The following is a 63,378-nucleotide window of genomic DNA, read 5'->3' on the forward strand; positions in this document are numbered from 1 at the left end:
GCAAAAAGCATGCCTCCTTTGCCCCATGCACCTGACTCATCTGACCTCGCTCCGTGCGAATTCTCTTTGTTTCCAAAACTGGAGGCATGAAAGGACAGAGATTTGACAATGTAGAAAAGGGGAAGAAAAAAGCGAGGGAGGTGCTGTCAGCCATCCAAACATGGAATTTGAAAAACGTTTCCGAGAATAGAATTGCAGATTTGACAAATGTATTGAGTGTAATGGAGTGTACTTTTTATGATGATAAGGTTGCTTTGTAAATTAAAATGCATAACTTTGAAAAAATCTGGTTTGGGGGGAGTATACCTTGTATGTGTGTATGTACATATAGGCTTTGAAGTCCCCTTGCATATATAATCATTCATCAGATTCTTTCTTAGAAGATTTTGAAACTATCCAAATTTGACATGGCATAGAAAAAAGTACCATTTTCTGTGCATTGACTATTTTAAAAATCTATTGAAAAGAAGTTACAGAAGTTTACTTCATATATATATATATATATATATATATATATATATATATATATATTCAACCTTTGATTCAAACCCACTTTGAGTGTCTAGTCAAATAAAACCACCCAGAGCTGTGCTTCAGTCTGTGTTTGGCTATAAATAGCAGAATGTCCATCCAGAAACATTCTACCCAAGTTGGAGTTTGTCTTTCATGAGAAGTGTGTCCAGCGGTTCATAAGTGAAGGACGTCATCAGGATCTTGGGCTCCTCTCCGGCTGAGGGTCAAGCTGAGTGTGTAGGAGCCAGACTCAATGCAGATGTGCTGTATCACCATGTGCAGGCTTGTATCTCGATGGCTTTGTTTCCTTCGGTAGAATGGACACAACAATACCTTACCTTCATCAACGTCTCTTCTGTGTCTAAGGCAGAAGAAAGAATAAAAGTGGTACGCCACATCTGACCCTTTTACCAAGAAAGAAAAAGATTTCCCAGGATTCTTAACAACAGTCTTCTGGTTAGGCGGAGCTGGCTTACTTGGCTACCCTACCAACAAGCAAAGCTGAGGAAGCAAGAAACCAGATTGTTGACCTATTGGTGAACCATCCCGACAGAACTGGGCTTCTGTTAGCAAAGCCGACGGAGGAAAGAGACTGCAGGAGGCACTGACAATAGCTGACTGTCTATAGGGCAGTATGAGCGTGATGCACTGGCAAAAGCAGGTGCAAGGAAATGCCGAAAATAGGGCAATAGGCAAGCAATTTGGAATGTAGGTATCAGGTGGGATGTGAACAACCACTTTCCTAAGTAAAGATACTCTAAAGTTTAGAGGTAAACTGATGCAACAAAGAAATGTTCATGCAATTGTTTTAAAAACCAAAAGTAAGTAAGTAAATAAATTTTAAAAAATAAAAACCGAAAGTATAAAACGACACATTTTTTCATTGCTTTTTTGGATGCACACCCTTCGTATTTTCAGCCTCTGATTGAGGCTGAAAATGGGAAGGGAGGCCTCGTTAGAGTATTGAAGAGCTAAGGTGTTGCTTGAGGCCCAAGCTGTACCTGATAGAAGCCATGGTGTTTGCAGCGGCTGCGCATGCATGGGAAAGGGGCACTGAAGAAGGAAGACGGTGAAGAAGAGCCGATGCATTCGAATTGGGGAGTGAAGATGGTGCAAGTTCCAGGGACTGCCAAGGACAGCGCCTGTCTAGGAGGAGGTCTGACCAGAGCGCTCCTTAGAGGTGAGACTTCGGCTAGAGTTTGGACATGTCAAGAGCGACCAGTTCCCGGGGAAGGACATCATGTTTGGTAAAGTGGAGGGGCGGTGAAGAGGGTGCTGACAGGCAGGAATTGACACCGTGGCTGCAGCAATGGGCTCAAGCACAGCAACCATTGTGGGGAGGCCCGGGCCTGGGGAGTGTTTCGCTGTGCTGCGCACAGTTGCTGTGGGTCAGAATGGACTCCATGCGGCACCAAACGAACGACACTAACAACCAAGGTGTGCTGTAAAAAGGTGCAGCCTAGCAGCTGATTTGTCTGTGCCGTGACCACAGACTCGGTATGAAAATCTTCAGCCGGTTTCTGCTAAGACGACACAAAGCCCAACATGAAGAATTATGCTGCATGGGACTCAGCAGCTTGTTAAAAAGAAAAATACGGGGAAAAATAGTGTAACATTTAAAAATTTAAACTTTTTGGGTTAAGGGAGACATCGGACAGTGTAAGACATGAAAAAAAATAATGTCTGGATTAACTCCTACTAAAAGGGTTATGGGGAAAACGTTCCAAAGTGAGGCATAGAAGTATGGTTACTGAGGGCCCAGTTCATGCACCCAAAGTTCGTTGCCAGCGAAACGTACTTACCCGTGCCTGCGGTCGGTGGCTGGCTACACTGCGGTTCTCTCAGTGTCTGGATCTCCTCAGCCTTCAAACCCGTGCCTTTGCAGGGGAGTGGCTGGGCTAGTTCAAGGCAGTTCGAAAGGTCAGCTCAGAAGGGCTTTTACAGCCACTGTTTTGAGGGATTCCAAAGGGATACTCTGATTTTTTTTAAAAGTCATTTGAACTTATTTTGATGGTCCCATGGACTTGTTCCGAAGAACTTCTAAGAAAATTGAAAACAGCTTTGGTGAGAAAAATACCAGGAAAATGGCACCAAGGGATTTCAGGCCTCGTGGGCTGTCCCAGGGCATTGTTTTTTTTTTTTTTTTTTTTGAAACATCCAGCCTACAGCCTTGCTCTTGTCCCATCAGACTCCTGTTTTTCCTAAATCCAAAGGATATCCACCAGGAGCTCAACATGAGTCCCTTGATGATGCCATGACTGCGGCTTTGACACGGGTGTAACCACCACCACCATCCCAGGGTGACAAACAACAGAAATATAGGTGAAGGGAGACAGCAGATGGTGTAAGATATGAAAATAATTTATAAATTATCAAGAGTTCATGAGGGAGGGAGGGTGAGGGAGGAGGAGGGAAATTAGCTGATACCAAGGGCTCAAGTAGAAAGAAGGATGATGGCAGCAAATGTACAAATGTGCGCTTGACCCAATGGATGGATGGATTATTTAAGTGCTGGAAGAGGCCCCATTAGAAGGATTTTTAAAAACCCAATGTCCAAACTCACTGTTATTAAGACAATTCTGACTCATAGCAACCCTGGAGGACACAGGGTAGAACTGTCCATGTGGATGGGTTTCTAAGACTATAAATCTTTATGGGAATAGACAACCTCATCTTTTTCCAGTCGAGCAGTTGGTGGTTTCAAACTGCTGGCCTTGCTCGTAGCAACCGGTGTGTAACCCACTACACCACCAGGGCTCCTTCAATCCCTACACATTAAAACGTTCTATAAAGAGCATCATGCCGTAGGAACATTGGTGATCTTTTCCTCTGAAGTACATAAAGTAATGGTTCTTTTTATATCATGTAAAATTTTATAAAACTGAATATAAAAACTGTTGGTTTTAGGTAGTGGAATTATAGATGTCTAGGTTTTCTTTTTCTCTGCAAGTTAAATATTTTGTTAGCATGTTATAAAATATTTATATTAAACTTTTAAAATAATCTAAAATACTTAAAGTTTTATTCTCAGCAGGATTCAATTTTGGTGTATTTGCTCTTTTTAAAAAAGAATTTTATTGAGGGCTCATACAACTCTTATCACAATCTATTGTGTCAAGCACATTTGTACATATGTTGCCATCATCATTCTCAAAACATTTGCTTTCTACTTGAGCCCTTGCTATCAGCTCTTCATTTCCCCCCCTCCCTCTCTGCTCCCCCTCCCACATGAACCCTTGATAATTTATAAATTATTATTATTTTGTCATGTCTTATACTCTCCAATGTCTCCACCTACTTTCCTGTTGTCCATCCCCCAGGGAAGGGGTTATATGTGATCCTTGTGATCGGTTCCCCCTTTCTATCCCACTGGTATCACCATTCTCACATATTTGCTCTTCTTAATAGTTAAGAACAGAACTGGGAATCCTTTAAAGAAAATTTGGCCAAAAGAGAAATGAAATTTAAGGGCAAAAATAGGAAGTATCTTTCTGAGAAATACTATAAAAGGGGAAGTTTAAAAGAATTACATGGAAAGTATACTATACATAAATTATATTTGCAACTTATTGTTTTAAGGATACTCAAAGCTTCATCTTTAAAAGATTTAAACATTTAATCTAAATTGTGATACTTTTCAAACACATGAGCAAAAGATAGTAAATAAAGCATCAATATCTCAGATTTATCCAGTGTTTGGCTCATGTCTTCGTTATTTAGTGCTGCTATTACAAAAAAGTATCCAAAGGGCATTTATAGAGATTTAAATAAAGGCATGTATATATATAAATATATTTATATATGAGGATGGGGAAATAGATCTATGTGCCTACATTTATAGGTTTAGTATTAGGTAGCAGATGGACATTGGGCCTCCACTAGAGTACTCCCTCAATGCAAGAATACTTCGTGGCATTCCATGATGCTCACCTTCCCGATATGATCACTGAAGACAAGGGGTGAATAAAAAATGTGGCGAAGAAAGCTGATGGTGCCTGGCTATCAAAATATATAGATAGCATCTGGAGTCTTAAAGTCTTAAAGACTTGAAGGTAAACAAGTGGCCATCTAGCTCAGAGGCAACAAACCCACATGGAAGAACCACACCAGCTTGTGTGATCATGAGGTGCCGAAGTTATCAGACATCAAAGAACAAAAAATCAAATCCTGTGAATGAGGGGGACTGCAGATTGTGGAACCAAGACCCATCTGTAGGCAACTGGACATCCCCTTACAGAAGGGTCATGGAAAGGGGACGAGCCAGTCAGGGTGCAGAGTAGCAATGATGAAACATACAACTTTCCTCTAGTTCCTAAATGCTTCCTTCATCCCCCCTTTGCCCCCCACTATCATGATCCCAATTTTGCCCTACAAATCCGGCTAGACCAGAGGATAAACACTGGTACAGATAGGAATTGGAAACACAGGGAATCCAGGACAGATGATCCCTTCAGGACCAGTGGTGAGTGGCAATATCAGAAGGGTAGAGGGAGGGTGGGGTGGAAAGCGAGAACTGATTACAAGGATCTACGTATAACCTCCTCCCTGGGTGATGGGCAGCAGAAAAGTGGGTGAAGGGAGACATCAGACAGTGTAAGACATGATAAAATAATAATTTATAAATTATCAAGAATTCTAGAGGGAGGGGGAAGGGGGAAGGAGAGGGAAAATGAGCTGATACCAGGGGCTCAAGCAGAAAGCAAATGTTTTTAGAATGATGATGGCAACAGATGTACAAGTGTGCTTAACACAATGGATGTATGGATTGTGGTAAGAGTTGTATGAGCCCCAATAAAATGAGTAAATTAAAAGATAAAATACCACAAGTGGATGATGTGAACAACTGGAAATTTATTGTCTCACAGTGTAGACCCTTGTTGATAAGGACCATTGAGCCAATTCTGATTTCTACAGCAGAAACACTGCCTGTCCTGCTCTATCCTCACAATCATTGTTCTGTTTGGGCCCATTGTAGCCACTATGTCACTCCATCCTGGTGAGGATGTTCCTCTTTTTGCTGCCCCTCTACCCAGCACGATGTCCTTCTCCAAGCACCGGTCTCTTCTGATGATGTGTTCCAGGTGTGTGAGACAAAGTCTCCTCATGGTTGCTTTTTAAGGAGCATTCTGGCTGCACTTCTTCTAAGACAGATTTGTCCATTCTTCTGGAAATCCATACTATATTCAATATTCTTCACCCACACCAAAATTCCAATGCATCAATTCTCCTTTTATCTTCCTCATTCATGGTCCAGCTTTTAGATGCCTGTAAGGCAATTGATATTGAAAGTACATGGATTGCTAAAAGGATCTGTGTTGGAAGAAGTGCTCCTTAGAGGCAAGGATGGCAAGACTTTGTCTTACAGACATGGGACATGTTGTCAGGAGAGACAGTCCCGAAAGAAGGATCTCGTGCTTGGTAACGTGGAGGGGGAAGGCCCTCAACAAGATGGACTGACCCAGTGGCTGCGTCAATGGCTCAGGCATAGGAACGACTGTGAGGATGGCGCAGGACCGTGCTGTGTTTCCGCTCTGCTGTGCATTGGGTGGCTGTGGGTCGGAGTCAGTTCAGTGGCACCTAACAACAACAAGGCGATTGAAAATGCCATGGCTTGGGTCAGGTGCACTTTAGTCTTCAAAGTCACGTCTTTCCTTTAACACTTGAGATAATTAATATGTAGCTTGTTTTCCTGCCTTCTACTTCTAGGGATATTTGTGGATCTAAGTAAAATGAAATCCTTGACAATGTCAATTTTTCTTCACTTATCATGATTCTACTTATTGGTCCAATTGTGAGGATTTTTTTTCTGTATGTTGAGGTGTAATCTACATTAGAGGATAGCAGTCTGGATTTCAGGGGAAGGTTTTTCCTCCCTGTTAGCTCTGGAGAAAGGTCCTTATTTTTTCTGAGCTTCTGCCCCCGAGAAAACCTGTGTGGCTCAGAATTTCCTTTCCTCCATGTGGTAGTTACATAATCTGTTGTCAATTGGAAATTTTAGAGTTAAGGGGTGGAGTTTAGCCTGTCAATCAGGTCTCAGCTTGATGACCTCATTTGGAAGTGCTAAGGAGATAAATAGCTCACTGGAGGTGGGACACACACTCCCTGCAAGACATTCCTATTGAAAGACACATGGAGCTACGCTAGAGCCCTGGAGCTGAGGGAGTTATGTGGAGACTCCTGCCAGCTCTGAGATGCTTCCACTGCCACTGGATCCACAAGACTTTTCACCCACTGGCTTGCGATCTTCCTGCATTCGGCATCATGGTTGTGTTTTGTGAGTCTGAAGAGGATATTATAGATTGGCTAATGGGCTAATATCAGACTTATGGACTTAATGTGGACTGGAATGGAATGTTTTCTCAACATTCAATTGCTCTTATATATAACACTCTTTCTTATACACCCATGAGTGTCTATGAATTTGTTTCTCTAGTCAAACAGGACTAACACACTCCATCTCTGCTCTGCTGGGTGGAGATTGACCCAAGACACAATCTACTTAAATCCTGCCTCCAGATACAAACGCAACTGAGGAAACAGCATAAGGGCCACATCTGACCTCTGGTTACACAGGAAAAAAGGAAACTTCATCTCTGCACTTGCTCAAGGCTGGTTGTCACGAGGCAGAGGTCAGATATGCCTCCATCCATCTTCCTTTACCCTATTGTGGTACCAACCGTTACTCCCACAGCACTTTACTGTTATGCTGGGCTCTACAATTCATTGCAATGGGCATCCAGAACTCACAACAACGCTAAAAATTATGGGGGGTTGTATTAGAGACATTAAGAGGTGACCACAAACTAGGATCAGAAAACATTGAGGATGGAGTCATTGGTCCACAACAACACCTCTCCTTTGCCACCAGCCAAGTCTCTCTCTCTCTCTCTCTCTCTCTCTTTCTTTTCCTCAGCTGTTGTGAGATTAAACAAGACCAGCTCTCTCACAACAAACAGGGTCCAAGAGGGGTATGATCTGCAATTGAGAAAATTTGATTAAGAGAGAAAAAATGAGACAAAGTTGTGGGTAGGGGACCATGAAGTCAAGACACTCCAGGGTCTGGAACTTGATTGGAGACAGGATTATAGACACTCCTTGTCACATAGCCTGCATCATGTGACAAGTCTCTACACAAAGGGATTGTTGACAAGTATCTGAGGATATACAAAGAAACATGACTACATTAGTCAATTTGTCCACGGACTGGAGGGGAAGATAAAGTCGGGAACAGGAAGTAATGAATACATTGCAGGATGCTGTGTTTGAGCAACCAGAGGGAAAGTGTCTCCTATATCTGGGGCAAGAGTCAGACCATCCAGTGTATCATAAGCACCCATGGTTGAGCCGTCAGCATTTTCCCAGGGGTCTTGCCTAAGTCGGGGAAGGTCGTGGTCCTACCCATTTGCCCAAGCAGCAAACAGCTTTGCCTCCACACTTAGCCTCTCAGTCACTTGGTCCCTTGGCCTCTGTCTCTGTCCATGGGTCAGAAAGCACACTCACTGCTCTGCTTCACAGTCTCATAGTTCCTCTGCTGTCTCGTGGTCTCCTTGAGTTGGCCTCTGGACTCTGTATAGCGTGGCCTCTGTTGCTTCATCCACTTCAGGCAGGGATTTCCAACATGCTCTGCTGGGGGCTATTCTTTGATAGTCTCGGGAATTCTCTTTCTCTGCTTCTGAGATAGCTTTCTTATACACAGAACGACAACCCCAACTGGCCAATCTCCTCTATTAGTATTTCACACAGCCTCTCTGAATAGTCCCACCCAATCATTTGGTGGGGCTACAGAAGCATGGATAGAAGAGAATGTTAAGAAATTTTACTTCACCACCATGATGAGATTCAGCTGGTTCACACTGGTTTGGCAGAACCTAACTTTTTGTTGAATTCCGTGGGCTGGTGTTAAAATGGCACTGCTGGACAAATGGACAGTCGCCCAATATGGAAATCACAAATTTGCATTCCTTACTCATTTTTCACGTTCCTCTGCCTGACGGCGTATTCTAAGTTCCCTCAGTAATGTTCATTCTGTCCACAGGGATAAAAAATTAGACAGCTATGCTTGAAATACTTATTTGTTAATTTCATAAAACTCATACTTTTGATGAAATGCTACATTTTTATTCTCTTGTTTGTTAGTTCAGTAAGCAAACAGAATGTAAAGAGGAAAAGTGCCCAAGAAAAACAGTGAAAAGATGGTTAAGGATAAATCACACAGTCAGTGATGCTCAGAAAAAAGTGTAGAATATTGCAAGTAAGGTTGTTAATCAAGAAGCAAAATGGAAATATTCTAACAGCTTTATAACTTTTTGTCAAGTATTATTTAATATTTTAAAATTCTTTCTTATAACATAATCTTCCTCTTTTATTGTTCTTATTTCAGTATTAACTGTATGAAATAATAAACTACCTTTCAGTAATCATTTTCTTATACTTAAAATGGTCATTAGGGCCATGAGCCAGTTGCTAAAACATTTGAATCCCATCACTGACCACAATCCATTCCCAATTGGAATTATAACCACGGGCATAGAGATGAGGGATTTATAGCACATATTTTACGGGGAGGGGATTCAATCTATAATATTCTACTTTTGGGTTCCCCCAAATTCTTGTCCATTTCATAACCGAAACACATTTTCCTCAGCCAATGATTCTTAAGTCTTAACCTAAAGTTCTAAATCTTATCTTCTGAATAATCCAAATTAAAAATTGGGTGAGACATTAGGGTATACTCTCCTGGGACAGAATTCCTCTTCATTTGTGACTCTGTGAGATCTAGACCACAAGGTGTCTATTTCCAAAACACAATGGTGGGACAGGAACAAGGTACACATTTTTGTTACAAATAGAAAAAATGAGGGGCAGAGGAGGCATGGCGTCCAATCAAGGCCCAGATCCAGCAGATCAAATTACTCTCAAGGCTTGACAACAACCCTCTGTTTCCCTGGGAAATACAGAGGGCAAAGTGACGGAAACCTAGACTTACTCAAACAATGTAGGGGAGTAAGACTGGGCGTGAGGGCTCAAGTCTTGGGGGACGCCACATTCAGGAACATAGTGGGTAACATAGTACACAAAAATGGTGTTCAACACCCTACTTTGGTGAGCAGGAACTAGGGTCTTAAAAGCTAATGAGCAGCCATCTAAGGTGCAAGTGTTAGTCTCTCACTGCCCAGCGGAAAGAAGAGTGATGACATTGGAAAGACATGGCAACAATTAGTCCATAGACCACAGGACTATGAGACCAGAAAAACGAGATGGTGCCGGCTACCACTATTAACTTCTGTCAGAAAGATCACATTAGGTCCTGGGTAGAGTGAGAGAAAAATAGACAACAGAATTCAAAATCATCAAAGAGACCATGCTTACTGGTTGGATAGAGATTGATGGAACTCCCCAAGACTAAAGATCACATGGGCCATGTTTACCCAAAAATAACATTCAAAGAGTTAAGAAGAAACGGAAAGGGGAAACAGGGAGGAAGTGGGATAAGTGAGGGGATTGCAAGGAATGAGTTGAAACTAATGACCTGCTCTGTAAACCTTCACCTAATTCGCAATGCAAAGTTAAAAAGAAAAGAGAACAATCCTTTGTTCGTTAAGCATGTGGGCCTTGTCCTTCGGCTTCTTGGTGATAGGCCGTTGGCCCTGGACTTCAGCTTCATCTGCCGGACCCACTGGAATGGCAGCGACACTCCTTAGGCTTTGGATAGCTGCATCCTCTTAGAGTGTCTGAGTGGTAAACTCACTCCCTCAGCCCCTCTGAGGCCTTTTGCTTTCGCCCTTTTCAGTGTGGGTGCTCCCTAGCACTCGGTGGCAGCTGCATGTTCCACAACCAAGTGGGGGATTTGAAATCTAGGAGGCTGCAGCCCCACCTTTGGAGCCCTCTGAAACAGAGAAGACCCTGTTTTTTTGCTTCTACTAAACAATTTTCATGAACTCCGAGCTGCTCCAAAGTGGTCCTTTACAGGGAGGACAGGAGGTAACGTCTTGGGCCTGTTTCCTGTCTGTAGCGCTCCTAGAGGCAGTTAGCATTCGCTCCTTCCTTTGTCCCCTGTGGTCTAAGCTGGTGGGTCTTTTCTTAGACGTAGGGCTGGATTACCCAGTAAGTAAGGCAAGTATGTGCTGACCTGTGCTTAGTTTCCTGAGTACTCTCTCCCTGCCAGGGACTGTACATTTGAAAAGAGGTTTCATTCCTTATGAAGGTGCTGCGGAGGTGGGAGAGAGCCGTGTGCCAGCCATGCCTAGAAGCAGAACCTGTGATATGGTGAAAACATGGAATTGTTCACTACAGGTGAGTAGGTAAGCACAAGTGAACGGTGCTTACCTTGCTTGTTGGGTAATCTGATACTTTACAGGCTCAATTTCTTTAACAAAAAAATTGTGTACCTACATCCATGGTGAATAATCTAGGCTACATGTCCTTAATTTGTCCAGCAGAAGTTTCCAAATCTCTTCATCCTGCTCTCATTTGCAAAGTTCATTTTTAAGTCCATCTCTCCCCTCTTGCATTTTTCTATAGGCGGCAGGAAGAAACACCACAGCCCTTTTAAATTTTTGCTTAGAAATCTCCTCAGCTAAATACCTAAGTTCTACTTTCTACCAAGCCTGTGAACGTCACTCAAACAAGTTCTTTGTGGTTGCGTAGAAGCAGCACTGTACCGGCTGAGTGTGAGCCTCCTGATAACATGGCCGAAGCACCTGAGCCAAGCTCTCCATGGCCTCCCTTCTCAAGCACCTCTGGTTAAGCTTCCTCCTAGACAGACGTATTTGTGGTCCGTATGCCGCCGCCAGCGTTCTTCACCAGCCCGTCATCCAAGGCATGGATTCTTCTTCCACCTGATGTATTAATTGCTCCTCTTTCTCATGCATATGCTTCATATGCATATGCTTCATTGAAGATCCCATGGCTGGGGTCAGGCCTACCTCAGTCCTCTCAGGGATATCTTGCTTTTTTAAGCTTCCAAAAGACATTGCACAGCAAAAGACATTGCCCAATGCAACATGTTGCCAGGAGCTGTTCGCCTTGTCCCCGTGGATCACGCCGCGTTCATTGGTCCACTTGGGAGGGTTTTTGTTTCCTTTAAGGTGTAAGGTGTAATCCATACTGAAGGCCTTATTATTTTTTGGGGTTCCAAAATCTTCCGTAGTATATGCTTTGAGTCCTCTTTTCTGTTTCCACAGCAAGGTTGTGTCATCTGCATGTCACAGGTTGTTGATGAATCGTCCTCCACTCCCGATAGTGCATTCTCTTTCCTTTAGGCTAGCTTCCTGAATTCTTTGTTCAGCAGACAGATTCCATCAACATGGTGAACGGATGTAACCCAACGTGCACCTTTTCTAATGTTAAGCCATTACGTATGCTCTTGTTCTGTTTTGAATGTCCACTTCTGGTCTATGTGTAGGTTCTGCATGAACACAATGAGGTGTTCTGGAATCCCCCTTCTCCACAATGTTCTCCATAATTTGTTCTGTTCCGCACAATTGAAATGTCTTTGCAATAAAACACAAGCAAACCTGGTAATGCTATGGATTAAAGATGAGGTTATTAACCGTAAGGTTGGCAGTTTAAACCCACTCCATTGAAGCTCTAGACCTGTAGGGATTAAGAGATGGCGTGTTAAAAAAAAGAGATGGGGTGTTAACTGCAAGGTCAGCAGTTCAAAACTATGAGCTGCTTTGTAGGAGAAAAATGAGGTTTTTTACTACCGTACAGCATTACAAACTCAAAAAACCCACAGTGGCAGTCTAGTCTGTTCCCTAGAGTTGCTATGATTCAGAGTTGACTTGATGGCTGTGAATTTGTATTTTTGGTTACAGGAGAAAGATGAGACTGTTCCCATCAAGAGTTACAGTCTCAAGAGTTGTATGAGCCCCTAATAAAATGTTTTTTAAAAAAAGAGTTACAGTCTCAGAAACTCTACGGCGCAGTTCTACACTATTCTCTAGAGGGTTACTTTGAGTCAGAGTCAGTGAATTTGGTTTGGGGTTTTGGATAGTTACCTTTTTGGTATCTTTGCTTTGGGCCCAAATCTGTCTGGCATTAGCATGGCAGCTCTCCTTCCATGACCTCTTCTGAATCTGGCTTGAATAGGCGTGGTCAATGAAATGCCCATATGTATCATGAAGTCTGTACATTTTCAACATCAGGTAGTTCTGCTTCTTTGTAAAAGAGAACTTTAGCTTATATTTCTCATCTTGCTTTTTACATAAGCAACAAGAAGTCAGGTGGTACCTCCACCATTCTGCATGGAACTCCATTAGACTTTCCACTTCCTGGGGTACACGTCTCTACTTTCCATATTGATGCAGGTGATGGGATGGTCAAACCTGTCAGGACATAACAAGGATCTCCTCCCTCCAGTTTCCAGTGCGTTTTCCCACTTTCCTTGAAACAGACTTCCTAAAGGCCATCAAGCTTCTACTAACAGTATGTTCAAGCAACTTTCCGCTTTTATTAACACTGCTCACAATCCTTCCATCTCTGTCTCTTACCCAGTTCCACTCTTTGGATATTTGTTAAGGCAGACTCCATGGTTATTACATAAATCTGCATGAGTCACATTTACTTCGTAATGTATGACCTCTGTGGTAGTTCCATTGTCTGGTATCAATTTGAGACTATTAAGAGTGAAGGGGTGGAGTCTAGCCTGTTAATCAGGTAGCAGCTTGATAACCTCATTAGGAGCTATGGAGATAAATAGCTCAGTGGAGGCCACACCCACTCTCTCTGCTAGACATGGAACTATGCTGATGGAGCCAGAGCCCTAGAGCTGGAGGAGCCACGTGGAGACCCGCACAACCACGGAGTTGCTTCCACCATCATTGGATCCACAAGACTTTCCAACCACTGGCCTGTGATCTTCCTTCATTTGGTGTCATTGCCTATTTTGTGTCTGAAGAGGAATTTATAGACTGGTATAGGACATATGGGCTAATATCAGACTTAGGGACTTGATCTGGACTGGGCTAGGATGTTTTCTTAATGCAATTATTTTGATATAAAGTTCTCTATTACACACATATGAGTCTCCCTAGACTTGTTTCTCTAGTCTATCTGGATTAACACTACCTCCAAAGTTAGGAAACAGTAAAGATTATTTCAGGCTTTCTCCGGTTCAGGATTTCAACAGTGACTTAACTAAGGCGGGCGGATCCACTTCCAAGGTGGCTCCTTCATATGGTTGTTGGCAAGAGCCCTCAATTCTTTGGCTGTTAATTGAAGCTCTCAGTTTCTCAACATATAGACCTCTTCACAGGGTTGGGAGTGTGGCTTTTTATAAAAGAGAAACTGGGAACTTTTCTCTGTCTTCCCCTTCCCCTTCCTGTTGGCTAGGACTCTGCCTGCAGGGGCAGCCTCATGTGGGCCACTTGACCTTGACAGCTGTCAGCACCCTGCCGTGTTTGCACTGGCCTTGGAGCTGCATGACTCTGAATCCCGCTCTCCCTTTCTGCATTGTCGGCCTGCAGCTATATGAATCTCTAGAGGATTCTGGCTCCCATCAGATCCGCAGACTTAAGATGGACTGGGCTGGGATGGCTTCTTGATATAAGATTACTTTATGAGAGCAAGCTCTTTCTTATGCACACAGTGTCACTGGGTGTGTTTCTCTAGACAGCCCAGCTTAACACACCTTGGAGGTCACACACCATCACTCTATCTGCAGTCTACTTATTAGCAAGCAAGTGACTCAGGACAGTCCATGGCGAAGGGGGGAGGACGTAAACTCGGCCTGTTGAAGGGAAGACGGTTGAAGACTGTATTAGTCTAGGTACTTTAGAGAAACAAATCCACAGCAACTCATGTATAAGAGAGAGTTTTATGTAAAGATTAAGTGTGCATGAAGAAAACATCCCAACCCAATGCTGCCCAAGCCTACAAGTCCAACATTAACCCATATGTCCAACACCAATCCACAAAGTCCTCCTCCAGCTCACAAAACAGATGCAATGATGCCGACTGCAGGAGGAAAGCCGAGTTAGTGAATGTGTAAGCATCTCAGCACTGGCGTGGGTCTCCACACAGGTACTCCAGCACCCAGGGCTGTATCAGGGTAGGTCCATGTGGCTTCTCCTTGGGGATGTCTTGCAGGAAGTCAGCCTTGTCAGCTGATGCAGGGAACTGGCTAAGGCAGCTGCACTCTGGTGTGACCATCAGAAAGCAAGAGACCTGAGAACTAGAAAGGCGAGGCTCACCAAGCCATTTATCCCTATGCCCTTCAATTAATCCCACATGTGTTTATCAGCCAGGTTGGCACAATAAACTAAGTACCTCAAAGACTATGTGGAAATACTACAAAACCATCACATTGTCTTTTAAGCTGAACAAATGAGATGCCAGCTATAGAAAACATTGCACCCACGCTTCTCCTTCAGTGATCTACCTTCCTTTGTTCTCTGTGGAAGAGTCTTCAAACTGTGGGTTCTGGCCCATAGGTAGGCCATGAAACCAGTTCCGTGGGCTGTGATGAACATTTGAAACTAGAATAGGGACACTGTACTACACTACAGTAAGGCCAAATAATCTTTAGCGAAATATTTGTTTAAAAAACAGGATTCCATAACAGATAAACCCCTCAGGGGCAATGGGGGGAACAGTGATACTAGGAGGGTGGCCATGTGGGGGAGAGTTGGGGGAATCGATCACAACGATCAATGTGTGGCCCCCATCCCAGGGGGACAGACAGCAGAAAGGTAGGTGAAATGGGACAGCAGTCGGTGTAAAACATGGGAAAAAAAGAAGAAGAAGAATTTACAGATTGTTAGGGGAGCATGGGGGAGGGGCTCAAGGAGAAAGAAAATGATTTGGAAAAAAATGATAACAACATATGCAAAGATGTGTTTGACAAAATAGATATATGTATGGATTGTGATAAGAGCTGTAAGAGTCCCAATAAAATAAAAAATTTAAATGTGTGTGTGCACAAGCACATGCACATACATGCTAGGTGGCATCATAAAATGTGTCTATTACAAGATGTTTTGGTAAAATAAGAAGTTTGAGAACTTCCCAACGCTGTAGTGGAGAAGCAGCCGAGGGAAAGAAGGTTTTGTAGTGTTATAGGTTTGAATAAATGGCAGCCACTATAATGTTTTGAAATTGGAAGAGTCTTTATTCAGCTAGCTGGGCTACTGAGAAACTAAAGATGGTTCCCTGTGGGTTCCCAAGATGCTTTTGGGAGTAGAATGGCCAGTCTTTCTTCTAAGGAGCAGCTAGTGGTTTTGAACTGCTGCCCCTGTGAACCACAGCACAACATGGAACCCCTACACCACCAGGGGTCCTGGAGACAGGGCAGTTCGACTCTGTGCTAGAGGGCCACTGTGAGTCAGAACCATAGATTTAGGGTGAAGTGGTTATGAAGGGGGCCCTCAAAGAGTTAACCCCTATTCTTTATGTTAAAAATATAACAGAGCTCAGAAGCATCATAGTTAAGAGAATCATATAGTTTGTTGAGACATAACTAGAAACCTTCCATAGCTGAGACCTTAAGCTGAACGAACCCCTCTAACTTGTCTCTCAGAATTTCCTGTGAGTGTGTCCACGTATGAATTCACAAGGATACCAAGTTAAAGACCCAATTATTGTCTGGGTGTTATGAACCTGTCCCCTTGAGATGTAGAGTCTTTCGTAATGCAAGCTCTGTAATATACAATCTTTGTTCAAATGAAACTTTGGTTTCCCAGTCTGTGCCTGTTACTCCAAAATTTGTCTGTGTTAGAATAACAACAGCCTGCATGTTTATCTTGGGAGAACAAAGAAATGGAGAGAGACGGGTGTTGGAGGAGGATCCCGCCCTCCATTCCCAGGCAGGCCAATTAACACTTAGAATCTTTTGAGTTTACCTGGTTTCTGTAATCTGACGACTATGCTCATGTGATTCGGGCCCTTTTTGTGTTCACCCTGCAACCTATTGTCAACCAAGAGATGGAACAATTACTAGAGCCTTCCAGTGAGCTGAGAAATCCTAGTGGGTGACACCTTTCTTGCCAGCCAGAAGGTCCCAGGCTTGGACTAGGGAAGCCAAGGACAGGAGCCCAGAAGACCTCTAGCAATTGCCAAGGGTCCTCTAGCCCTGGAGAGCTCTTTAGGCTGCTGTGCCTCCTTGCCCAGTCACCTTCACCCAGGAGCTGAGATTCTAAGCCTCTGGTCTGGCAGCCCTGTGGAGTAAGTACACTTTCTATATGTGCACCTCTGTATATGCAAAGGCCCCCAAATCTGTCACCACAATAGGGCTGATTCTGGGAGATTTCAACTGTACCCATTGTCGATTACCTTGGCAAATCTGTTTAGGAAATCTCATCGGATCTGTCCATTTGAGACCTGGAATAAGCCAGTCATTCTAGTCTCTTGGGCTAATCTACTGCTTTGGTAGAAGAATTTTCATGTGTGGGCTGACGGCTGTAGGGCTGCCAGTTCGTTCCTGATTGTGCCATGTGAGAGAGACTTTCCACCTGCAGGCTAGTTGACTGTGAACCATCTGTTTTAGGACAGGTTTCTTTCATCTGATTGGTTGGCCCTCCTGAAGTCTGGAGTTTGGTTACTGAGAAACTAGCTGTCAGCATCTCCAGAAGCAACCTTGCTGAAAGCTTACCTACAGCCTTGGCTGGGATTTACCTTTTGACTTGGTGCCTTTTGGTTAGGGTACGGTGGCCCCTTTTCGGGGTGGATCCCTGTGCTTCCGGCTTCTCAAAAGGAAAGGAGTGGTGGTTTGGCAACAACAGGGACAAACAAGCAGGGAGGAGGAGACAGCACGGCAGGGCAGGGTTGCTGAGCAGGAACGTAGTCAGGGTACACTGGGGACAGCCCCCCAGCAGATCTACACCACACAAAGGGAGCTTACAGGCCCTTTAATCTGTCTGCCAGGGGTCATTCAGCTCAGGGCAGTTTTTTTATTTAAGAAAAACCCCCTGACACCTCCCCTCCAAAAACAAACCAACCCCAAACCGGTAGTTGTCTCGCCTTGGCTGTGACCCAATCCTGCCCTCATTTGGCAAGGTTAGGCGGTCAGGCTCACGCCCTGGGACCTCTGGGTTTTTAGTGTGTGATGACTCATCAGAGCAGACACGCGTCTTTTCTGTCCTTCATTTTAACTGAAATGTGTGGGTGTGTTGAACTGTAAAAGCTTTCCTGTGCTCTGTATTAGAGTTGAAATTCTGCCCACCTCAGTTTCCACAAGGCTGTGGATGTCAGTGACAGCCCCAAACCCATTCTGTGCCCTAAGTGTTCAGTGGCTCCTTCCTCCGAAGTGGGAAGCCAAGTCCTTGCTTGTCTGTTCTTAGTCTGGAAGCTCCACTGAAACTTGGGCACTTTGGGTGGCCGTGCTGGCATTTGGAATACCAGGGGTCATAGCTTCCAGCATCCCAGCAACAACTCAGCCACTGCAGTGGGACAAACTGACAGACTCATTTGAATTGTGGTTCTGCTGAAGAACATTGCGAATATTGAAAGTTCCGTGAACTGTTAAATGGAGAAACCCATCTGTTCTGGAAGTAGCGTGGCCAGTGTGCTCCTTCGAGGCAAGGCTGGTGATGCATCACCAGGGAGACCAGGATCATTTGTGAGGACAGCAGCACAGGGCTGGGCAGTGTTTCTTCTGTGGCTCACAGGGTCAGTGTTGGTCCAAACCAACTAACCCCAAGCAACGATACAATGCAGTAAGCCTTCTCCGTGGAATGCTTTCAGGTAATCTTGCCCGCAGGCAGAGTGCCCTCCAGAGAGGGCATTGCCTCCGCTCCTCTCCAGCAGGCCCACGGAAGGGCAGTCTCAGGTGCTTGTCTCGGTGTGCCCTTGACTATCACGAGGGACAGTCCAGGGGGTCACATCGTCTTGAGTCATGCCCTATCATTTTTGACCTCACCATTCTGATCTGAAGGCCCAGGGTCAAGCTTGTAAGCCCTTGTTTCTAAGAATGTGAACATCCAAATTATGGGCTCGCTCCTATTTCTGCAGTCCCACCTGTCACTGTGAGGTACTGATCTGCCACCAATCATGCTTCTGTGACAGTGCCTCTCCATGCCCTTCTTTAAAGTGTTGTATCTCAACAAATCCTTGGATGCAATAGGGGATTCAAATCATTTCAGAGCCGGTCTGCTGCCCTAATGACCGTTTGTAGTGTAAAAGAAGACATACTGAAAGGTAGTTTCTTACTTCATGCAGCAAATACTGTGAGAAACATTGCTGAAACCCTGGAACCTGACTGTATTGGTTCCTCTTGGTGACTGGTGGATGAGTTTAAGTCCCTAACCTGGGCTGTACCCCGGTGGGTCTCTTGAGAGAGACCTGGAGCAGCCTGCCTTATTCCATATGAGTTTGTGCTGTCACAGGATCTTAACAGACAAGCGCCTAAGAAATCCAATCTGAGATATTTCCAAATTGCTTTATTTTAAAAAAATCATTTTATTGGGGGCTCTTCTAATAATCCATGCATCAATTGAATCAAGCACTTTGGTACATATGTTGCAATAATCATTGCCAAAATATTTTCTTTCTACTTGGGCCCTTGGGAGGGGAGAAGTAACATTAGAAATGATTGTAGTTGTGTTAGTCTGGGTTGACTAAAGACACAAGTACACAGGCACATAGACGTGTGTAAGAAAGAGTTTTACATACAAGAGCAATTGAACATTGAGAACACATCCCAGCCTGGGCCAGATCAAGTCCATAAGTCCACTATTAGCCCAAATGTCCAATAACAATCTATAAAGGCTTCTTCAGACTCACGAAACACATGAAATGGCACCAAATGCAGGAAACTCACAGGTCAGTGGGTGAAAGCCTTGTGGATCCAGTGGCGGTATAAGCATCTCCACGCTGGCAGGGGTGTCCACGTGGCTCCTCCAACTCAGGGCATTATCATCGCTCCGTGTGTCTTCTCAGCTGGAATGTCTCCCAGGGAGTCCGGCTGTGTCCCGCCTCCAGTGAGCTATTTATCTCCTTAGCGCCTCCAAATGAGGTCATCAAGCTGCAACCTGATTGACAGGCTAGGCCCCACCCCTTCACTCTTCATCCTATCAAATTGACAACAGGTTGTATATACCACAACAACCCTTTTTAAAAGAGATTTAACTATGGACATGTATGATAATGTGAATATTATATCAAGAAAAAACAACTAAAAAAACCAAACTTGACCTATGGCTATCATGGGTGAAGGAGGAAAAATGTTTGCTTCCGGGGTATTGCATTTATGTTAATGGTGGTGGAATAATTTAGAAAAGGATATCAATAATGGTTGTATCACACAAAGAGTATACTCAATGGCATCGAATTATACATGTAGAAGTTGTTGAATTGGAGAATGTTTTTTTTAAAAACAATTTATTAGGGGCTCGTACAACTCTTATCACAGTCCATACATATACATACATCAATTGTATAAAGCACATCTGTACAGTCTTTGCCCTAATCATTTTTTTTCTCCTCTTTTCTTTTTTTACATTTTATTAGGGACTCATACAACTCTTATCACAATCCATACATATACATACATCAATTGTATAAAGCACATCCATACATTCCCTGCCCCAATCATTCCCAAAGCATTTGCTCTCCACTTAAGCCCTTTGCATCAGGTCCTCTTTTTTTTTTCCCCTCCCTCCCCTATCCCCCCTCCCTCATGTGCCCTTGGTAATTTATACATCGTTATTTTGTCATATCTTGCCCTATCCGGAGTCTCCCTTCCCCTCCTTCTCTGCTGTCCCTCTCCCAGGGAAGAGGTCACATGTGTATCCTTGTAATCAGTTCCCCCTTTCCAACTCACTCACCCTCCACTCTCCCAGCATCACCCCTCACACCCTTGGTCCTGAAGGTATCATCCACCCTGGATTCCCTGTGCCTCTAGCCCTCATATGTACCAGTGTACAACCTCTGCCCTATCCAGCCCTGCAAGGTAGAATTCGGATCATGGTAGTTGTGGGGAGGAAGCATCCAGGATCTGGGGGAAAGCTGTGTTCTTCATCGGTACTACCTCACACCCTAATTAACCCATCTCCTCTCCTAAACCCCTCTATGAGGGGATCGAATTGGAGAATGTTTTGCTGTGTGTATCTTTGCCACAATTAAAAAAATAATCACACGAATAGCAATGGCTATAAGGAAGAACATGTTCTAAAATTGATTGTAGTAATGACTGTAGAACTCTTCTTGATGTGATTGAACTATTGAATTGTATGATATGTGGATGAAGTGCCAATAAAACGGTTAAAAAATAAGCACTTTCAGGAATTGCATAATTCAATCATAATATCTCGTGGAAATTCGGGGTATAACATAAAGCTGCAATGCCTATGAGGAGAGGTATAAACATAGGTGTGTACATATGCAAATATATTAATTTGTAAAAATAGAGGTATTGGCCTATGTACATGTATTTATATGGCAATGCATTGAGGTAGGGGACGGGCCTTGGGCCTCGACTCAAGCCCTCCCTCAACACAAACACACTCGGTTCTAATCATCCGGCACTCTGGCGCTCATCCTTCTTGCATGGTCACTGAAGACAAATGGTGGGCGCACGCATAAAAAACAAAGACTATAAAAGAAAACACATAGAAAAAAGAAAGAAAGAGTCTTACAAAACACACAGGACCCATAAAGCTGCAATGAATGAGAGCATGTCACCCTCTAATTGCTTGTCGCTGTGTTAGTCTGGGTACTTTAGAGAAATAAATCCACAGAAACTCATGTATAAGAGAGAGTTTTATATAAAGGTTGACTGCGCATCAAGAAAACATCCCAACCCAGAGCTGCCCAAGACCACAGTCCAACATTAATCCATTAACCCGTATGCCCAACACCAATCCACAAAGTCCTCCTCCATCTCATAAAACAGATGCAATGACGCCAACTGCAGGAGGAAAGCAGAGTCGGTGAATGTGTAAGCATCTCAGCGCTGGCAGGGGTCTCCACACAGCTGCTCCTGCTCCAGCACCCAGGGCTGCATCAGGGTAGGTCCATGTGGCTTCTCCTCGGGGATGTCTTGCAGGGAGTGAGCCTGGAAAGCTGAAGCAGGGAACTGGCTAAGGCAGCTGCACCCTGGCGCGACCATTTGAAAGCAAAAGACCAGAGAACTAGCAAGACAAGGCTCACTGAGCCAATTATCCCTCCGCCCTTTAATTAACCCTGCATGTGTTTATCGACCAGGTTGGCACAATAAACTAACTACCTCAGTCGCCTTTTCTGTTTATATTCTGTTTGTTTTTTTGAAGTAGCAAACACAAGGAAATAAAAATGTAATATTTCATCAAAAGCACAAGTTTTTCTAAATACATAAATATTACAAGCACAGCTCCATATAATTTTTAATTCCCCCGGACAAAATTAACAGTACTATGGGCACTGAAAATACGCTGTTGATGAACTTTTAAAAAACAGCAAGGAATGCATACTTGTGATTTGCACATTGGGCAACTGGCCAGTCGCCCACCGCCGAGAGGCCTGATTACAAGTGTCATTTGACCAACCAGTTTGCCGAACTCAACAAAAATCAGGTGCAGGTGTGCTGAACTGGTGCGACCCGGTTGAGGCCCGCCACTGCTTGGATGCCATTTCGACCTCATGTGAACGGCCTCCTTCATGTGGTTGTGTCTGTGTCTTCGTGGTGTCTGGCCGCTTCACATGTTCTCTTTAAATTATATTTACGGTGGGCATCTCTTTTGTGCCAAAACAACCTCTTGAAATCCAGGAAAGCGTTGAAGAATTAAAAATGCTAATGAGGGTGATGAATCAAACTGGATTTTGCCCCAATCCCCTTCGACTGTATTCGAGCGTAAATCCTGAGCACTGCGTTTGCAGAAGGCAGACAGTGACAACCCCAAAACTATTTGTCTGGTCTAAAATAATGCCCATGTCTCCATCCTGGGCCAGTCCTGCTCTCTGGTGGCACTTGTTTTTGTCAGGTGCCGTGGGCCCTGTTCTGACTCACAGCGCCCTGTGTACCACAGAAGGAAACCGCTCATCTTGTGCCATCCGGAAGATGGCTCTTGTGTGTGAGCCCTGGTTGCAGCAGCTGTGCCAGTCCATTTCCTTGAGGACCTTCCTCTTTTCACCGCCCCTCTACTCTACCAGGCATGATGTCCTTCTCCAGGGACTGCAGTCTCCTGACAACATAACATGCCCACAGCACGTGAGACAGAGTCTCACCATCCATGCCTCTAAGGAACATTCTGACTGTGCTTCTCCCGGGAAAGATTTGTTTGTTCTTTTGGCCGTGCAGAAAATAAGAACAAGTCCATGACAGGCCAAATACAACCTTGAGTTATCCCACCTGAATTCTGAGAACATCTCAAGAACAGATTTGCTGGCCCAGACACTAATGGCTGCAAGCCTGATGAGCGGTGGGAGGGCGTCAAGACCAGAACTCAAAAGGCAGTTTGGTTCCACCTGTAACAGTGAGGTCCTGATCTGCTGTCAATCATGAATTTAAGACAGCCCCTTTTGTGTTCCATGCCACCTTTAAGTGGTCGCGTGGCTTTGAATCCTTGGACACTATCCTGATCTGGTGTTAATGATTTTTTTTTGTCTTTTCGTGTACAAGACTTAATAAATGCTCTCCTTAAATTATTTGAGATTAAGTTCTCTTTTGCACCTTTAAACCACTACTACCAAATAGATCTTTCCTGATATTTTTTTTTTCGGTATTGCAAACCATTTTCTCCAGGCCGCAGTTTTCAGTCACACCACGCTGCTATTGGGGGAGCAAAGGGGTGATGGCCAGGCGTGCGACGAGCAGGTGACCTCGCCAGCTGGCAGGGGTGGGCGTCTTCTCTTCCTCCCACATCCCCATGCCCGAGGTGGGCGGGCCGCACGCGGGCTCCACCCCAGGCCCCACCCCGTCCCGCCTCCCCCTTCTCCTCTTAGCCCGGCGGGGGCCTGGGCCGCCAGCACTCGGGTCCCAGTGAGGACAGCTGAGCGGGGGCCATGCAAGCGCCGGGCCCGCTGGCGCGCCCTTGGCTGGCGCTGCTGCTGCCGCTGCTGGCCGGCGCCCTGGGGTCCGCGGGGAGCCTCCCCGGCTCTCTCGCTCCGCCGCGCTTCAACGTGTCGCTGGACGCGGCCCCCGAGCAGCGCTGGCTGCCCGTGCTGCGGCACTACGACCCGGACTTGCTGCGGGCCACGCTGCAGCGGGTCATCCGGTGAGCGCGGGGCGCAGGGCGGAGGGCGCGCGAAGGCGCGCGGGGGGCGCGCAGCCGGCCCACCGGACACCCTGGCTCAGGGCAAAGAGAAACAAAAAGAGACCCTGACCCAGTGACACCCCCCTTGATTGCCTTCCCCTTCCACGCGCCCCGCCCCCTCCTCCCTTCGGTTTTGGGGTGTGGAAGGACTCCGGGGAGCTGCTCGGGGCAGTTTCGGGGCTGAGGATAACCTGGCGCGACTGGTTTACTTTGCAAACGAGGCGCCAACAAGACACCTTGGGCCGTTTCGGGCCGTGGTGGCGGGTGGTTTCTTGCCCGGTTGCTCTGCTACCGGCTCGAGGCCGCTCGCTAGTCCTCGGTGGAGATCCCGCAGCGCCCTTGAACCCGTCCCGCCCCCCTCTCTGTGTCGCCCTTCCTACTGGACGCCGAGGGGAAATGGGAGGCGGTGGAGGCCCATCTCTGACCTTTAAAGAAAATTTTCCATTTCTTTCCGCTCCGCCCCCATCCTCTCCACTCCCCGCCCCACGCTGCTATCTCTATGCAAATCAACCGTGATCATGGGTTTTTCTCTCTAGGGACAGGGTCCCCTTGTGGGTCTACCCGCTGATGAGAATGGCGGTGGAAAAGCTGGAGCGCACCCTGCAGCAACCCTACCTCGACGAAATCCGCGGCCTGTGCAAAGTCCTGAACCTCAGCTTGGACGACTGCGTGCTCTGCAACCTGGCTTACGAGTCCTCAGCGTGAGTGCCCCACACTTGCACGGGTTCACGTGCCACTTGCCAGGGAGAACGCTTGCATGTTGCCAGAGTGATAAGAACAGGGTAGTGCCTTAAAAATCACACTGCCGACTCACAGAGCCCCTGTGGGACAGGGTCGAACTGCCCCTGTTCAGTTTCCAAGACTGCAACTCCAGACGGCAGTAGAAAGCCTCAGCCAACCCGCAATAGGCCTGTTGGTTTTGAACTGCTGACCTTGCCGTCAGCAGCCCAGCTCATAAACCACCATGGCTCCTTAAAAAAATTTTTTTTAATCAATAAATATGTGTGACTAACTACCTGTTGCTTTCTGAACAAATCCAAGCTTCTTATCATGGCAATGAAGTGTTACATAACCTGGTCTTGCTTCCTATCTTTTGTTCCTCTACCCTCGGTCAGTTTGCGCTGGGAGCCCATGTGCATCTTTCAAGCTCTGGGTACAAAAAGCCCATCATTTCTCCTGCCGAGCGGCTGGTGGTTTCGAACTGCTGACCTAGCAGTGGGCAGCCCATTCCCTGACCATACATCACCAGGGCTCCTCTGGGTAGTGTCTTGGGTGCCCAGGACCTTCAACACTTCCGCGTTGCTTTCCTCTGGTCAATCTGAGTAGCAGATGTCGGCTTGGAGAGGGAACGCGGAATCTGATCTCAATACTGAGGTTCCTCTCCCTGAAGCTTCCCTTTTTTCTCCACCAATCCAGGGAGCCTGCTACGTTTACGGCTCTACTCACAGTCGCTCATCACCAGAGACTGTGGTGACACTTACCTGTCCCCCTGCCTGTATCCTTACCTGATCTTTATAGGACGAGGGGCAGCCCTGGTAGTCCAGTGGGTGGCACCTTGGGTGGATAACCATGAGGTCAGCGATACGAACCCACAGGGATGGGGCTTTCTGCTCCTGTAAAGACTGACAGCCTCGGAGCCTCAGTGGCGGTGCTACTCCGTTCTATAGGGCTGCCATACGTTGAGATTGATTTGATGGCAGTGCGTTTGGGTTTTGAGTTTTGAGGGGCAGTGATAGGTCTCAGGGTGGACATGATAGCAGCTCCCAGAAGTGAGATGTGGTTGGTCCCTGCAGAGTAGCAGGCAGCCTTCCAGGGGTGCTCTTTCAGTACCTGCTAAGGGAAAGGGGCTGGTTTGGAGCCCACCACTGCTCAGAGGGAGAAAGGGGTGGCAGTCGGCTTCCATGAAGATTAAACCTCCCCCCATACAGTCAATCCTGACTCATAGCGACCTCATAGGACAGCATAGAACTGCCCCGAGGGTTTCTGAGACTGCATGTTGACAGGCACAGCAGTCCCTCTCTCCTACAGACCACCTGCTGGATTCACACTGCTGATCTTGTGGTTCACAGCCCGACGCACAATGCACTACCCTGCGAAATTCCATGGGTCACTGGGGAAACGGGCCCGTGGGTCCACTCTGTCACATGGTCACTTCGCCTCCACAGCATGCGACATCACTGAGTCTACTGGTTTCTGGATCTTTCATTAAGGACCCCTAGTGGTGTAGTGGTGTAGTGATTACACTTTGGTCGGAGTTACCCAAGGTTGGCAGCTCGAAACTACCAGCCACTTCTTGGGAGAAAGTTGGGACTTTCTACTCCCATCAAATTACAGTCTAGGAAACTCATAGAGGCAGTTCTGTACTTTCCTCTAGGGTTGCTATGAGTCAGCATCGACTCAATGGCAGTGAGTTTGTTTTTCATTTTGATAAATCATTTTATTGGGGGCTCTTACAGCTCTTATAACAATCCATACAGCCATTGTGTCAAGCACCTTTGTACATATGTTGCCATCATCCTTTTCAAACACTTTCAACTTGAGCTCTTGGTATCAGCTCCTCATTTTCCCTTCCCTCGCTCCCCTCCCACCCTCATGAACCCTTGATAAATGATAAATTTATTATCATTTTCAGATCTTACGCTATCCACTGTCTCCCTTCACCCATGCTTTCGTTGTTCGTCACCCTTGGTGGGGAGGGGGTTATACGTCGACCATTGCGATCTGTGCTCCCGTTCTCTCCCACTTCCCCCTGTCCTCATGGTATCTATCGCTACTCCCATTGTTGTTCCCGAGGGGTTCATCTGTCCGTGGGGTTGGTGTTATGGCCATATCAGCAGGCATGGTGGTGTAGCTGTCAGGTGCTGTGAGTCAGTGCCCACTCAGAACCACCCTAAGTACAGAATGAAACCACCCGGCCGGTGCCCGCCTCACAATTGCGTTTATGTTTGCAGCCGCTGGGTCAACCCATCTTCCTTTGTTGCCCCTCTACTTTATCAAGCAAGGTGCTGGTCTCCAGGGACTGGTCTAATAACATGCCCAAAGTACATGAGAGAAGTCTTGAAATCTTGCCTCTCAGGAGCCTTGTGGCTGTACTTCTTCCAAAATACATGTGTGTGTTTTTTGGGCTTGGCAGACCATGGAGGTTTCAGAATTCTTTGCCAATACCAAAGTTCAAATGCATTTTTTCTTCGGTCTTCCTTATTCAGTGCCCAACTTTTACATGCTTATGAGGTGATTAAATATACCGGGGTCCTCAAACTTTTTAAACAGGGGGCCAATTCACTGTCCCTCAGACCCGTTGGAGGGCCGGACTATAGTTAAAAAAAAACCCAACTACGAACAAATTCCTATGCACAATGCACATATCTTATTTTGAAGTAAAAAGACAAATGGGCGGGACAAAAACACCTGGCGGGCCAGATAAATGTCCTCAGTGGGCCACATGTGACCCGCGGGCCATAGTTTGAGGACACCTGGAATATACCATGGCTTGAATTCAGCACAAGTTAGTCCTCAAAGTAGCGGCCTTGCTTTTTAGCACTTTAACTAGATCTTCGGCAGCAGGTGCACCTAATGCATCGAAAGCATTGACCACAAACAATGCTCCGAGCGCTGATGGAGTAACAACTGAAATGCTGCAACCAGCTGACAACACACTGGAGCACTCACTCATCTTTGGCAAAAAAATTGGAAGGCAGATCCATATCTGTACCCAATCCAAATAAAGGTGACCCAACAGAATGCTCAAGCTATAGAACAATGTCACACACAAGTAAACTTTGCTGAAGATCATCCAACAATGGTTGCAGGAGTACATTGAGAGGGAGCTGCCGGAAGCTCAGGCCGAATTCACAAGAGGAAGTGGAACAAGGGACGGCATTGCTGATGCCAGGTGGATCTTGACTGAAAGCAGAGAATACCAGAAAGATGTTTACTTGTGTTTCCTTGACTGTGCAAAGGTAGATCAATAAACGGGATAACCTCGAGAAGGATGGGAATTCCAGAACACTTGATTTTGCTTATGCGGAATTGTACATGGATCAAGAAGCAGTTGTGTGAACAGAACAGGGCAATGGTTTCAAATCAGGAAAGGTGTGTCAGGCTTGTGTCCTCTTACCAGACTTATACATTCAATGTGCTGAGCAAATCATCAGAGAAGCTGGCTTATATGGAGAAGAATGTGGCATCAGGTTCAGAGGCTTATTAACAATCTGTGATATGCAGATGACACATCCATGCTTGCTGAGAGTGAGGTGAACTTGAGGTGCTTGTGGATGAAGATCCAGGATTGCAGCCTTCAGAATAGATTATCACTCGGTGTAAGGAAATCTACAGTCCTCACACCTGGGACAATAGGTAACTTCAGGATAAGTGCTGAAACATTGACCTTGTCCAGAAGTGTATCTTCCTTGGATCCACACTCAGTCCTACTGGCAGCAGCAGTCGAGGTCAGCAGTCATAGTTGAGTCTGACTCTGTGGGGGTGGAGGGGATAGTGGTTTTACGGAGATGGATTGATTTCCTCAGGTGGGAGGGTTGGCACTTGTTGCAGGGGTAGCTAAACAAATCCGAGGGCTCACTATCACCAGCTTCTCAATTACGAGGAGATAATTTTAGGCCCCTATACCCCATCCCAAATTTCAGGGTCCCATTTCTTCCCAGTCAGTGCTCTCACGTTAATATCGGGCACCTTTCTAGGATGGGAATTAAGGTGGTGCTGTGACTCAGCTGTCCCTGTGATGGGACCAATAGCTTTGGTTTTCAGCAATACTGTTTCTGCTACTAGGAGAGAGGATTTCCTTGCACGGCACAAGTGGGGCCTTTGAGGGCTTTGATTTGGCACTTGGGCTTCCAAAGCACCAAGTTCATCTCTTTTTTAAAATCTACTTGTCTGTTATGAGTAGTGCCAACCCACTTGCTTCCCTATCCTTCTCATGCTGAAAACACTGGAAAGGTATCAGACACACGATCACTCAGAGCCCCACTTCTCACCAGCACTTTGGGCGGTGCTATTTGGGGTATTAGCTTTGCCACTTCGCGCCATGGGTAAACGGTGTCCTCTACCAATAGTGAGAGACTTATCCGTACTTACACAATCAGAGGTGGAGTCCGCAGTGCCTGCAGGGCTAATGAGACTTGAGAAACACTTGATTGAATTCATCTTTATAATTTTGTTTCTCTAGAACCACTCTGGGACCATGTGTGTTAGGCTGGGTTCTCTGGAGAAGCAAAGCCAGTGATGCTTTTGTGTGTCTGTGTGTTGTTGTTGTTGTTAGTTGTCATTGAGTCAGCTCCGACCCATAGTGACCCTGTTTATGACAGAACAAAACACTGCACTGTCCTGTGCCTTCCTCACAATTGTTCCTATGACTGAGCCCACTGACACACTGTAGCCACTGGGTCAGTCCATCTTGTCAGGGGCCGACCTCTTTTTTGCCACCCCTCTACTTTACCAAACATGATGTTCTTCTCCAGGGACTGATCTCTCCTGACAATACATCCAAAGTATGTAAGATGAAGTCTTGCCATCCTTGCCTCTAAGAAGCACTCTGGTCTTGCTTCTCCAACACAGATCGGTTTGTCCTTTTAGCAGTCCATAGTAATTTCAGTATTCTTCTCCAGCACCACAACTCATATATCAATTGTTCTTTTGTCTTCCTTGTTCAATTTCCAACTTTCACACATACATGATGCAATGGAGAAGACCATGGCTTGGGTCAGGCGCACCTTAGTCCTCAAGCTAACATCCTTGCTCTTGAGTACTCTAAAGCGGTCTTGTGTAGCAGATTTATCTAATGCAATATGTCTTTTGATCTCTTGACTGCTGCTTCCGTGAGCATTGATTGTGAATCTAAGCAACACAAAATTCTTGGCAACTTCAACCTTTCTTCATTTACCATGATGTTGTCCAGTGGTGAGGATTTTGTTTTCCTTACAGTGAGCTGTCATCCACACTGAAGGCGGCAATCCTTGATCTTCATCAGCAAGCACTTCAAGTCCTCCTCACTTTTAGCAAGCAGATCGAGCCCTGGTGCTGAGTGGTTGCATGTTGGCCTGTGATCACAGCTCAAAACCCCTAGCAGCTGCATGGGAGAAAGACCGGGCTCTTTACTCCTGTAAACAGTAACAGTGTTGCAAACCCACAGGGGATCACTCTGAGTCAGCACTGACTCGATGGCAGCGAGAGAATTCAGCAAGCCAGGGTGTATCATCAGCACATATCAGCTTGTTAATAAGCCTTCCTCCAATCCAGATGCCACACTCTCCTTCCTATAATCGAGTTTCCCTGATGATTTGCTCAGCGTACAGATTGAGCAAGTATGGTGAGAGGATGCCGCTTTGAAGCACACCTTTCATGCATTTAAACCATATAGTATTTCCTTGTTCTGTTAGCATAACTGCCTCTTGATTCGTGTACAAGTTCTGAACGAGCACAATGAAGGAATTGTTCTGGAATTGCCATTTGATTCAAGCTTATCCACACGAGTAACATCTTCCTAGTATCTCTGCTTTGAGCCAAGATCCATCTGATATTAACAACGATACCCCTTGGTCCACATCATCTTCTCAGTCTGGCTTGAGCTTCTGGCGGTTCCTGTCACCGTATTGCTGTAATCATTGTTGGAGGATCTTCAGAAAAGTGTTGTTTGCATGCCATTATCAATGAGAGCGTCCCACCGTCTGAGCAGAAGTTCTGTGGGGTCTGTTTCTTTGAAATGGACACAAATAAGGACCTCTTCCAGTCAGTTGGCCAACTAGCTGTCTTCCAAATTTCCCGGCATGGACGTCTGAGTACTTCCATACCCATTTGAGTGAAATGGGTAAATAGAGAGATTTACAGCAAGAAATTGCTTACACAGTTCTAGAAATAGGTAAGTTCAGTCTGGGTCACGTCAGTCAGATGTGAGCTGAAGGCTTCTCAGCTTTGTGTAGCTGCAGAAGCTGATGAACAGGAAGCAGGATAACGAAGCAGGAGGGCCACAGGTTTTTGGATGCAGACGTAAATGAATCCAAGGTCGGAAGTCTGCTGATGGCTCCTGACATCAACAGGTGACACCACGGATCCACAAACAGTTTGCAGATTCCAGCTCCAGCAGAAGAAGAAAGGGCAAAGGAGAGTTCCGCTCTGCTCAGAAGCTCTGTCTTAGACAGATGGCCACTCCCCTAGGAGGTGTCATCAGGCTGCCACCTGATTGATAGGCTGGGTTCCACCCCTACCTTTACCCTCCTGACCTAAGGCTAACCACCAGCTGTTTCACAGGTACAGTGTCATTCTTTGGGCTGCTAACAAGGTCAGCAGTTTGAGTCCCCCAGTGGAAAGGATGTGACTTTCTACCAGCAAACTCAGCTTGGTTGGTAAAAAGTTCACCTTGGAGCACGATGCTCTTTAAGGATTATCTGAGTGATAATCTCTTCAACAGCAGCTTGAACTATTATGTTAGTGGGGGAGGAGCAACTAGGAGAGGGAGGATGAGAACGTGTGCACAGCTCCATGAATATAATCAGTGTCACGCATGATGCTATGTGTAGACACTTGAATTAGTGTATGTTTGCTGTGTATACTCTCAACAACCAAATAAGTAACAATTTTTAAAAGAACAAGAGATGACCATCAACCCTTTAGGGTGCTTTCTCTCAACCTTCTTTTGTGTGGTTTGAATGTCTTCAAGCATGCTTGTTCAGCAGACTTCCACGCTGCCCAGTGTGGGCCGCGCTCAGTCATTGTGATGTTGGCGTCCATTGTTGTAGCTCTGTCCGTCCATCGCGTTGAGCGTCTTCTCTTGCTGCTCTTCTCTTTCTACTTGCCAAGCATGATGTCGTCCAAGTACCAGCCCTCCTGATAACATGCCCAAAGTATGGTTATCATCCTGACTTCTAAGGAACATCCTTGCTGTCGGAGCCAGCCGACGAGTCGAACAGCCCTGAAAGGGGGAGTGAGGATTAAGGGGAAAAGAAGAGAGACAGGAAGTATTGGGAGGGCAGCAGTGAATACTGAAGCCCCGAGTTTATCTACATACTCCTTCTATCCATGCAGAAACAACCCGGGGTTAATGATCTCATTGTTAGCAAGCACATTTGATACACAGAGCAACGTCTGCCATGACAGACATCCTTGAGAAAATTAAACAACCTGTTTTCCCACACCTTGCATACCTCCTTGTTCTTGTTCTTAACAATGGGTTCAAAACGTTAAGTCACGGAAGAAATCAGCAAACACTGACACATAGGTCATGCTCAGCCGTTTCAAGGCTGAGTTTAAATGGCCTTCAACACCTTGCTGCACTTATTATAAGACATATTTCTTGGGTCTTCTAGCATTTTGTACTATATCCAGTATTCGTTTCCAACACCAGAATTCGAAGGCATTAATTCTTTGCACTTCCTGTTCATGGTCCAGCTTTCATATGTATAGGAGGTGATTGATACCTTGCTTTGGGTCAGGTGTGCCTTAGTCTTCAAGGTGACAGCTTTGCTTTTTCATTTTAAAGAGGTCTTTGAAGTAGATGCATCGGTCAGTGTAATCCATTGTTTGATTTCTTGATTGATGCCTGAATGATTGTTAGTCCCAGTAAATTGGTATGCTTGACAAGCTCAATCTTTTCTTTGTTTACCACGAGGTTTGGTCCATTTGTGAGGATTTTTTTTTAATGTTGCAGTGTAATCCACCTTCTTCATTAAGTGTTTTCAGTAAGCAAGGTTGTGTCATCTGTATATCTCAAGCTGTTTGCTTTCCACTAATGCTGATGTCTGAGCATTGGACCTGACTATCTCCTATTTACTTAATTGTTAACAAACCCTCCTTCTCGTTTCCTTAAAGTACTTTTTCCAAGTGGGAGGTCTTAGAGGATCTTGTGCTTACCTACTGCGTGCAAGATGCTCAAAAGTGGTGGACCAAACTCTCAAAAGAGATGGCTGTTTTCTGGAGGAAGCATGTGTGGAACAGAATGGTTCAGTCTCATTGTGATTGTCCTGGGAAATTCCCAGACGGGAGTGGTGTCTTCGAGCCAGCTTTGAATAAGATCTTTCATACAGCCAAGCAGATGAATGAACAGAGTTCTGAGGTCCAGCAGAGCCCTACTGGACCCCGATTTCTCTTTGAAGTAGATGAAGGTTGAAACTCCGATTCAGCATGTTTGTGAGGCTTTATGTGTCAAGGGCCAAGGTTCACTCACCTCAGATGAACACTGAGTTACTTTCAGTTGCGTTTCCATTTTGAATCTAATTTTTTTTTTTTATAGTTCGTTCAAGGATCATTTGCTGGCCCTTAGGAGCGTTTTCCAGTCCAGTCTGTTGGGGCACCACACCCTGGCCCCAAAGTCCACTTTCACCATTCCCTGGGGACCTTGCCACTCCATTCCCTTGCTGTTCCACTGCACTCCCCCAGTGCATTGCCTCGGTGTGGTGGGATCAGGTCAGGTGCAATTCCCACACTGTGTCTCCGGTGCTGTCCCCTGTATCGCCCTTAGTCACTGAGGGGCATCCTTTCTCATAGTGGGGCCAGCCATGTTGTTCTCTCTGTGGACTGGCTGCTCTACTTGGGAACATCATCCTCACGGCCTGGTGGGCCAGGCTGTGTTCCACTGTCTCTTCCTGTTGAATCTAATTTTTATGGAAGGGCTGCAGCATATGTATTAGTTATAAGAAAGGAGAGCTGTTTAACTTTGAGGACTGATCTTAAAAGTGAAGAATTCATTTTTCCTTTCCCCGTCTTCCTTGATTCACATCGGCTTCTTTCCTCTTTGTTCAGTTTCTGCACCAGCATTGTGGCCCAAGATTCTAGGGGCCACATTTTCCACGGGCGGAATCTGGATTACGATTTTGGACATATGCTGCGCAACTTGACCGTGGACGTGCAATTCATAAGGAACGGGCAGGTACAGTGCTCTAGCATAAGCTGCCGAAACCATCTGGGTGACCTCACGGAACCAAGCACGCTGTCAGTGTAAGGCACAAAAAACATTCTGAATCCCTGGACAGATGGAACCAGGAGAACGAGTTATATTAATTTTCTTATAGGAAGTAGGGGTCAATTGTTAACTGTTAAGCCACCACTTAAAGAACTCACTCTGTGTTCCTTATGGAAATCTCTTTTGGGGTCTTACCAGTCTCCCATGTTGTCAGGGGAAGCCAGCCCCTACCACATCGTTACGGGTCCAGTAGACGCAATTGTACAGCAATAAGTAAAGATCATAGTAAAGTTACAGAGAGCATGAGAGATAGGAGAGAAATATTGAAATAAATAGAGTCAGACATGATTCATGGTAGCATGCTCACCTCAGCCCCGCTTGGTGGTCCACGTGGAGGGAGAGAGTGAGTTTAATGCTAACCCGGGGACATGCAAGCCCCCTAATTACAGGTGAGGACATATACCACAGGAAGGGGCTGTGCTGTAGGTAATACAGTAATGAGAGGAGATGATCTAGGGACATACATGCAATAGGAAGAGGAGGGATTGGGAGTATACATGTGTGACAAGATGAGCGGATCCTAGATTCAAGATGGCAGCCTATTCTTAGTCATCCTTGGGTGGGTTTGACCTCTCTGGAGTCTTCTACAAAGAAACAGACAACTACTATCCTTATCAGAAGGGAGTGGGCCCTACTGGTTGTGGGATAGACAGTGGTGACTGCTTGCTCTAGATGGTTGATAGCTCTCAGGGAGAATAACCCCTGACCTACTTCTGATGACCTCCAAGTATATGGTCATTCGCAAACAGCTCTTTGGCATATATTTGGGGGAGACAGCTTGGGAGAAATCCTTCTGTAACCCACACCACTTAGTTTATGAAGCCAGGCCTTTCTTCTGCTTCCCCGTGTTCCTAGCTGGACCTGGAAGCTGGGTAGCACAGAGGCTGTTCTTGAGAGGCGCCATCGAGACAGTTCCGGCTCCCGGGTCCCCAGTGTGACAGAGGGTTTCCTAGGCTGGCATCTTTACAGTAGCAGATTGCCGTGGGCAGGGACCCCCACAGACGAGCTGGGAGGTTCAAATGTCAACCTTTCAGTCCGCAATGAAGCACTTCCTCGGTGTGCTGCCTGAGCTCCTTGAGCAAAAGGCTCCTCTCTAAGCCTCCCACATTTGGGCATCCGGCAGACCTGGGTTTGAACCCTGCTTGTCTCGTTTAATTCCTGCGTGCACCTCGGCCATCACGGGCCCTCTGGTGGAGACCGTTGCACAGGGACTGGAGAGCGTTGTAACAGTTAGGCGAGGTAATCTCTACACCGCATGTGCTAGAGGATCCTGGTAGAGTGGCTGGGTGATAAATGGGCCTTCACTCTACAAGCATGCTTGACCTTATATCTGCTCTGTACAAAAATGATGTGTTTAATTTTGTCTTCGATTTGACCTCCTGAAGATCCAGTTCAAATGTGTGGGCTAAGCCCCAGCGAGAGGCCCAAAGGCAGTGTTGTCTGAGTGCATGTAGCGTGTTACTGCCGTGAGGCAGAGCAGAGCATGCGTGTAAGAACTAGATTGGGGCTTTGTTGTTGGGTGTCATCAAGTCAGTTCCGGCACCTACATGCCCCCTGCCCAGCAGATCGAAACACCGCCCGGCCCCGCTCCACCACGACTGCTTGTGTTTGAGCTCGTCCTCGTAGCGCGGTGTCTGTTTGTCTTGTCCTTGATCTTTATCTACCTCCTCCACTTTATCGGGCACAATGCTCTTCTCCAGGGATGGTCTCTCCTGACAACACGCCCCAAACACGTGAGTCTTGCCAACCTTGCCCTCCGAGCAGCGTTTTGTATTTTCCCTAAGATAGATTGCTTGTCCTTTTGATTTGGGGCTTTGGGGGACATCACTGAAGGACAAGGAGTGCTGGTGGCACAGGCATTAAATGCTGGCTGCTAATCAAGGGGCCAGTGGTTCACATCAGCCTGCCACCTCCATGGGAGAAAGATGCGACAGTTTGTTCTTATACAAAGCATTGCCTTGGAAACCGGGCGGGCTGGGAGGTAGAGGGCAGTTCTACCCTGCCCTATGGGATCGCGGAGGCAGAATTGACCCAGTGGCCTCAGGTTTATGTTTTTGGTTTTATTTAAGGACGACGGCTCTTATTTTATTCATTCTTTAATATACTGGTTGCCGCTCACATACGAAAAATGCACTTACTGAGATGGCGTGGAGTCATCTTTTTACAAATAACAACTCTTTCTCGTAAAAATATTTAAACACTTCAGAAATGTTTAAAATGAAAACATTTCCTTTCTCAAGTTGATATTTTTACTCACTTCTAGTCACCATTTGGCTTATGACTCAACATTTAATTTGAAGAGGCTCTAATGGTGGCAATGAGAGAATGTAGATGCATGATAAATTCTGGAAGAAAAGATGCTACCATCTTAGTGGCGATTTTTTCTGGATAATAAAAGAGCAGGTTATTTTCATGTACTACTTTCAGCTTTTCTCCATCGGCTACAGTGAGTAAGTAGTCCCTTAAATAGACAACGGAATCTCTATACTGAAAACAAAGGAGCTATTCTCTCTAAAGCTCACTCCAACTAGCAGTTCTCAGCGTGTTTCTTTCTATTGATCCTGTGTTTCCCAGGAGAAGTTGCCTGTCGGTGTAGCTCTGAGTGCTAAGATGATGACTATTTGAATCTACCAGCTCGTACTTGGGTAACATTTTATGGCAAATAAATTTGCTCAGAACAGATGATTCACAAAATACTCTTTTCTCATACTCTTGTCTGATGGTGACAATTTTTAAAGTAATTTCCTTTCCATAGACATCATCTCCTTGGCTCCCCGCACCGGCCCTGTTGTGAGGCAGATGCAGGTTCACATTTTCATCCTCGTTTTCCAGATAGGAGCACTCGCTGGGCCTTAGATTCCTGTGGCCCTGATGTGGCTGAGGCAGGACCAGACCCCAGCCTTCTGGCTCCTCATAGCTTTCCTTTTAAATGAGAAGGAAGAAGAATACACATTAAATACCATCGGGTCGATTCCAACTCATAATCACCCTATAACAGAGCTGCTCCTTAAGGTTTCTGAGACTGTGAGTCTTTCCTGGATCAGACAACACGATCTCCTTTTCCTTGGAGAGACTGGTTGATTTCAGCAAGTGTTTCCCCAAATGGGAGAGACCACCCCCCACCCCGGAGGATGCAGGAACCATCAGGAGGGGTGAGAAAGCGGATAGCTGTACTTTATCACTTTATTCTGGATCGTGGGCTGTAATTGCGGGGCCACTGGAGTAATTTTTTTCTAGAAAGGGTCTAAGGACCCTCAAGGAGATGGAGTGACACCGTGGCCGCAACAGTGAGTATAGAGCAATTGTGAGGACGGCTCATGGCTGGGCAGTGCTTCATGCTGCTGTGTGTACGGTCGGTGTGGGTCGGAATGGACGCTGGCATCCAACAACAACAACCCAAATAAGTGGGGGGCTAGTGGGTTAGACGGCGTGTCTTGTGCTTAGTATTCAACGCTGGACCCACAGTAAAACCAGGGATTTTTTTTTAATACTTTGCTATCCTTGAACGATCAAAGTCCCCTGTCACACCTAAAGGGACACATGGTAGCCTAATGGGTTGCCCATTGGACTGCTAACCACAAGTTCAACAGATCAAAACCTCCAGCCACTCTGTAGGAGAAAGAGGAGACTTTCTGCTCCTGTGAAGATGCAGAGCCCGAGGGGAAGCCACTCAGTGCTGTGAGTTGAGCCACTCAAGGAGCCCTGGTAACGCCGTTTCTGACTTAAGATTCATTTTTAGGAGAAAATATTAACTAGTCCTATTTATTCCCTCCCCCACCAAAAAAAAAATTAGTGACCATTTTGAACAGTATAAACCAGGCCGTGTACCAAGTGTTTCTTTAAAAAGTAAAATCAGTACTTGAAATGAAAGGCAGAGTTTTGACTTTTCTCCTTTGGTTCTACAGTGATGCCTGGGAATCCCTGGCGCTGTTTCACCCTGACGTGCAGTGGGCTGAGCCCTACACTTCTTAGGGTAATTGTGAGGATTAAAACTGAGTGACATTTGTAAAATGCAAGTGAAAACCTCATGGTTGATAGAAATCGACTGCCATTGAGTCGGTGCTGACTCAGCCACCCTATACGAGCAGTCCCGCTTATTTCCCCGCACTTCACAGGACCGTCAACACGTGTTGCATTCACCGCTTATCACCAAGTCAGCAGAGATTGACATCAGTTTGTTCACTTGCTGCTTCTGAGATGGGGCTTTTTAACCTTCCGTGTGTGCTTGGACCTCTTTGGTAATTGGGTGAAACTTAGGGACTTTTTGTCCCTTCTGAGATGTTTCATAAATGAAAAAAAATTAAATATGTATCATTGAAAAGAAAAACAGTTTTGTTGAAGTATAACCATTTCAATATTGTAAATATATTTTCGTAACACATTTAGCTGTAGATCTAATGACCACCATGATTTCTGAGTCGTGAAGAGCGCAAGTGGAGTTTTAAGTGCTGCATCTACTGCAGAATGTGTGAAAACCAAAGAACCCTCTGCCACCGAGTCATTCCAATGCACAGTGACCCTGTGTAGGGATCAGCTAGTGGGTTTGAACCACCAACCTTGCGGTTAGCAGCCTAATGCATTACCCAAAGTGCCCTCCTCATATGTGTGAAAGTGGTTTTGATTTCTAGTGGTGGCAGAAATCACAGGCATGCTGAGGAGTGAGTCCTCGTGGTGTCGGGGTTATACACTGAGTTGCTAGCTGAGGGGTCAGCAGTTTGAAACCACTGTCCGCCCTGTGGGAGAAAGATGAGGCTTTCTACTCCCGTCGCAAGTTGCAGTCTCAGCAACCCACAGGGACAGTTCTAACCTGCCCTACACGGTCACCATGAATCAGAAGCTGACTTGCTGTCGGTGGGTCTGGTTTTGGATTTGGCTATTTCTGCGTGGTCGTCGCACGCTTTCTTAGTGGCTGCTGTTAGTTCAGTGCAGAGTCATAGCATTCTTGTGTACGGTACAGTGAATAAAAGGAGTTAAATTTCAGGAGGTTTGTGAAAAATAGAGATGTCCTGGGTTGGGTTTTTCTTGTTTTTCCCTCCAGGGTCACAGATCCACTGCATTCTATCCACAGCCCTCCAAGGCCATTTCAGAGTTTTTAATTCTCTTATGTTGAAACTTGAAAAAAGAAAGCAAGGCATGAGCTGTGTAGGGTGAAGCAGATGGCCCCCATGTGTGTTTGGACGGACGAGTAAACGATGGCCTTGTCTCCTGATTTCAGATTGCCTACACAGGAACCACCTTTGTCGGCTATGTTGGATTGTGGACCGGTCAGAGTCCACACAGGTTTACGATTTCTGGCAATGAACGAGGTAAGCAGAGCGCACTTGCAGGCACTTTGAGCCTTAGCCCAGGCACGTTCCCCTCCCTGCTCCACTACCGGTCAGCAGCTTCCTCCCGGGGCCGGCGAGAGTGAACAGACCTGTGAAACCATTAAGAGGAGTCCACATAATTGTGTGCCACAAAGGAAGTAAACCAGCAAGATGTGATCTTGAGGGAGGGCAGGGAGAGGACCCACCGTGTGACCCTGGAGCAGTTGTGCCAAAGCTGGGGTGCGGGGAGACCATTCCTAGTGTGAAGAACAGAAAAGGCGAAGGCCTGCCGCCGTCAGAAGCATGGTGGGGTCCAGAAACACGAGAAGGCCCCTGTGGTGGCAGCGTGGAGTTAGGGGTGGTGACGTTGAAGATGGAGAGGGAAACTGAGGCAGATCGGTGGCGAGCACAGTGAGGGGCGTGGATGTTATTGGTCGAAGTCTAATGACGCTCCTCTGGGAGCAGCCAGTTTTCACTTATATTGGCGCTCATCATGACAGAGGCAGCAGCCCGTTAAGAAGCTAGTGTAGTCAGCTGGGGGATACACTCCAGTGATGTTGTATCAGTCACATTTGAACATGACTTCACGGCGGTCGGCATCCTTGTTCATAGGCTGCTGTTCTCGGAGGCCCTGGGGTTGATTCCAGGTCACCACAACTGCAAGGGGCGGACTGTACTTCCCAATAAGGTTCTCTAGGTTGTAAGGCTGACGGAAGCAGCCTGCCACCTCTTTAACATAGAGCTGGGTGGGCTTGACCTGCCAGCCATTCCATTAGCAGCTGGGTGCTTGATTACCGCACCACCGGGGCGCCTTGCTTTCTCAGCAGACTCGCTCAGCACCCCTGCTCCTCAGGCAGGGCCGATGCTCTCAAGTGCACCCATTAACAGAGAAGGAAACCGAGACCACCAGATGAAACGGGAGTCTCTCAGTGGTGCAGTACACTCGGCTGTTGTCACCTGGTTGAAACGTGCAGGTTCAACCCCGAGAAAGGCAGGCCTGCAGTCTGCGTCTGAAAGGTCAGCCGTGGAAAACCCTGTGGGGCATGGCTGTACACTGAAGCCCACGAGGTCACCCACCAAGAGTCAGAGTTGTCTCCACGCCAGTTTCAGGTGGCGGAGGCAGGTCTCAGATGGGCCTTCTGAGTACTGGCCCAATTGCCTTGTCCCACCACAAATCTCGGGAACGCTGCTCAGTTCCACGACATGTGGGAAGCCCGGAGAACGTGCAGTGGACAAAGGAGAAAGACAGAGTACCATAAAGCTTACTTCACGGAACCCTGTTAGGAGTTGGGGGGCTGCAACCCAAACCGCAAGTCAGCAGTTTGAAGCTACCTCGGAGAAAGATGGGGATTTCTACTCCCATAAAACAGTGACTCTCTCGGAAAGCCACATGTGTTAGTCTGGGTAGACTAGAGAAATAAATCCATAGAAACTTGTGTGTATAAGAGGGAGTTTTGTATAAAGGGTAATTGTACATTAAGAAAGCATCCCAACCCAGTCCAGTCCTAGCCCCTAAGTCCAATATTAGCCCGTATGTCTGATACCAATCTATAAAGTCCTCTTCAGACTCACGAACCACATGCTATGACGCCGAATGCAGGACGAGCACAGGCCAGTGGGTAGAAAGTCTTGTGGATCCAGTGGCGTAAGCATCTCAGCGCTGGCAGGGGTCTCCACGTGGCTTCCCCATTCCCAGGGCAAGAGGTCTATCAGTGTAGTACCATATGTCTTGTCAGTAGAGCCTCTCCAAGGGAGTGAGCAGAAAGTGTTCTCCCGTCTCCAAGGAGGAAAAAAACAGGATTTCCCAGAATCCTCAGAAGACCATACCCACACAGAGGCCTCATTGGCTATGATCCGATTGACAGGCTAGACTCCACCCCTTAATCCTCTCAAGTCCCAAATTGACACCAGACTATGTAACTGCCACACCAGAGGAGCAGTTCCAGTCTGTCGTACAGGTCACTGTGAGTCGACAGCCACTTGATGGCAGTAAGTGTTAGTGGCTTCTTACTGTTTTCTTTTGTTAGGGTTATTCTTTCTCCTTCAGGCTCTACTGAGCCAGCATCCACACTAGTCAGTTCTTTATCCTAATAGCTTTCTTCAACATTTTCTCAAATGCCGGCTGTGAGAGGGATTCTTAACCAGGTACTCAAATCCACGTGTGGCACCTAGGAGGTTTTTAACGGTACACCTGTAGCACGCACAGTTATTACAAGAGCAGGTTTCCCGTTCATCATTTTGCAATTCAAATTGTTTGACAAACGGATTCATAGAACCTGAGGTGTGAGTGCTGGTGGCTCACGCTGAGTTCTGCGTTGAGCTGTTAACTGCAAGGTCAGCGGTTCAAACTCACCACCCACTCCGTGGGAGAAAGTCGAGACTGTCTGCTCCCCTAAAGCTGTAAAGTCTTAGAAACCCAAAGAGGAAGCTCTGTCCTGCCCTTTCGGGTGGCTATGAACCAGAAGCCACCCAATGACAGTGATTTTTTTGGTTTACGACGTGAGTAGTTTAAGTACAACTGAGTTAATTCTGTATCATTCACATTAAAGAAATGCTTTCAAATTGTTTTTCTTTTTAAATTGTTGTTGAACATATACATGGTAAAATATACATTTGTTCAACAATGTCTGCACACACAGTTCACTGATGCTGATGATGCTGTTGGATTGAGCACCCATTCTCACTCTCGGCCCATGTTCCCGCCCCCCAGGTTTCTGCCTAATCTTTTGAGTTGGTCTTGTCACTTTGATCCCTTGTAGATCGTTCTTAAAGTAGCTCAGTGCTCAAAGCAGACATTGTTTCACTAGTGAAGCTGAACCACAGTTTGGTTTCACGAAGACTCCAGGGGCTCCTTCTGGTTTGAGATGTACAGGTTATCTCAGAGCAATATGTCAAGCGTTCATCTAGGGATGCTGGAGTCTAGAGAATTTGAAATGGTATTTTTCATTCCCCCCCTTTTTTGAGCAGGATTCTTTGCTGACTCGTTGGTCAGAATATCCAGTCGCAGTAGCCAGGCACCGTCCAGTTCAGTGGTCTCAGGGCAAAGGAGGCAATTAGCCGCACGTTCTCGGTCCTCGTCCTATGCCTCCAGCTCTTCCCTTGTTGCTGCAGATCAACAGTGACCAGCTGTGTGTGCCTTGGACGGCCACGTGCATGCTTTGAAGATCTCGGCAGTATTCGGTGAACTAGGAGGCACAGCAGAAGCACATATTAGGCCTATTAACTGGGTTGTTCCCTGAAGCCATACCCTAAACCCATGAGTGGTTTGTTTGTTTGTTTGTTTTTGGTGTTGATTATAAACCTATCACACAACTTTTTCCACTTTTACAGATTCAAATGGCTTTTCAAAGTCGTCTTCTTCTTCTTTTTTAACTTATTTGGATGAAGATGGGTACAACTTTAGTCTGCTAGAGTTTCTTGTATGTGGCTAGGTAGTATCCTATCCCAGAGAGTATTGCACTTCAAGATCGCTCTGGAAATACCCTCGTTGACTGTGGTGCAAGCCATTCTTGATTCGGTCGTTCCCAGCAGAGTAACCGTATGATTTTCTGACTCAGAATAGCTAGTGCCAGTTCATTTCAACCCACTAACACCCAGAAGATTGATCTCTCTGCATGCTATTTCATTTTATTCCAGTTTTCCCAGATTCATAATACGTCATACATTCCTATTTGAACTGGTTCTTCTCATTTTGAGTTGTGCCCACTTTGAGTTGCACTCCTGCAAGCTGTAGTCTACCCAGTCACTGTGTTGGCTTCACTTGGAGCTGGTGGCTCTTCCTCAGTCGTATTGGAGTGCCTTGCAGCTTGAGGGGCTTCTATTCCGGCGCCATCTCTGACAATGTTCTACATCTTCTCAAGAGCCTTTTGATGTTCAATATTCTTTTGATTTTGTCCACAACATTTTCCATGGCTGATTCCTCCGAAGTGGGCAAGCATATCCCTTCTTCATTATATGTATTTTTTATATATAGTAGTCTATATATATATATATATAGACTATATGGAGAGTATATATAAACACAAATTGTATATATACATATGTACTATATACACATATATGTACATACATATATATTTAAATCGTTTTATTAGGGGCTCATACAACTCTTATAACAATCTATACAATATATACATATATATTGTTGGCATGAGATTCAAACTTAAATCTTTGGCACCTGCATGCTAATCAAATGAGTATTGATTACCCAGCTTCCCTCTTCTGTCAGCTTTTTGGCAGTTGTAAGATGAGAAAGGAACTGGAGTTCTGGAATTTTAGTTGGTGGTTGGACAGCAATGTGCGTGCTCACTTGTCGGCCCTTCCTGCTCTCCACAGATAAGGGCTGGCTGTGGGAGAACGTGATTGCGGCCCTCTTTCAGAAGCACTCTCTGGTCAGCTGGCTTATCCGCTCTGTGAGTATATACCTGCCATGGGCCTGACCTACCCCTCCCCACCTTCATCTTCCCAGCCCAGAGCTCTGGCCATGGGGCTCTGGGCCATCTCAGTGCGGTTTTTCATGTAAGCAACTTCTGACAACAGTACACATCTCAGCGACGTGTCGATGTTTGCAGACTGCATACAAATCTTAGAGTTTTCCACAGTCGCTGAGAGAAATGATACCATGCTCTTCCACAGATGAGGCTTTCCCAGTTTCTAGAACCTCCTTTGGCAAATATCCCAGGTAACAAAGCAGTTGCATTAGAATGCAGCTCTGCACACGTTTTCTAGAGACACACACGTCAACAATCACATGTGAATGACCCTTGGACACCCAGGAAGCACGTTTGCAGGCCCCAGGATCTCTTCTTGAGCCTCTTCCTCCTCAAAATCCGTGTTTCCCCAAGTGGGCGGTACCAACTCCTGGAGGGGGCTGTAGAAGCAGATACTTATACCTTATCCTACAGTATGGTCTGTGGTACTCTAGCTTTTCATTGCTGGGGGCGGGGTGGGGGTGGGGTGATGGGGTGGGCCCTGAGCTGTTTCCTTTTCTGAAAAGGGGCAGTAGGCCCAAACGTTTGGGAGCCTATGCTCTAAATGATCCGGCCCACTGGACTTCTTGCAGTTCTTGGAATCTACTTTTGCTGGGGTATTCCCTGAAGTCGTTGAAAAACTATACATCTATTATGTTTTTAAGCTGACTCAACCTTTTCATTGTAAAATTTTCAAAGCTGCTTATAAATGTTGACATTCAAGCCGACCAAAACCATTATCAACGGAATAGAACTATCAGAATGATACTTGGATATAATTTACACCATACAATGAAATGCACATATCCTTCTAGGGCTTACTTCAGTATGTTTTCACATTCGTACACACTTGTTTATCCACGTTACTGCCAACACAACAAGAGACAACACATTCCCATCTCCCTAGAAAATTCCCTCATGATGCCCCCCACCAGGGGGATACAGTGGCTCTCGCTCAGGGTAACTTTCTGAGTCACCCATTTGTGGTGGTGCCGGTATCAGTAGCTTGTTCCTCATCATGACTAAGAGCTCGGTGATGCACGTGTCACAGAGGACTGGGCCAGTTTATTGGTGGCAGACATTTGGGTGGTTTTCACCTTGGGGCTATTATGAAGAATTGCTGCGGTAATCCGTATTAAATGGTTTTGTAGACTTAGGTATTCGGTTCACTTGGGTAAATGCCCCGGGGAGGTGAGGAAGGGTTGTGAGTTCAAACTGACTCATAGCGAGTCACTATAAAGGCCAGTTGTTTTTTAAGTATCTATATTAAAATATCTCTATATGCATAATTCTTGCGGTGCAGTTCACCTGTCTAAGGTGGTTTTCAGAATCTTCACAGAGCTGTACCACCATCACACCACATTCAATTTTAGAACATTTTCATCCTTGCAGAAAGAAGCCGCCTACTCGTTAGCAGTCCCTCCCTCTGCCTTCATTTTCTGGGCCAGAGGAGCCACGTGCCCTCCCCTGAGCTGTGGGCTCGGTGAAGTGGTTGCCCACAAAGCTTGGGCGCTGTGCCCTGCACGAGTTGAGCCTAACTTACCACTGTAAGTAGAACAGAGAGAAAGACGAACTGAATTTTAGTAGATACCAGTCTCGAAGCACCCATCAGCAATTCGGGCTGTTTGGTGGATCCTCAAATTATCATAGTTTAAATAATAATTATTATTGTTTGCCACGTGCTAATCATCCTAGTTGCCCTCTGTGAATACTAATGACAGTGTTGAGGCAGGCGGGCTCGGATTCTAATAGTATGTGGCAGGCCACCCAGACGATAGATGTTGCAGAAGACTTGTAGGATTTATTGCTTCAGCATTTCAGTTTTTTTTTAGTGCCCCGGTGGCATAGTGGTTATGAGTTGTGCTGCTAAACTCAAGGTCAGCAGTTCAAACCCACCAGCCGCTCCAAGGGAAAAAAGAAGCTTTCTACTCTCCATAAAGAGTTACAGCCTCAGAGGCCCACAGGGACAGCTACACTGGTGGCTGTGAGTTGACATTGACTGGGTGTTTTTTTAATTTTCTGAGAAAGCTAAAGTTTCTTCCACCTTTGGGGCCCTGATGTCAAAAGAACAAGAGCAGGGCAGCTCCGAAGGTGGTATTGTTAAGTGCCGTCTACACCGTCTGACTCATGGCGCTCCTCTACACGGCAGAAGGAAACACTGCTCACACTTATCGCCGTGTTTGAGCCCACGGTTGCAGCCACACTGACAATCCGTTTTGTCCAGGGCCGCCTTCTTTTCCGCTGCCCCTCTGCTTTACCAAGCATGACATCCTCCTCTGGGGACTCTTCTCTCCTGAGCAGTGCGACAAAGCCTCACCACCAAGGCCCCAAAGGAACGCTCTGACCTTCTTCCAAGAGAGAGTTGTTTGTTCTTGGGGCCATCCCTGTATGTTCAGAATGCCCCCCCTCCCCAGCCCCATGATTCAAACATGTGGATTTTCCTTCAGTCCTCCTTATTCACTGCCCAACTTTCTCCTACATATGAGGCCATTGGAAAACCCAAGCCTTGAGTCACACACCTTCGTTCTCAGAGTGACCTCCTTGTTTATAAACACTAAAGAGGTCCTGTGCCTCAGATTCACCCAATGCAATGTGTCCTTTCATCTCGGCTGCTCCTTCCAATGAGCATGGACTGCGGATGAAATCCTTGACAACTTCAACCTTTCTCCATGTATCACGACGATACCTGTTGGCCCAGTGATGAAGATTTTGGTCTTGACATTGAACTCTCATCCATACTGAAGGCTGCAGTCCTGGGTCTTCGTCAGCCAGCGCCTCAGGCCCTCCTCACTGTCAGCAAGCACGGTTGTCTGGGCTGCATAGTGTAGGCCTTTCATAAGCCTTCCTCCAATCCTGTTGTCACCTTCTTCTTATAATCCAACTCTGCAGGTGTATTCCAGGCTTGATGTCTCAGAAGAATGTTCTCTGGACCATTTGCCCATTGTTGCTGTGGACTGATAATGCCTGTCTATCCTTTCATTCAGACCCTGAGTGAGTCGGAAACCTTTGAAGCTGCGGTTTTCAATTTGGCCAACACTCCCCTTATTGCTAATGTTTATTACATCGTTGGTGGCATGTCCCCCCGGGAGGGTGTGGTCATCACCAGGAACAGAAAAGGCCCAGAGGACATTTGGCCACTAGAGCCTTTGAAAGGATTGTAAGTAGACTTGAAGGCGCTGGTATTTGTATAAAATAATATGTATATTTTGATTGATGAGGCTGGAGGTAGTTCTGTTTTTGTATGTTTCTTCCCTTGTGTCTCTACCTTACGTGACCGTGGATAAGGAAAGCCGTGCTCTTTTGTAGGTGGTTCCTGGTGGAGACGAACTATGACCACTGGAAGCAAGTGCCTAAGAAAGATGACCGCAGGTAGACCACTGCTCATTCTAATTTGCTGTGTGTTCTAGTCCGGAGAAGGTGCTCCTCTTACTACAAGAACTGACAGGACCACAGGCGCTATTCCCTCCCAGAGAACGTACCTGGGCTCCCTCCCTGGTGCTTAGCCGGGAAGGTGGTGGAGCACGCTGGGGAGAGTTTCCTTGACAACCTTTTGGTGCTGGGACAGCAAGGCTGGCCCTGGTGTCAGAGTCAGGAAGCCTAGGTCCTAACGCCAGCCCTGCTCAAGGCTCATGGGCTGACCTCTGTGGGCCTCCCTTCACCCATGTGTAAAAGGAAGAGACCGGAGCAGACTCGTGGGCTTTTGAGTAGGGTTTTTGTTTAGAAAGTAAATTGTTTCCCTTTCTTAAAGGAACAAAAAAGGGGGTTTCATGGTTGGTCCCTTCTGATTTTGCAAACTCTTCCTTAAAAGTCAAGGAAGTCTGCCGGTGGTGGAAGTGGTTTGCCGTTGGCCTGAAGGTTGGTGGTTTGAACCTACTAAAGTGCCTTCGGACAAAAAGCCTGGTGATGGGCTCTGTGGAGATGACCGCCAACGAGCCCCGGGGAGCACTTCTGCCCGTGACACATGGCGTGGCAGTGAGTCAGAATCAACTCAAGGGCAAAACCAGCGAGCCTAGAATTCGAAGTCATTATGTCCCTAGAAACATGGCGGCGGCTTCATTCTGCTGTGACACATTTTTGTCGACCTCCCTTCTCCCGTCGGGGTGGTGCACTGGGCTGTCAGCCTCGAGGTCAGCAGCTCGAAACCCCAGGGGCTCCACGGGGAAAGGCAGGACTCTCTCCTCCTGCAAAGAGTCAGTCTCAGACGCTCACAGGGCCAGTTCTGCCCTGTGCCACGGGTCCGATGAGTCGCAAACAACTCGAGGGCATTGAGTTTGGCTTTTGGTTTCCCTTCTCCCCAGGGCTCCCTTGAGCTGATGGAGTCAGGGGCCTGGCTGTGGGGTGGGTAACACCACGGTGGGCTGGGCCTCGCTCACATACTTGCGGTCGGAAACACGGTTTCAGGGCCGGGGAATAGGAGGGTGTACCTTGTGTTGTGCCTTCCAAATAGAGGTCGAACGGGATTTGGGGATTGCTGAAGTTCTACGTGATGTTTGCCCTCTGTCCTTACAGACTACCTGCCATCAAAGCCCTTAATGCCACTGGCCAGGCAGACCTCAGTCTGGAGACACTGTTCCAGGTAACTTGGATTGCCACATCCAGCTCTTATGAAGGGTGTTGGATTTCTTTAGTAATAATCATAATAATTATTATAATAATACTTCTCTGGAAAACAAATGTGGTAGATGAAAATGTTAGAGTGACTTTATTCCACTGCAAACATTAGCGGAGAGGAGAAAATGGGAACTTTTTCTGAACCTGTGTATGTGTGAGTCGAAGAATCCATTTCACCTGTTTATTTTTGTTCCTAACTTAAACACAACAAAACAAAAAAACCGCTTGTAATTCTCCCACCCGAGTCCCTGGAGTGTTTGTTGTGTGGATATGTAATCTTCTGATAGATATTTCACATGCGCTTCGTTTAGCTCTTCATAATCCTGTAATTTGATCTCTTTTCTGTGCAGATTTTGTCAATAGAGCCGATTAAAAACAAGTAAGTGAGCCCGTTAAGCAGAGCCCCAGACTAGGGGCTGCGTCCACAGACTCGCTCTCTTGCCCAGGGTGATCTGAGGGTTTCCACTGACCGGGAGTCTAGGTGCTGTGTCTACAGCAGTGACCAAAACTAAATCCCAGCTCCCACTGGTGGCACAGCGGGTTTCATGTTGGGCTGCTAACGGCAAGGTCAGAAGTTTGAACCTATTACCTGCTCTGCAGGAGAAAGAGGAGGCTGTCTGCTCCTGTGAAGATGCACAGCCTTGGAACTCCAAAGAGGCAGCTGTGTTCTGTCCTGTAGGGTCGCTGTGAGTCAGCCTTGACTCCACAGCGGTGACTTTTACGCTTGCTGTCCTGGGACCACCAGTGAAGTGCGCATGAGAACAGGTGAACACATTTGAGAGGCTTCAGAAAGCATAACCTTTCAGTCCCATTTTTCCACAAGATTTTTGGAGCCCCCTTGTAGATCATAAATCAGTGAACAGTCAGTCCTGTGAAGAAAGCCAAAGGTACCGTATATACTCAAGTATAAGCTGACCCGAATATCAGTCAAGGCACCTAATTTTACCGCAAAACTGCATGGAAAATGTGCTGGGAAACTCCGCTTATACACGAATATATACGGTAAGTAGAACTGAGGGTAGCGATAAGGAAGAGCAGTGATGTCATCAGCTTAACTAAAAACAGACCCACACCCGATACAATTTGTAGCATTTGCCAGTTTCTGTGGTGTAAATACTTCCGCTATGGCCAATTTCACACATCGGGCTGTGTGGCACGATTGAGCTTGGTGACTCCACAAGGTCATTATGAGCCGGAACTGTTAGTTGGGGTGTGAAGGTGTCTGAACCTGAACGATGATCTCTGTGCTTCCCTCCGGTGGTGCTCTACAAAATCACACTCACTGGCCGTGGAATTCCATGTTCCTCAAGGACTGAGACCCAAACCAAACCCACGGCCACCGAGCCCATTTCCACGCATAGCAACCCGTCCTGCGGTTTCCTAGCCTGGAAATCTTTACAAGATCAGGCAGCCTCATCTTTGTCCTTGGAGAGGCTGGTGGGGTTGAGTCGCGGACCCTAAAGTTAGCAGCCCCCCACTGACCCTGAAGTTAGCAGCCCCCCACCTCACCCACAGGGCCACCAGAAACACTGAAGCGAGTTGGACAAACATGAAATACAGCAAACAAGCTCTGGGGTCCTGTTTGGGGAGCCTGCAGGACCCTTGAATGTGAGCTCCGTGTGGGATGCACAGTTGTCTTGGGCCACAACCGAGCTCTAAAGATTTGCTTTGAGCAGAAATGATACGTCCCAACTGGTCCCCTAGACCAGCAGTTCTCAACCTGTCGGTCGCGACCCCATGTGGGGGTCGAATGACCCTTTCACGGGGTTCACCCAATCCATAACAGTAGCAAAATTACAGTTAGGAAGTAGCAACAAAAATAATTTTATGGTTGGGAGATCAGTCACCACAACGTGAGGAACTGTATGAAAGGGTCGCGACTTTAGGAAGATTGAGAACCACTGCTCTAGACAATTGATAAGGGACAGCGGTGAAGGGTGGACCCTGGTGTGTTTGCACGCAGGTATTTGGGTCTCGTGCAGTACAGACTGCTGACGATATGCAGCTGCCCCATTGGTTAGGGCTGGCTGAGCAAGAGGGGGTCTGTCTTGATCCTTGAGCTTCAGAGGGCTGTACTCTGCTCTAGCTGTCTTCTCTCTGGGGCGGCGGCAGCCCTTGTGGGCATCCTGTGCCTGATGGGCGCTGTTGGACTTGATGCCTGAGGTGTTGACCTCCATACATACACTAAAGCCCCATGTCGGGTAGGACAGCTAACCAAGAAGAGCCAGGGGCAGCCAGGGCCCAGAGCCAGGCGTGACCCTCCCTCGCCGTCACAGTGCGCAATGCCAAGGGGTCTGAAAATGAATTCTAACTCCTCGTCCACATCATCATGGATATCAGGAAGCAGTCATTAGACCCATAACTTGATTTATAAATTTTAAGTGTCTGGCCTTGGTCTCTTTCTAGAACGAGGCCCCAAGTGTTAGGGAGGGCTTGGTATGATGTCCCTCTTGCTGGAATGTTGGAGAGGCATAAGTGTGCACAAACTCCTCTCGTTGTTTTCAGCAACACAGTGTATACCACAGTCATGAGTGCCGCCTACCCAGACAAGTACACGACGAAGATCAGATTCAGGAAATCTGACCGAAAGTAAGTACGCAGTAACGAATGCCCCTCTGTCACCCCTGATTCCCTACAGGCTGTTACTCTTTGGGGGCAGTGGGTGGCATGGAGGGAGATAGTAACAGCTTGCAACTGTATTCATGATCGAGCCCTGTGATAGACATGCGGCATGTGCAGTCGTGCTCGAGCCCTGTGATAGACATGCGGCATATGCAGTCATGCATCGAGCCCTGTGATAGACATGCGGCATGTGCAGTCGTGCTCGAGCCCTGTGATAGACATGCGGCATGTGCAGTCGTGCTCGAGCCCTGTGATAGACATGCGGCATGTGCAGTCGTGCATAGGGCCCTGTGATAGACATGCGGCATATGCAGTCGTGCATCGGACCCTGTGATAGACATGCGGCATGTGCAGTCGTGCTCGAGCCCTGTGATAGATATGCGGCATGTGCAGTCGTGCATAGGGCCCTGTGATAGACATGCGGCATATGCAGTCGTGCATCGGGCCCTGTGATAGACATGCGGCATATGCAGTCGTGCATCGGGCCCTGTGATAGACATGCACCATGTACAGTCGTGCATCGGACCCTGTGATAGACATGCGGCATGTGCAGTCGTGCATAGGGCCCTGTGATAGACATGCGGCATATGCAGTCGTGCATCGGGCCCTGTGATAGACATGCACCATGTGCAGTCGTGCTCGAGCCCTGTGATAGACATGCACCATGTGCAGTCGTGCATTGGACCCTGTGAAAGACATGCACCATGTGCAGTCGTGCATCGGACCCTGTGATAGACATGCGGCATGTGCAGTCGTGCATCGGACCCTGTGATAGACATGCGGCATGTGCAGTCGTGCATCGGGCCCTGTGATAGACATGCACCATGTGCAGTCGTGCATCGGACCCTGTGATAGATATGCGGCATGTGCAGTCATGCATAGGGCCCTGTGATAGACATGCGGCATATGCAGTCATGCATCGGGCCCTGTGATAGACATGCGGCATGTGCAGTCGTGCATCGGGCCCTGTGATAGACATGCACCATGTGCAGTCATGCATCGGACCCTGTGATAGATATGCGGCATGTGCAGTCATGCATAGGGCCCTGTGATAGACATGCGGCATATGCAGTCGTGCATCGGGCCCTGTGATAGACATGCGGCATGTGCAGTCGTGCATCGGGCCCTGTGATAGACATGCACCATGTGCAGTCATGCATCGGACCCTGTGATAGATATGCAATGTGCAGTCGTGCATAGGGCCCTGTGATAGACATGCGGCATATGCAGTCGTGCATTGGGCCCTGTGATAGACATGCGGCATATGGCATAGGCTGTCGCTTGTGTAGACTGATTGTCAAGGCCAGGCATTTTGCCCTGAATTGCTTGTGGGAGAGCTGATCATTCAGTTCTCCTTTCCTCTTGTAAAAGGTGCTCACCGGACAGAACACTCTCCTCCATTCACATGGGGGGAACCTCCTGGTCGGATTTTTGTGTCCTCAGGCTGCTAACTGCAAGGTCAGCGGTTTGAGACCACCAGCTGCTCCACACAAGTTGCCATCTCGGAAACTCAGAGGGGGCAGCTCTACCCTGTCCTATAGGTTGCTATGCTGTAAGGTTTAGTTTCAGTTGAATGGCAGAGAGTAATAGTGAGACCCAGGCCCTGGGCAGTGTGGGATTGGGTGTTATTTGGGCAAAGGACATGTTTAGAATTTATTTCAGACACCAGTGAGCTGGGTGAGGGGGGGACTTGGGAGAAAGCAGCACTCCTCTGTGCTATCTCCGAAAACAACCCTTACAGACACCCCCTTCTGATAGGGCCCCGCCTTCTGAAGCCCATGCTGGAGTTGGCGAACCCACCCTGGTGTTTGGCTCCCTGACTAGGGGGATGCTAAAAATCAGTGTTTAAATCAGAGACATTGATGTACTCTTCCTTCTTCCTTTACAGGTAATTTTTATACAAGAGATCTTTCACCTTTAAGATGTTTTCCTTTATTTTGGATACTAATATTGACATCACTTTTACTACAAAAACCACTCTTCACATTCTTCCTTTCACACCTTGGAAAAATGCCAGAGGAAGACAGAAGCAGAATTTTCCCTGAATCGCCTCTAAGGAATGGTGGGAAGCCACGGAAGAAGCTTCAGGTCCCTGAGGGATCGCTCAGCCCAGTTTCTCGGTAGACGAATGCCCAGCAGCCGCCTTGCCCATGCTTGGTAAGAGCGAAGCTGTGCTGGAGAAGAAATTACTGCTCACAGTTAGCTTGCAGGCTACCTGTGTGGGTTCTTCACACAATCCTGCTATGCACATCTGCTGTCCTGGAAGACCGACGGCCAGAATCCTCCCTAGAGTGAAACTCCTCACTCCCTTTTGACTGATCAGGAGAGACTAGTCCCCAGAGAAGGACATCGCGCTTGGTAAAGCAGAGGGTCGGAGACAAGGAGGAGGACCCTCAGTGCAGTCAACCGAGGCAGGGTCTGCCCTGAATGGCTCAGCTGTGGGGATGGCACAGGACAGGGGTGGTTTAGAACCAACTCAACCACAGCATTCCCGTCTTCTGCCACAGAAGACAGAAACGAAGGGCTATGACATGCTGTTCGATGCCATCGAGTCAGCTGTGACCATAACTGCCCTCCGCCCAGTCCTGCACCATCCTCCCCGTTGTTCCTAGGCCTGAGCCCACTGTGTCGCTCCAGCTCATTGGGAGCCCCCTCCTTGTCCCTGCCCCTCCACTTTCCCAACCACTTTCCCTAGGGCCTGGCCTCTCCTGACAACATGTCCAGAGCGTGTAAGAAGAAGCCTTGCCATCCTTGTCTTTAAGGAGCACTCTGGCCGTCCTAGCAAGACAGACTTGTTTGTCCTTTTAGCAGCCCGTGGGACTTTCAGTATTCTTCAAGCCGACTCAGCAGCACTGAAGAAGAAGAACGACGACTTTCCCATTCTCTACCACAGAAGAAAGAAATTAAGGGTTAAGATATGACTGTGAAAGAATAAAGTTTACAAGTTCCTTTCCTATGCCTTTATTGTGTGACTGAATATAAAGCAAGTCTGGACCAGCCAGCGTGTACATCAGAGATGCAGGCTAGACAAGCAGCTTTGCCAAGCAAATAGATAAAGGTCCCACATCTATCAGACAATTTTTTCTTTCTTATAAATGATAAAAAAATAAGACCATGATTTAGAAGACAGAGATCGTATCACTTTACACCATAGGCGTATGTGCTGTGTGAATCTTATAACAAGGAGGTCCAGTGATTCTTAGCTTTCTTGCTCTCGGGACTTTTACACACTTACGTTCACTCTCAGCCACGTCCTTCTCCCACATTGCACTTTTGCCACACTAGTGAAAACCTGTCCACTTTGCACTGCAAGTCTGAGCAACATACTTGTATATCTGGCAGGAACTAACATGGAGCTGTGAGGCCCGGCTAATGGCTGTGAGGGTAAGGTGGTGGGCCGTTGGACTGGACTATGATTCTCAGTGGTTTGGCAATTCTGTAGTGATATGGTCAGCCTCCATTTTGCAATCTGGGCCAGCTATCTGCCATCTTCATTTAATATCCGTTTTTACACAGCAACCCAATCGTTGGAATCCAATCTTTTCCAAGGGTGGGGAATGGGTGAGCTTCTAAAAATAGAGAGCTTCCCCACAACCGTTGATGCTGATTGCATCCCCAAACTCCCTGCGTGAGAAGGTGGACTAGGCATTCATTAGGTTATTGTCCATTAAAAGTAACCCTAAGGAGGGGGAAGAAAACGGCGACCAGATAGAACTCATCCCTCCGGAGCTCCTGCTGCCAGACCAGAAAATTGGGAGGTAAGGTGAAGGAAACAGGGAGGTGGAGCCCTGAAATTAGAACTAGGGTGCCAGGGTTTCCCCTGAACCCCTTTTTGTGTGGGATTTCCACTCATAAAGCAAACCAAGAACGCTTTAAAGTGCTCTAGCTTTGGCGAGTCCACAGGCGCCGACTGTGCCCTTGCCGGGAGCAGCAATCTCTGCAGGCAGACTGCGGGGAGGGGACAGAATCCCAGACACGAGGGGAACCTCTCTCCGGAGCTCTCAGTGTGGTTGGCTGCCTTGAGCCCACGGCCAGGGGAGTGGTGGGGGATAGCCATAATTTAGAGTAAAAGAAAAAATACAGTATTACTGTAAGAACTCTCTCTCCGGGCTAGAGTTAAACCTCAGTCCTTGGCTTCGTACGAGAAAGAATTCACGCCGAAGCCTGGCTCGTGATCCAAGTGAGTTTAATGAGAGTTAAAAGAAGCTTCAGGTTTTACGTGGTACCGATAGGATTCCTTTCGACCATGCAGCCTGGCAGAGACTGCTCGGGGTCACGCAAATATCTCTCTCCCAAGTTTTCCTCCGAAAACTGACCCCCTCGCCCTCTCGGTTCCTCCCTTTTTAAGGATTCCCGGGGGGAGGCGTGATGAACGACCCCCAGGTCGATCCCATTGGCTGAATTGCAATCACCTGGCCCAGGTGAGCTGATCCAGGTTTAACGCCAATCCGTGCCCACAGGTGGGAAAACCCAGGCCTTTGTTCTATGCTGGCTCTCCTGGGCATGCGTCAATGGATATCCCATCCCTGCCTATCTGCCTAAAGTTACCTTAGGAAGATCGCGGTGTGGGAGAATATAAGCGGAAAGCTGGGAGTCCAGGGAGCAAATTTAGTTCCAATTGGTGAGAAAGAAGCAACCCCCCAATAAGCTGGATCTCGCCCTCTGGGGGCCAGCCCGACAGCCCCCAATCCGAGCACAACACAAGCAAAAATGAAAAAGGGGTGAAATATATATTATTGGTTTAAAACTCAAATCCAAGTCTGGTTGCTCAACTCCAAGGGAGGCCCTTAACATAAATTAGCATAAGAAGTAACCTAGCTAAGGAATGTCAGAACTGGCAGCTTAACAAAGACCCGCTGTAACTAGAGTCACCTTTAAATCGAAAGGAGCTACAGTCCAGTGACTGTGAGAGACAATCACATTTGAGTATATTCTAGCTGGCCAGGGAGATAAAAAAATAAAATCCTCAGGCTAATTGGGCTTGCTTTTTAAATTTTTGGTCTCTGCCTCTTTCTTGGTCTCTCACGTTCTACTGCTAACCTCCAGACCACTCCCCTTAGCCTAGGACATTTACACCTGCGCCACACCCAGCTAGGTGAGCTCCACCCTAGTTATCTAGATAGGCTGGGAAAATCCCTGCTGACTCCCACCAGGGGATACTTTGCTCAACTTCTTACTGGGCAATTCCTGCCTGTGTGCCTGGGGACATAAGGCAGCTCAGCCTACACTCCTCAACGCTCCAAGCTGCAGCAGGAACCTCTGCCCAACCCCCGCAACACCAAAGCAGGCAACCCTTCTGGGTCACTCCCCTGAGAGGGAAGCCACAGGAGGATAAAGTGGTAGGTTAATTCCATAGTGAAATAAGCTATAGGCAGTTCGAAGAAGCATTCCTACAAGTCTCCCAGAAAGAGCCAGTGCTCTTCGACTCCCAGGAAAATGGCACCTGGCTCATCTAAAACAACACAATACAAATAGCCATCAGCCCAAACGACCTCAACGAAAAAAACGGGAGAAACAAAAGGCAGTGCCAGAAGATGGTCCTAACATAATGACATGCATAGAGGAAGCAGACATTGAGCTGCCACAGAAAGAAATGTTCAGAATGCTACTTGGAGTCATAGAGGATATGCGGGAAACAGAAAAAGGATGAAATGATCGAAGAGGTAAAAGCCATAAATCAAAGAGAAATACAGGAGCTTAGGGAGGAGATAACAAAAACCAGTAGCACACTCACGGACCTCGGGAAGCGACTGGAGGAATGAGAGACCCGCATCAGTGACTTGGAGGGCAGCCAAGCAGACTTTAACAAACGTGAACAAAAATCTAATAAAATCATCAGAGAAGCTAAAGAAAACTTAAGAACTATGTCTGATGCCATGAAGCGGAATAACAGAATTATAGGCTTCCCAGAGGAAGACACAACAAAGAAGTCATCTGCAACAATAGTGAGAGAATTCTTGGAGGAAAGCTTCCCCAGCTTAGTAAATGAAAACCAGGCAACCATCCAGGAGGCTAAAAGAATCCCAGCAAGACGGGACCCCAAGAAGAAGTCACCAAGGCACATAATAGTTAAACTATCCAACTTTGAGGAAAAGGAGAAAATCATGAGAGCAGCTAGGGAAAAACAAGCAATCATATATAAAGGTTCCCAAATAAGAATATGCTCAGACCTATAAGCAGAAACTATGAAGAAGAGGAGAGAGTGGAGTAACATATTCAAAAAATTAAAGCAAACTATGCAAACCCAAGAATACTCTACCCAGCCAAACTAGCGATCAAGAAAGACGGAGAAGCAAGAGTCTTCTTAGACAAGGAAAAACTCAAAGAATACGTTAGAAGAACCCCAGCCCTACAAAAGATCCTTCCCGACCCAGTATGGGCAGAAGAACAACACTCACCAAGCATAAATAAGAGACCACCACATAGAACAACCTCACCCAGAGGGCAACAAAGAGAAAAGAGCCTTCAAGATAGCATTGACTGACATATAGAAAGACTTGAGAGGCTGCTGAAGTAAGCTTTTTAAAAAAAAAAAAAAAAGGCAAATGGGGCATAGGAAAAAAGCTACGGTATACAAATATCCCTGGGGTGAGGACCAGGTAATATGGCAGGGACCAGACCAAATACAGGGACACACATGGTAGACAACTAAAAAAGGAGGTGGGGAAAGGAAAAAAATAATAAAAAAGAAAAGGGTAGTGGAGGCACAGGGCACTAACCCATCCAAGGGGAGGGTATTGTTTGTGTCTCCACAGGGAAAGAGGGACCAGACTTCATCCCGATGCTCCAAGATGTGAATGCAACATGCCGGCGTGGAGTAGGGAACCAGTAGAGAGGTCTGGGGGGCTGGCCCCAACCCCAACTACTAAGGGGACCTCTGCCCCTCCCCTCAGAAGAATTTATGTCAAAGGACAGCACTGACTCTACATTTCTGGAAGAGGGACATATCTGATCGGAGCACACTGGAGCAGAGGAAGGGGGAGGAGGAGAGACTGGAGCACATCATGGTCCACCAGGCCTGTGGACGATGTTCCACATTTGAGTAGCCAGTCCACAGAGAGGACCACATGGCCAGCCCCACTATGAGACATGACGTCCCTCACTGACCCATAGCCCTACAGGGGTCAACGCCGGAGACACAGTGTGGGAATTGCACCCGATCAGATTCTGCAACACCCAGGCAAAGCATTAAGGGAGTGCAATAGAACAGCAAGGAAATGGAGCAGCGAGGTCCCAGGGAATGCTGAAAGTTTATTTGGGGCCAGGGCATGGTGCCCCAACAGACTGGACTGGAAAACACTCCTAAAGACTAACAAACAATCCTTGAACTAACTACAAGCTTTTCTTTCTTGTTGTGTTTTGGGTTTTTTTTGTCATTGGTTTGTTGTTTTGTTGTATATTGTTGATTGGTTGTGCTCTGTCTTGTTTTTGTGCATGCTACTATCTCCACAGGTCTGTCTAAATAAGATAGGCTGGATGATCAATTGGAGGAGAAAACAATGGGACCGATAGTTCTGTGGGGACATGGGAGATGGGGAGGTGGGGGGAATGGTAGTGGTGTTAACAAACCCAGGGACAAGGGAACAACAAACAATCCAAATTGGTGGTGAGAAGGGTGTGGGAGGCCTGGTTGGGCATGATCAAGGGCAATGTAACTAAGAGGAATTGCTGAAACCCTGGTGAGGACTGAGCATGATAGTGGAACAGGAGGGAAGTCAAAGGAAATAGAGGAAAGAGATGGGAGGCAGAGGACATTTATAGAAGTCTAGGTAAAGACATATACATATGCAAATATATTTTATACATGAGGATGAGGAAATAGATCTATGTGCATATATTTATAAGGTTAGTATTAAGGCAGCAGAGGGACATTGGATCTCCACTCAAGTACTCCCTCAATGCAAAAATACTTTCTTCTATTAAATTGGCATTCTGTGATGCTCACCTTCCCAATACAACAGTTGAAGACAAAGTGGGTGAACAACTAAATGTGGTGAAGAAAACTGATAGTGCCCTACTATCAAAAGAGATAGTGTCTGGGGTCTTAAAGGCTTGAAGGTAAACAAGCAGCCATCTGGCACAGAAGCAATAAAGCCCACATGGAAGAAGCACACCAGCCTGTGCGACTAAGAGGTGCTGAAGGGATCAGTTATCAGGCATCAAAGAACAAAAAATCGTATCATTTTGTGCTCACCACCTGATTGAAGACAAATGGGTGCATAAGCAAATCTGGTGAAGAAGGCTGATGGTGCCCAGCTATCAAAAGATATAGTGTCTGGGGTCTTAAAGTCTTGAAGGTAAACAAGCAGCCATCTAGCTCAGAAGCAACAAAGCCCACATGGAAGAAGCCCACCAGCCTGTGCGATCACAAGATGTCAAGGCATCAGGTATCAGGCATCATCAGAACAAAAATCTTACCACAGTGAATGAGTGGGGGAGTACGGAGTGGAGACCCCAAACCCATTTGTAGACCACTGGACATCCCCTTACAGAAGGTACTTGGGGAGGAGACAAGACAGTCAGGGTACAATATAGCAACGATCAAAAATACAACTTTCTTCTAGTTCCTAAATGCTTCCTCCTCCTCCCCTGCCCACTCCCACTGTCCTGATCCACATCCTACCTTGCAATCCTGACTAGACCAGAGGAGGTACACTGGTACAGATGAGAACTGGAAACATAGGGAAGCCAGGGTGGATGATTCCCTCAGGACCAGTAGAGTGAGTGGCGATACTGGGAGGGTGTCGGGAGGGTGGGTTGGAAAGGGGGAACCTATTTCAGGGACCTGCATTTGACCTCCTCCCTGGGGGACATACAACAGAAAAGTGGGGCAAGGGAGACGTGGGACAGTGCCAGATATGACAAAATAATAATTTATAAATAATCAGGGGTTCATGAAGGGGGAGAGTGGGGAGGGAGGGGAAAAATGAGGACCTGATTCCAGGGGCTTGAGTGGAGAGCAAAAGTTTTGAGAATGAGGAGGGCAACAAGTGTACAAATGTGCTTTACACAATTGATGTATGTATGGATTGAGATGGGTGGTGTATGAGTCCCTAATAAAATGATTTAAAAAAAAGAAGTTGGGGAAAGTGGGAAGATGCCATTATATTTTAATTCATTTTTTCTACCCTTTAAAAAATCCCCTCACATTATACTTAACCTTAAATAATATATTGTTTAATTGTATTTTTTAAACATTATATGCCATCTATGTAAAAAAAAGAAAGAAAATATTCTGAAACCGACTGTGGTAGCAATTGTACAATACTGTTTTATGTGATTGATGCAATGTTAAGATATATGTAAGAGCTCCCAATAAAATATTTTTTAAAAATAACCATAAGTCCCTTACAGGTCACACAAATAACAGTTTAGGGAATGATTTCCTAAAACAAAGATAAGCAGTCAAGCACACTGGTATGGATGGACATGCTTTAATGTCTCTTGAATGAAGGCAGCCTGCTCTCTGCTGCTGCATTCAGTCGGCTGCATTCGGTTTTGGTTGAAGTAGATGAAGAAAACTCTCACACAGATCCACAGCACAGACAGGTAGCAAATATGTGTGAGGGTTCAGTCCTAGAATCTGAATCTTCCATGCAGGAAACCTGGGTTCGATTCCTGGCCATGAGCTGCCTGCCCCTGTTGGCTCACACACTGCGATGCTGCTGAATAGGTTGCAGCAATACTGCCAGGGAAGGCTTTAGCTCTTTACTGTCCGTCACGCGTGTGTGCAAGCAAGTACCACGTGATGGTTTAACAGTGAAGTTCCCGAAGAGCCGCAGTATAAGAAAGAACAAACTGAAAAGTTGACTTGTGTTCCCTTATGAAAGATACTGGCTCTTTCCCCGTGAAGCTTTGACGGGGAAACAAGTCACTTTAAGATGTGTTTTGGTAAAATGGGTAATAAGTATTGTCTTGCATTGTCCTTTGCTTTGATCTTCCCTTAGCTGCTGGAATAACTCAGAGGTAAATGACCTCAGGGGCCAAGTGTAGGCTCTATCACAGTGGTGTAGTGGTATGCTACCAGCCCCCGGCTCATTCACCGAAGTGAGAGAGACCTGTGTTCCTTTGGAAGTCCGTCTAGAAATGTCTAAGAAAAAGCTTTTTTAAAAGAGAAATGGAAGGACATTAAAAAGTCCTGGAGAGAGTAGGAGAAATATGAGAAGCAAAACTCAAAATTTTAAAAGACCAGACATACTGCTCAGATAGAGACTGGTAGAAGCTGAGATTATGTTCCCTTATAGACCTTAGTGAGCCTTCAGGTTGGGAAATGAGCTGGTGCCATGGCTCAATTTTCAGCCAAACAATAGGTGTGAAGGAGGACAATAGCTAGGGAGGTATGTCCCCCTGGGATAGTCGGTCATTTGAGGTCAAAGGGGCAGCATTTCCCCAAGGACTAAGTTCAGAGGGGCCAGGCAAGGGGACATGCACACGGGAAGCAAGAAGGCAGCGGGATAGGAAGGTTCCATTGTAGGGACTGCAACCAACTCCAGGAAACAAACTGCATATGAACTGTTGAATAGAAAATCGATCTGCTCTGTTAAATCATCACTCAATTAACCACCCCCACCCCCCAAAAAAAAGTTTAAAAAAAGAAACTCAGAACTCGGGTTTGAATGGAGCCTTGCCCATGTATTCCCAGGTAACGGGGAATTTCAGTTTTTATAACATTGAAAGAACTTTAGTGACTGGAAAGGAACGCGAGAAGGGGGTGGGGGTCAAGGGATGGAGATTTGGGGAGAAGAGAAGCCAGGCAGGGAGCAGGAGTGAGTGTGTGTGTGTGTGTGTGTGTGTGTAGTGGGGTGGGGCAGGAAGGAGTTAGATGAATAGCCAGGAGAGGAGAAGGGTGACGGAGGGAGACAGAGACTTGCGTTAATATACCCTCGGGACAGTTATTAATAATTCAGTCTGGGTAATTTCATGCATCCTCAGGAAGGTTTGCTGGAATGCCTCGGGCTGACGTCAACTCTGGCTGGGACAGGACTGCTCGGGTGCACAAGGGAGGCGGGAGGGACTCTGGGATAGCAATCCTTTCAAACAGCTGAGGGAGGGCTGCTCTGTGCTCAACTGGGTCCATTGAACTGTTTCTAACGCTTTGATTTTTAAATGATGGACCTTTTTCTACCTGCTTGCTTAGTGAATGCTGCTTATAAGCAACGTTAAATTACCTCTGATTGTATCATAATGGTTGTCACAGAGAATAAAAACAATTTTCAAGATTTTTAGCGTGCTGTTCTTCCTGTTTCATGCCTACAGTCTTGTGGTTCTGAACAGCTGTCCCGAGAAAAAGGCGCTCTCAGATGTTAATCAGGGATAGGCAACCCAAGAAGCAAAGTCACGTGGGCTCACACTGTGCACGGGAGAACATAACCCTGCCCAGTCCTGTGCCAGCCTCACAATTGCTCCCCTCCTGAGCCCATTGTTGCAGCCACTGTGACCATCCATTTCCTTGGGGGCCTTCCTGTCCCTGGAGAAGGACCTCATGCTTGGTCAAGTGGAAGGGTGTCACAAAAGAAAAAACTGCTTTCTAGGGTATTTTCCTACATATATTCAATGAAACATCTTTGAAAGCAAAGTCAGAAAAGGTTAAAAGCATCAACAGGAGTTTTCATCGGATATTCTTGTTTTCGGAATGTCTGGGGTACAGTTTTCTGAAGGCACTGGCCCCTGCGCCAGCACACTGCACACATCCCTGTGGTCAGGGATATTTATGCTGCTGCTTGGATTATGTTGAATAACACTGATTAAAAATCCACCACCCATTGTCCTTTTAAAGTAAGATGTCAAAAGAAGCTTATGCGTGCAGACACAGTGCATTGCAATTTAGGCTCTAAATTCCGGTTCATTAATTGTATTGCACTTTTTCCTTTGAAAACATACCAGGAAGTTTGGTTGTAAATTGGGGCGATACTATCGTTTTAACCAGGCAGGGGAAGCCAAAGGTTTTCAAGCAGGAAAGTGATTTAAATAATCTAAATCTCTGGTTGGTGTTAAGATCTTGGTCCTTTGAGTCAGGTGGTCTGACTGCAGTGTATATGGACACAGATTTTGTTGTTGTTGTTAGTCTACTTGGGACTTGTATTCCCCAAATCTCTAAAGCTCCCTAAATTTTTGTCTTTATTTCAATTCTGAAAATGCTCAGTCGTCATCTAAGATTTGCTCTGCTACATCGTCTTATGTGTTTTTTGATGAACACCAAGAGTACATGTGTTATACCTTCTCATTGTGTGTTCCGCGTTCTCAGTTCCTCCAGCATGTTAGGTAGAAAAGGAAGACAGAGAAGGTTGATTTTTCTCACAATGCCGCTTTTATATATTTCAAGCTTTTTTCTTTTCTGGTTCAAAATTATGATCAACAAATGTATTGAGTTTTTAATACCAAATGAATTATACTTTTTATATTTTATTTGGAACATTGCGAATCTGTTGGCAGCTTTTTAAAAATAATGTCTTGTTCTATATTTTGACTTCTTCTCTAATCCTTCTAGCCATACTTAGTTTATAATGTGCTTCCAATTCCACGGTCAAGTTCAGAGTTGCTGTGTGTGCTGACTTTCATGGTGGTATCTGTGTTTTATTATAGTTTTGATGGAGCATTTTTGTTCCACTGGACTTTCCCTCTAGAGACCATGCAGGCCTGGGCTGATGGTATCTACGCCAAGTGGATGTATGTTTGTTGGCATACACACAGGTCATATGATGCGAAGCCTCAAGCCTCTACAA

At 46.5% G+C, this 63,378-nt stretch overlaps 1 protein-coding gene across 1 annotated transcript; it reads left to right on the plus strand.

Annotated features, from left to right (window-relative positions):
• Window positions 1-23,376: 23,376 nt before the first annotated feature.
• On the plus strand, window positions 23,377-53,677 carry NAAA (N-acylethanolamine acid amidase). The gene is made up of 11 exons (XM_075544188.1): window positions 23,377-23,642; window positions 24,218-24,382; window positions 33,429-33,555; window positions 38,864-38,954; window positions 43,290-43,366; window positions 46,408-46,580; window positions 46,730-46,792; window positions 47,933-47,999; window positions 48,385-48,413; window positions 50,540-50,623; window positions 52,545-53,677. The coding sequence occupies exons 1-11, from the start codon at window positions 23,431-23,433 to the stop codon at window positions 52,546-52,548; spliced, it is 1,092 nt and encodes a 363-aa protein (XP_075400303.1). The 5' UTR covers window positions 23,377-23,430; the 3' UTR covers window positions 52,549-53,677.
• The last annotated feature ends 9,701 nt before the right edge of the window (window positions 53,678-63,378 follow it).

The sequence above is a fragment of the Tenrec ecaudatus genome, chromosome 3, assembly GCF_050624435.1.
Source record: "Tenrec ecaudatus isolate mTenEca1 chromosome 3, mTenEca1.hap1, whole genome shotgun sequence".
Classification (NCBI taxonomy): Eukaryota; Metazoa; Chordata; class Mammalia; order Afrosoricida; family Tenrecidae; genus Tenrec; species Tenrec ecaudatus.

Excerpts from the sequence above, each read along its gene's own strand:
- NAAA (XM_075544188.1), top strand. The coding sequence starts at position 23,431 with ATGCAAGCGCCGGGCCCGCTGGCGCGCCCTTGGCTGGCGCTGCTGCTG. Across the intron at positions 46,581-46,729 it reads CTAGAGCCTTTGAAAGGATT|GTGGTTCCTGGTGGAGACGA; the intron begins GTAAGTAGACTT and ends GCTCTTTTGTAG. Across the intron at positions 48,414-50,539 it reads ATAGAGCCGATTAAAAACAA|CAACACAGTGTATACCACAG; the intron begins GTAAGTGAGCCC and ends CGTTGTTTTCAG.